The sequence below is a fragment of the Zea mays genome, chromosome 1, assembly GCF_902167145.1.
Source record: "Zea mays cultivar B73 chromosome 1, Zm-B73-REFERENCE-NAM-5.0, whole genome shotgun sequence".
Classification (NCBI taxonomy): domain Eukaryota; kingdom Viridiplantae; phylum Streptophyta; class Magnoliopsida; order Poales; family Poaceae; genus Zea; species Zea mays.
This window is the reverse complement of record NC_050096.1, coordinates 63,015,941-63,076,888: the sequence shown is the minus strand read 5'-3', so window position 1 is coordinate 63,076,888 and position 60,948 is coordinate 63,015,941. Positions and strand designations below refer to the sequence as shown.

The 60,948-nt window shown below is 48.8% G+C and overlaps 2 protein-coding genes across 3 annotated transcripts; both read right to left on the bottom strand.

Moving 5' to 3' along the window:
• Nucleotides 1–12,063: 12,063 nt before the first annotated feature.
• LOC100278751 (uncharacterized) lies at nucleotides 12,064–19,742 on the bottom strand. 2 transcript variants are annotated; one of them, NM_001151928.2, is made up of 5 exons: nucleotides 19,192–19,724; nucleotides 18,957–19,035; nucleotides 18,768–18,855; nucleotides 18,497–18,678; nucleotides 12,064–12,393 (listed from the first exon to the last, which is right to left on the bottom strand). In NM_001151928.2, exons 1-4 carry the CDS (start codon nucleotides 19,681–19,683, stop codon nucleotides 18,549–18,551), a joined length of 789 nt encoding a protein of 262 aa, NP_001145400.1. In that variant the 5' UTR covers nucleotides 19,684–19,724; the 3' UTR covers nucleotides 12,064–12,393; nucleotides 18,497–18,548. The 2 variants fall into 2 exon arrangements, with proteins under 2 accessions (NP_001145400.1, XP_020405326.1); XM_020549737.3 differs by lacking the exon at nucleotides 12,064–12,393 and adding an exon at nucleotides 18,000–18,237 and having other exon boundaries at nucleotides 19,192–19,742.
• Nucleotides 19,743–53,229: 33,487 nt separating this feature from the next.
• LOC100216588 (uncharacterized) lies at nucleotides 53,230–56,038 on the bottom strand. The gene is given in 2 exon segments (NM_001143003.1): nucleotides 53,230–53,986; nucleotides 55,430–56,038. Coding segments are annotated over 2 exon segments (1,185 nt in total). The 5' UTR covers nucleotides 56,009–56,038; the 3' UTR covers nucleotides 53,230–53,380.
• Nucleotides 56,039–60,948: the final 4,910 nt, after the last annotated feature.

The window sequence follows — 60,948 nt, the reverse complement described above, 5'->3', positions numbered from 1 at the left end:
TCGATGCCTCCCTCTGATGGGATTCCGTTACAAGGTCGCTCCCGCTGGTCTCGGAAATGTCCTAGGGTACCTCGGGAGCGCAGCCCGAGCCTTGGTTATGTATCGAACGTACCCATGGTCATCCCTCGCTCGGTGTCTGAGGTGGCTGTGAACCCTTCGGGGGCCAGCCTTTGAACCCCTGATCAGTAATGGGCGCGGAGCCCGAGTAGCCTGAGGCGGCCGTGGAACCCTTCCGAGGGGCCGACCTTCGAACCTCTGACCAGTAGTGGGTGTAGGGCCCACGCGATCTGAGGCGGCTGTCGAACCCTTCCGGGGGGCCAGCCTTCGAACCTCTGATCAGTAGGGTGGCTCGGAGCCTGGTTCCTTCACAGGGAAGGATCCTTTTCGGGGTATCCCCCTTTCCCGGTCCCTGTTGCAAGAGAGAGAAAGAGGAAAAAAAGGAAAAGGATACGAAATCGAACGACGCGGCGTACCTTTTTTGGCGCGGTTATTACGGCGAAGGCAAAGCGTCGCCTGCTTCTCCTGCCAGAGGCGCCACCTGTCCCGCCGCGGAGTTAATGCGACGGGGCGTGCGGTTGGCGGGGCGGCCGTTGCGCGTGCGCGAGCCGTTCGAGGAACGGCTGTTTCGCCTTGCGTTTTCGAATCCCGCGTCCGGTCCGGGCGGAACGTTTGAACCGGCCTCGCCATGGTCTTTATATACCCGGGAGAGGGTCTGGTGATGGTTCTTTGCTCCGCCTCCTGCCTCCCTCTTAGGTTTTCGCAACCCGAGAGACTTAGCCAGAGAAGAGGAAACCGCCCTTCCTGCCCCTTGCGCCGCCACCTCTTCCGCTCGGTGATGGCTGACCGGGTGACCATCATCTCGCCGCGCGACCCATGGCCTTTTTCCACGGTGACGGCGAGTGATCTAGAGGATCTTGTTGGTGAGGGTTTACTTCGCCCTCTCACCGATGAGCAGCGACCGGAATGGATCCCTCCTGTGGGCGGAGTCGCTTCATCCCCACCGCCGGGGTACGTCGTGAGCTTCGTCTCCTTCCACGAGCGGGGATTTGGTGTGCCGGCGAGCCGCTTCATGCGGGCGATCCTATACCACTACGGGGTGGAGTTGCACAACCTCAGCCCCAACTCCATCTCGCAGGCCGCCATCTTCGTAGCGGTGTGCGAGGGGTACTTGGGGATCGCCCCCCATTGGGATTTGTGGACCCATCTCTTTTTCGCGGAGCTTTTTGCCTCGCCGACGGGGGAGAGGAAGGTCCGCGCAGCGGTGCGGGCCGGCGGCTGCACCCTCCTGCTGAGGCAGTCGCGGGCGTCGTAGTATATTCCCGCCATCCTTGCGTCCTCGAACAAGGGGTGGCAGCGCCGGTGGTTCTACCTCCGGAATGACGGCGAGTTGCTCCCGCCGTTCTCCCAGTGAGTAGTCACCACCGCCACCGATGCTTGGCGCCACGGGACCCCGCACGAAAGACAAAAGAACCTCGAACCCCTTCTCCAGGCCTTGGAGGCGTTGCGGAAGGGGGGACTCACCGGTGCGGGAGTGATTGCCGCCATCCACCGTCGGAGGGTGCTTCCCTTGGCGGAGCGACGGCTGTCGCTTTGGGAGATGACACCGGAGGCTGACTTGGAGGGCTCGCGGATGTCCTCTGATCCTCTTCCCTTCGACGCCCTCCACGGGCGGGTGTCCGTCGCGTTGGGGAAGCCGGACCCCCATGCCTTCTCCCAGCTTTTGATGCGCCCCGATCAAGGGTGCGTGACTCTGGTGAGTGTCCGCTCCTTCCTTCTTCTTACATCGGGTTGCTCCTGGTTCTTACGATTGGGGTTTTCCCCCTTCTTCAGGAGGTGAGGTGGCACAAGCCTTCCCTACCACGGGTCCCGCAGGATGCGATGGACCGAGCAGCGCGGCGGGTCGCCGCGGAGGAGAAGAAGAAGAAGAAGGACGCGGAGAAGGCTCGGGCCCGCGAGCGGAGGCGGGCTCGAGACGCCTTGGAAAAGCTCCGTCGCCGGCAGGAGAGGGAGGGGCTCCCGAGGGAGCCGTCGCCGGAAACGCCCAACGGCGACGACGATGATGAAGATGATGACGAGGAGGACGACATGGCCGCCCGCCTTGGCCTCAGCCCCGACTTGGGGTTTGGCCAGGAGCCGTCAAGCCAGCCCCCGAGCGGGCTGATGCCGTCAGTCCCCGGAGTCGGGACGTCGGGGTCCCGGCCCGAGGGGCGGGGGCAACCCGAGAGGGTACCTGACCCCTCGGCTGGAGGAGCTGAGGCGACCTCGGGGGGCCAGGCTAGGGCGTCTGCTCCCCGAGAGCCGCCGCTCGCGTCGGCAGCGCAGGGGGGCGACCCTCAGGTCGCCGAGACAGTGCCTGGGCAATCCGCCCCCCGGGCGTCCAGGGCTTTCAAAGCAAGGGTGGTGCCGAAGTTGCCGGCGAAGCGGACCTCGGCGGCGGTTCCGGGGGTCGAGATCCAAGAGACTTCCCCCCAGGCACGGTTGATCATGGCCCGGAGCGGGTAAGTATCTCGGAATGTCTTCGTCCTAGCTTTTCATTCATATGTCCCGGCCGTGATTTTTCTTTTTCCCTCAGCAAGCGAAGCCATGGCCTGACCGACCTGGCGCCCCGGAAGGCCCTTAAGACGACGCCGGCCTGTGCGGCCAGCGCCGCTCCGAGCCTTGCCGTTCAGCCGACCTTTTCGCAAGGTGCTCCACAGCAGGGGGCCCAGGCGGCACCAGTCACCGTGGAGCGGGTTCCCGAGGCTGGCTCTTCTGCTGAGGCGGCCATTGTGATTGGGGAGGCGGCTGACGCGGACGTGGCCCCGTGCCCAGCAGACGTGCCGGCCATGCCGGCGCCTGCCGCTACTGAAGTCGCCGCCGTCCCAGTTGGGGGGCGACCGGACGCCGCCGACGTTGAGACGGCTGAGGCGTCGGCGCTCGGTGCCTCGGAAAAGGGGGGCGTGGGGACGCGATCCGTCCCGCCGGGCGGCAGCCTCGTCGCTGTGCGGCGGAGCTCCGAGGGCCGGCGCCAGCTGCTCCGGTTCCGGACCCGTGAGGCTTCGAATCCCGTCTTCGTTCTCGACGATGAACGGGAGGACCAGTCCTGGGATGAGCTCCGCGAGTGTGCCGAAGCAACGGTGGGGTCGCTCCGGTCGTCGCTGGAGGTTTTTTGCAGGGACGTCCCCAAAATCCTCCAGGTAACGGTTTCAAGCATACCTTTTTTTCTTTTGTGACCAAGGCGTCTTTCGTGACGCCCCGCCTCCTTCCCTCAGGATCTGACGGATCGGAGCGCCACCAAGTCATCGTTCATCCACCGCGAGGTCGACGTCTGGGGCTCGCTGCGATCCCTGAGGACCTCGCTCGTCGGGGCTACTGCGCGCCTCTCTCAGCAGGGTGCCGAGGTAGCGGACCTTCAGTTGCTCTGCACCGATCTGAGAGCCGAGGCGGCAGCGGCGCGCGCGGAGGCGGCCACGGCGCGCGCTGAAGCGCAACGACAGCAGTCGGAGTTCGACCAGGTCGTCCAGGAGCGGGACCAATCTCGGGGTCGGGCTGCCGAGGCCGAAGGCCGGGCCGAAACCCTTGCGGTCGACTTAGCCGTAGCCTAGGTTGCAGCCTCGGAGCAGCGTGCCCGAGCCGGAGGTGCGCCTTGGCCATCCTTGGTTTTCGTTCCTGCTTGTTTCCTCTGCTTGTGTTTGAGATCTTTCTTCTGGCTGTTCGCAGAGCTCGAGTCCGCCCTTGATGAGTCCGCCAAGGCGCTTGCCGAGGCGCTTGCCGGGGCGGCCGAGCAGAGGGAGGCCGACCACGCGGCCATGTCCGAGGCCGTCTCGGACGTTTACCGGGTCCTTGGCTCCGTCGACGTCCCCTCAGGAAGCTCCCCTCAAAGTCGCCTTCAAGCCTTGGGCGATCATGTGCGCGGTAGACTCCACGAGGCGCTACACCACGGCGTCAGGCGGGCCTTCGCTGTGCTCGCTTCCCACTACGTTGTGGACCTGGAGCGGGTTAGTGAGGGGTATTGCCTTCCCGACGAAGATGAAGCTGCCCTGGCAGAAGTCCAGCAGCTCGATGCGGTCGCCGCGGGTCCGAGCGCAGTGCTGGCGACCACCTTTGAGGCGGAGATCCTCCCACCTGCGCTGTCGCCGGAAGCCGAGATGGACTTTGCCGAAGGTGGGGACGGAGCTGAAGGCGCGGCTCCTTCCCAAGGCGATGCCTAACTCTGTTGGAACATTTTCTGTTGGATGCGCGTGTGTCTTTCTGAGGCCGTTGAGGCCTGAACACTTTGTTACCGTTGCATGAAGTCGTACTCCTCTTCCTTTTATTTTGCGTGTCCGGCTTTGCCTGTTAGTAACAGGGTGGCTTCCCCGAGTAGGGGTCACTTTTCGTGGCGGGTGACGAGTGAGGTGTCCCTAACCCGGAGGCATAGGAGTCCCTCGGCTCAGTCAGCCTTGCCACTTACATGCACCCACGTTCGCTCCTTGGGGCCCTACTTCTGACATAGCCGGGGGAACGCAAAAGCCTTTTTGATCGAAAATTTTGGATGCGGAGAGGTTCCCCAATCTTGACGCAGAGGGGTTCCCCCCTTTTAGCCCCCGAGGGAGGGTCGGGCTCTGCCGAGGCGAGGCTGACCCTTCCTTGACGACTAAGACTTGTGTGGGAGCGAGGTATACGAACAACTTGAAAACATCTTAAGGGTAGAAGCGACGTAGCTGTCGGATGTTCCAAGCGTTGTCGTAGACCTCGCCTTGACTGTTGGCCAGCTTGTACGTTCCGGGCTTCAGAACTTTGGCGATGACAAGCGGCCTTTCCCGGGGGTGCGTGTAGCCCCCGGGTGCCCCCAACAAGGGCTCGGGGTGCTGTGCGATGGTCGCGATCTTCTTCGGGTTGGCTTCGATGCCCCGCTTGTTGACGATGAACCCCAAGACCATGCCTCGGGGCACCCCGAAGACACACTTCTCAGGATTGAGCTTGACGCCTTTCGCCTTGAGGCATCGGAATGTCACTTCAAGGTCGGAAAGGAGGTCGGAAGCTTTCCTCGTCTTGACTACGATGTCATCGACGTAGGCCTCGATCGTGCGACCGATGTGTTCGCCGAACACATGGTTCATGCACCGCTGGTACGTCGCGCCCGCATTCCTCAAGCTGAATGGCACGGTGACATAGCAGTACATGCCGAAGGGCGTGATGAAAGAAGTCGCGAGCTGGTCGGACTCTTTCATCCTGATTTGATGATACCCTGAGTAGGCGTCGAGGAAAGACAGGGTTTCGCACCCAGCGGTGGAATCCACGATTTGATCGATGCGAGGCAGAGGGTAGGGAACCTTCGGACATGCTTTGTTGAGACATGTGTAGTCTACGCACATCCGCCATTTCCCCCCTTTCTTTCTCACAAGCACAGGGTTGGCAAGCCATTCGGGATGGAATACCTCTTTGATGAACCCTGCCGCCATTAGCTTGTGGATCTCCTCGCCTATCGCTCTGCGCTTCTCCTCGTCGAATCGGCGCAGAGGCTACTTGACGGGTCGGGCTCCGGCCCGAATATCCAGCGAGTGCTCGGCGACATCCCTTGGTATGCCGGGCATGTCCGAGGGACTCCACGCGAAGACATCGGCGTTCGCGCGGAGGAAGTCGACGAGCACTGCTTCCTATTTGGGATCGAGCCCGGAGCCGATCCGGATCTGCTTGGAGGCGTCGCCGCTGGAGTCGAGGGGGACGGCCTTAACCGTCTCCACTGGCTCGAAGTTGCCGGCATGACGTTTCACGTCTGGCACCTCCTTAGAGAGGCTTTCCAGGTCGGCGATGAGGGCCTCGGACTCGGCGAGGGCCTCGGCGTACTCCACGCACTCCACGTCGCATTCGAACGCGTGTTTGTACGTGGGGCCGACGGTGATGACCCTGTTGGGGCCCGCATCTTGAGCTTCAGGTAGGTGTAGTTGGGGACGGCCATGAACTTCGCGTAGCATGGTCTTCCCAGTACCGCATGGTAGGTTCCTCGGAACCCGACCACCTCGAACGTCAGGGTCTCCCTTCGGAAGTTGGAGGGTGTTCCGAAGCAGACGGGGAGGTCGAGTTGTCCGAGGGGCTGGACGCGCTTCCCGGGAATGATCCCATGGAAGGGCGCAGCGCCTGCTCGGACGGAGGACAGATCGACACGCAGGAGCCCGAGGGTCTCGGCGTAGATGATGTTGAGGCTGCTGCCTCCGTCCATAAGGACCTTGGTGAGCCTGACGTCGCCGATGACGGGGTCGACGACGAGCGGGTATTTCCCCGGGCTCGGCACGTGGTCGGGGTGGTCGGCTTGGTCGAAGGTGATGGGCTTGTCGGACCAGTCTAGGTAGACTGGCGCCGCCACCTTCACCGTGCAGACCTCCCGGCGCTCTTGCTTGCGGTGCCGAGCCGAGGCATTCGCCGCTTGCCCACCGTAGATCATGAAGCAGTCGCGGACCTCGGGGAACTCTCCTGCTTGGTGATCTTCCTTCTTGTCGTCGTCGCGGGCCCTGCCACCCTCCGCGGGTGGCCCGGCCCTGTGGAAGTGGCGCCGAAGCATGACGCACTCCTCAAGGGTGTGCTTGACAGGCCCCTGGTGATAGGGGCACGGCTCCTTGAGCATCTTGTCGAAGAGGTTGGCACCTCCGGGGGGTTTTCGAGGGTTCTTGTACTCGGCGGCGGCGACAAGGTCCGCGTCGGCGGCGTCGCGTTTCGCTTGCGACTTCTTCTTGCCTTTCTTCTTGGCGCCGCGCTGAGTTGACGCCTCGGGAGCATCTTCCGATGGGCGGCCCTGGGGCTACTTGTCCTTTCGGGAGATGGCCTCGACCGCCTCCTGGCCGGAGGCGAACTTGGTGGCGATGTCCATCAGCTCGCTCGCCCTGGTGGGGGTCTTGCGACCCAACTTGCTCACCAGGTCGTGGCAGGTGGTGCCGGCGAGGAACGCGCCGATGACATCCGAGTCGGTGATGTTGGGCAGCTCGATGCGCTGCTTCGAGAATCGCCGGATGTAGTCCCGGAGGGACTCTCCCGGCTGCTGCCGGCAGCTTCGGAGATCCCAGGAATTCCCGGGGCGCACGTACGTGCCCTGGAAATTGCCGGTGAAGGCTTGGACTAGGTCGTCCCAGTTGGAGATCTGCCCCGGAGGCAGGTGCTCCAACCAGGCGCGAGCGGTGTCGGAGAGGAACAGGGGGAGGTTGCGGATGATGAGGTTGTCATCGTCCGTTCCACCCAGTTGGCAGGCCAGACGGTAGTCTGTGAGCCACAGTTCCGGTCTCGTCTCCCCCGAGTACTTTGTGATAGTAGTCGGGGGTCGGAACCGGGTCGGGAACGGTGCCCGTCGGATGGCCCGGCTGAAGGCCTGCGGACCGGGCGGTTCGGGCGAGGGACTCCGATCCTCCCCGCTGTCGTAGCGTCCCCCACGCCTGGGGTGGTAGCCTCGGCGCACCCTCTCGTCGAGGTGGGCCCGACAGTCGCGGTGATGGTGCTCGTTGCCGAGGCGGCCCGGGGCCGCAGGCGCGGTGTTGCGCGTGCGCCCGGTGTAGACCGAGGCTTCCCGCATGAATCGGGAAGTCGCGGCATGAGGTTCCGAGGGGTATCCCTGCCTTCAGAAGGCAGAGCTCTCGGCCCGTCGAACCGCGGCACCTTCCAGGAGATTCTTGAGTTCCCCCTGGATTCGCCGTCCCTCGGTGGTCGATGGCTCCGGCATCGCGCGGAGAAGCATCGCTGCTGCAGCCAGGTTCTGGCCGACCCCACTAGATGCGGGTGGCGGCCTGTCCCTGACGTCGTTGGCGACGCGGTGCTGGAAGCCCTGGGGCAGATGACGTATTTCTCCGGCCGAGGGTTGGCCCGCCCATGCCTGCCCGACGTCCCGGCGGATCGGCTCAAGCGCTCCTTCTCCCTCGTCGAGCCTGGCCTGCACCCCGCGGATTTGCTCGAGCTGTGGGTCATGGCCCCCCGCTTGAACGGGGACCACAGCTAGCTCCCGTGGGATGTCAACGCGGGGCGCCAGCCTAGGGAGGTCATCGTCCTCTGGCATGCCGAGATGATTGCCTTCAGAGGGACCCCCTAGATCGACGTGGAAACATTCGCGGCTTGGGCCGCAGTCCTCGTCGCCGAGGCTGTGGCTACCGTCGAAACAGTCGGAGAGGCAGTAGTCACATGCGGTCATGAAGTCCCGCATGGCACTGGGGTTGCCAAGTCCAGAGAAATCCCAACAGATGCTGGGGTCGTCATCTTCCTCGGACCCAGAGGGCCCGTAGGTCGAGACGCCCGTCAGCCGGTCCCAAGGCGACCGCATGCGAAACCCCAGAGGGTTTGGACTCGCCTCTACGAGAGCGCCCGCCAAAGCGAGGTCGCTAGGCGGGTTGAGGCTGAATCCAAATGACGTGGGATGGGAGTCGGTCGGTACCTCTTGGTCGACGAGCGGCGATAAAGTCATGTCGGGGACTGACTGCACCGTCGCCTCGGGTACGAGGGTGACGTCCAGCAAGCTTTTCGCGAGCGCGCTGGCGTCGTCCGCTTGCTCGGGATTGGCGTGTCACGGGGGGACGGCGCTCGTCTTCGTCTTAAGCGCGAAGTCGATACTCGGTGCGCCCCTTGTTGGGGTGCCGGCACTGTCGACTCGCTCGACAGCCGACGAGGCGCTGCCTCCTGCTTGGCCTTGGTCGCCCTGCCTTCCCCTCCGTCGGCGGGGGAAAGGGCAGGATGAGCTCGAAGGCTGTTCTTCCACCACGCGGGGAAGACGTCGTCGATTCCGCCGCCGGCGGGCGGGCTGTCGGCCGCCATTGTCGTTGTCGCGCGACGGTGGAAGGAGTATCATGTCGTAGCTGCCGTCGAGGGACATGAACTCAAGACTCCCGAAACGGAGCACCGTCCCGGGTTGGAGAGGTTGCTGGAGACTGCCCATCTGGAGCTTGACGGGAAGCTGTTTGTCAACACGCAGCAGGCCCCTACCTGGCGCGCCAACTGTCGGCGTTTCGAGACCGGGGGGGTCCCTGGGCCGACGAGTGAATGTCGCCGCGTGCCCCAGCCCAGATGGGTCGAGCGCGAGGGCGAGCGCGAAGGGGGGAGAGCGAGGCGGCCGGAGACCGGCGTGAGAGAGGTGGGAATCCCGCGGCCTTCGTGTTCGTCCCGCGCCCAGGTCGAGTGCGCTTGCAGTAGGGGGTTACAAGTGTCCACGCGACAGAGGGAGCGAGCGGCCCCAAGCGAGCGCCTGTCTCGTCCTCGTCCCCGCGCGGCCAACCCTCTCTAAGAGGGCCCTGGTCCTTCCTTTTATAGGCGTAAGGAGAGGATCCAGGTGTACAATGGGGGGTGTAGCAGAGTGCTACGTGTCTAGCGGATGAGAGCTAGCGCCCTAAGTACATGGCGTTGTGGCAGTCGGAGAGATTTTGGCACCCAGCTGGTGTGATGTCGTGGCCGTTGGAGGAGCGATGGAGCCTGGCGGAGGGACAGCTGTCGGAGCGGTTGAGTCCTTGCTGACATCCTCTTGCTTCCGTAAGGGGGCTGAGAGCCGCCGTCGTCACTGAATACGCGGGGCGCCATCATTGCCTATCTGGCGGAGCGAGCCAGATGGGACACCGGTCTTGTTTCCTGCGGCCCGAGTCAGCTCGGGGTAGGGCGATGATGGCGCCTCTTGTTGACGTGGCTGGTCTGCGTCCTAGGTTGGGCGATGTGGAAGCTCCTCCGAAGCCGAGGTCGAGTCTGTCTTCCGTGGCCGAGGTCGAGTCTGAGCCCCTGGGTCGGGCGAGGCGGAGGTCGTAGGCTGAGGCCAGGGCGGAGTCCGAGCCCTGGGGTCGGGCGAAGCGGAGTTCGTCGTCTTCTGGGGCTGAGCCCGAGGCCGAGCCCTGGGTCGGGCGGAGCGGAGTTCGTCGTCTTCTGGGGCTGAGCCCGAGTCCGAGCCCTGGGTCGGGTGGAGCGGAGTTCGTCGTCTTCCGGGACTGAGCCCAAGTCCGAGCCCTGGGTCGGGCGGAGCGGAGTTCGTCGTCTTCTGGGGCTGAGCCCGAGTCCGAGCCCTGGGTCGGGCGAAGCGGAGCTTCCTATGGTGCCTTCGGCCGGGCCTGACTGCCTGTCAGTCTCACTCTGTCAAGTGGCACCGCAGTCGGAGTGGCGCAGGCGGCGCTGTCCTTCTGTCAGGCCGGTCAGTGGAGCGGCGAAGTGACGGCGGTCACTTCGGCTCTGCCGGCTGGGAGCGCGCGTCAGGATAAAGGTGTCAGGCCACCTTTGCATTAAATGATCCTGCGATTTGGTCGGTTGGTGCGGCGATTTGGTCAGGGTTGCTTCTTAGCGAAGGCAGGGCCTCGGGCGAGCCGGAAATGTGTTCGCCGTTGGAGGGGGGCCTCGGGCGAGACGGAAATCCTCCGGGGTCGGCTGCCCTTGTCCGAGGCTAGGCTCGGGCGAGGCGTGATCGAGTCGCTCGAATGGACTGATCCCTGACTTAGTCGCACCCATCAGGCCTTTGCAGCTTTATGCTGATGGGGGTTACCAGCTGAGAATTAGGAGCCTTGAGGGTACCCCTAATTATGGTCCCCGACACGTACTGTAAGCCTACACCTTCCACTGCCCCATAATAGCTGACATAGTACCTTCCGGACTAGGCGCCTAGAAGTCTGAACCTCGTACAGATTCAAGGGTCGGTCTCGAAACTAGGTTCAATAAGACCCAATTACATGATTCGGGGGATTGGATGTAGCAGGACAGGGGGGCCTAGGGTGCACTACAAAGCATCTACATATGGGTACGCCCCTCAAAAGGCTAGTGCACCATGGTGCTGGCAAAGGAAAGTCAAACTTTTAGGCCAGACGTTACTTTCTTAAAACCTCACATGCAACCCGATTTCTGTTATATTCATGAGCTCTGAATTATGCAACCAACATGTCGCTTAGTTTCAAATACTCTTTTATGATGGGTGAAATTCGAACCATAAGGGGCTAAGCCCACGGAAAGGACCACGTTCTCAAGGGTGGTACGGTGCCAGAGTAGCTGCTTAGCCTGGTTCTGTATCGTAAGCCTGCACCCTCCGCCACCCCAAAACAGTTGTCCAAGTACCAACAGTGGCGGAGCGTACAAAGAAATCAAGGTATGGCCATGGTTCCGTTCAGTGGCACTGTAGCTGGTAGTCGCGGCGCGAGCACAAACTTGTGCCTGGTGGCCGTATGGACGTGAGTTCGAGGATGCCTGTTGATCGCGACACTGCACACATTACACAGGAGCTGGAAAAAGTAGAGCGTCGGAGAGAACAAGCCATGAGCGGAGAATGTATTACGAACGGCCAAGCCAAGGTATGGCGCGCGCCATATCGCGCCATACCGGGCGCTCCGCCCCTGAGTACCAAGGACTCAGCCCCTAGAGGTTCGAATCTCGCCCTCACAAAAGGGCTGGTTTCCGAAAGTATGCTCGGCAGGATCTGGTTGCATACTTTGGAACTCATGAATGCAACGGGATGGAGTTTCCGTGGGTGTATTACTAAACACCAATCCTAAGTTACGTGCAGGGACATCCTTGGTTTGGATCGGTAGGCATGGGGGCGCAGGCTCGATGCCTCTGAGCGCCGTTGATGATCAACAAGTTCAAAGCAAAGCGCAGTTATGGCCCCACCTGCGGGTTCGTGAGCCTCTCCGGAGCTGGGGGGGTGTAGGGTCTCTCAGGCAACAAAAATCATGTGAATAATACCGCGCGACATTTACATTGAATCATCGGGTCAAATATCCACGGCGAACGTTGAAATGGGATGAGAAACGACCTAGGTGGGCACTGGCGTAAGGCCGGTTTCATGGTCTGAACCTAGGTAGCGGCCTGCACCCGTGAACAGAGGCTGAGCCGGAGTCTTGGAATGGAAAGGGTATTAGTTGTAACACATGATTCAGGTGTACCCACGAGTCGGGATTGAAGGATTGAGCCTCTTTGTTAGGGAGCAAACATGAACGTAGACAGAGTTACTCTAATGCTTAGGGTCCAGACCCTTCCAAGCCATGGAGGATCCAGAATCCATGCAAATGTTGAGGCACCACACCAGAATAACAAGCTTGTATGGCGTGGAGAAAGATTAATAAATATGTAGTATTAAAAGAACTTCCATTAAAACTCTAGCCTCCCCCAATTTACTTGAGACAAAAAAAACTGTTGTTGATTAAAAGAACTAGCATTTCTCTGATAGTACAGATGAAATAGGCATACGACTTTAGGCACGCAGCAAAAATTCAAGTACTAGGACCGCAATCAAATGATAAGTCTGGGACCAACAAAATCAACTGAAATGCTCTTGCCTGCTAACAATTTTCTATATATACAAAAAAAACACCACAGACTTCTGAACACACCAAGCTTGACTAAAAGAATCAAGGACGTGTTCAGAACTGAAGCTTGCACTGAGTATTTCCCTCAAGATGTTCCATTTTCCACCTTAACCTAAGAGCATTGTTCACTTCTCAATTTTACCTGAAACAAAAAATTATACATCATTGTGTCATGAAAAGGCTTGTTTAATTTAACAAATAAAATCATTGAAATCAAGACACAGAAGAGCTGAAAATGAAATCATCTGTCTGGGAAATTAAATAATCTGTTAGGGTGCAAAGTTAAGAAATGAAAAGCAACTGATTCCTTGTCATGTACGGCCACACATACGCCAGGCGTAGGAGAGCCCGCGATGTGCGCCGAGCTTAGCAGGCAGCAAAGGCACATGCGCAGCAGGTGAGTGGCTAGGATGGAAAGTAGCCATCTGATTGATTGCGCATGCAGCAAACATAGAAGGCGACCGCCTGATTGATTGTGCATGCAGCAAACATAGAAGGAGATTGGCTAGGAGAGAAAGTAGCTAGCTCATTAGTATCCTTCCTATTTTGATTAGATCTTCAATCAAGGAGAACCTTCTCCATTTGTGTAAACCGCCGGCTATATATAGCCATGTATGGTGGCACTTGGGAATCAATCAAGAATTACCTATCAAGTCTCTTCCTCTCTTCTCTAAACCGGCGACCAGGAGAACTTCTCCTGTCAACGGGTAGCTCGGCGTGGGGGCATAACCCTGCCGGCAACCACGGGTCAAGGCTACGATCTACGTAGCGAGGTCCTCCTACCTTGGGCAATACCGCCCTTGACAACCTGGTATCACGAAGCCGACGATCCTCGTCTTCTTCACAACCATCAACTTCCACCACCGCAGCCACTAAACAGCCCTCAACCCCACCCTCGCCCTTAGCCTCCACCACTTCCACCGGTCACTCCAACACCATGTCGGAGCCCTCCATGGCCGACCTCATGGAGATGATGAAATCCTGGCATTCGGAGCTCAAGCTGGAGATCAAGGAGATGAAGATCGAGATGGCTTCCTTGAAGGACAAGGCATCCTCGTCATCTGGCGTTGGTGGCGGCAATCGCATGGAGCCTCCTCGTGAACCGGATCGGCCCCCTAGGTTCCAGAAGTGGGATTTTCCCCGTTTTGACGGGAAGTCTGACCCGCGCCTCTTCCTCAACAAATGTGAGTCATATTTTCGTCAGCAGCGTACCATGGCCGAGGAGCGCGTCGGGATGGCGTCATACAACCTCGAAGACGTCGCCCAGGAATGGTTCATGCAACTTCAGGAGGACGAAGGCACGTCGTCGTGGGGACGTTTCAAAGATCTCATTGATCTACGATTCGGACCAGCGTTGCGCTCGGCGCCCCTCTTCGAGCTGACGGAGTGCCGACGCACCGGGACGGTGGAGGAATACTCCAACCGCTTCCAGAGCCTCCTCTTCCACGCTGGGCGGCTCGACGAAGCCCAGCGAGTCCAGCTCTTCACAGGAGGTCTGCTTCCACCCCTCAGCCACGCCGTCCGGCTTCACAACCCGGAGACGCTGGCCGCGGCCATGAGCCTCGCCCGACAAGTGGAGCTGATGGAGCTCGACAAGATGGCGGCAGCCCCGGCCAAGCCGGCGCATCGCGCTCTACCGGCCGCCATTAAACCTCAACAGGCGCCCCCACTCCTTGCGCTACCGGCACCACCAGCGGGTGCTGCGCCAGCCGCACGCGAGCGGCAACCGGGCCGTCGTCTCTCCGTGGAAGAACAGCAGGAACGCCGTCGGCTCGGGTTGTGCTTCAACTGCGATGAGCAGTACTCCCGCGGCCACAACCGCACCTGTCGCCGTCTCTTCTACGTTGAAGGCATTGAACTGGAGATGGCAGTCGACGCCGCGGGCGATGCTGTCCCAGCGGAGGAGGGCCCCATCTACTCCCTACATGTCGTGGCCGGAGTGCCAACCTTCGACACGCTACAGGTCCGAGCGTTCCTCGGGACCGCAGTGCTGGTCGCCCTCCTCGACACGGGATCCACGCACAACATCATCGGCGAGCGTGCAGCGTACCGCTCCGGGATGCACATCCAACCGCGCCCAAGGCTCACCGCCACCGTGGCTAACGGCGAGCGCGTCACTTGCCCGGGGGTCATCCGCGACGCGCCGATCAGGGTGCAAGGCGACACGTTCCACGTCGACCTCTTCGTCATGCCCTTGGCAGGTTTCGACCTCGTCCTCGGCACGCAGTGGTTGGGAACCCTCGGGCCCATCGTCTGGGACGTCGCCGCGCGGACTATGCAGTTCCAGCGCGAGGGACGCGCTGTCTGCTGGACCGGCCTCGCATCCTCAGACAAGTCGGCCGTCCGCGCAGTCACGGCGCCACCGACGGCGACACTACAGCTCCAGCCAGCCCAGGAGCCCCTCCTCGACGCCCTCCTTCACTCCCTCAGCCACGTCTTCACCGAGCCACGCGGTCTTCCACCCAAGTGCTCCCGTGACCACCGCATCATCCTCAAACCGGGAGCGTTGCCTGTGGCGGTCCGCCCGTACCGATACCCGGCGACACACAAAGACGAGCTCGAGCGGCAGTGCGCCGCCATGATCGAGCAAGGCATTGTCCGACGTAGCGACTCGGCGTTCTCCTCACCAGTACTTCTCGTCAAGAAGCCGGACGGCTCCTGGCGGTTCTGCGTCGACTACAGGGCGCTGAACGCGCTCACCGTCAAGGATGCGTTTCCGATTCCGGTGGTGGACGAGTTGCTGGACGAACTCCACGGCGCGAAGTTCTTCACCAAGCTCGACCTACGCTCGGGCTACCACCAGGTTCGGATGCGCCCGGGGGACGTCCACATGACGGCCTTCCGCACCCACGACGGCCTCTACGAGTTCCTGGTGATGCCGTTCGGGCTGTGCAACGCCCCAGCGACGTTCCAGGCTTTTGATGAATGACGTGCTGCGACCGTTTCTTCGTCGGTTTGTTCTTGTGTTCTTTGACGACATTTTGATCTACAGTAAGAGCTGGGGAGAACACCTTCGACACCTCCGCGTCGTCCTCGAGGAGCTCCAACGCCACCAGCTGTTCCTAAAACGCACCAAGTGTGCGTTCGGCGCGACGAAGGTCGGCTACCTTGGCCACGTCATCTCCGAGGCGGGCGTCGCCATGGATCCGGCCAAAGTCCAGGCCATCCGGGACTGGCCCACGCCGCGATCCACACAGGCAGTACGGGGTTTCCTCGGACTGACGGGCTATTACCGGAAGTTCATTCACCACTACGGTACCGTGGCAGCGCCATTGACGGCCTTGTTGAAGGAGGATGGATTCTCTTGGAGCGCAGGAGCCGCGGAGGCATTTGTCGCCCTCAAGGACGCGGTCACCTCGGCCCCCGTCCTCACCATGCCGGACTTCTCCAAGCCATTCATCGTTGAGTGTGACGCATCGTCCCACGGTTTCGGCGCGGTTATGGTCCAGGGGGGCCACCCCATCGCGTTCTTCAGCCGGGCTGTCGCACCCCGGCATCAAGCGCTGGCGGCTTACGAACGGGAGCTCATCGGCCTCGTCCTGGCGGTCCGACACTGGAGGTCGTACCTTTGGGGACGCTGGTTCATCATCAAAACCGACCACTACAGCCTCAAGTACCTGCTGGACCAGCGGCTCGCGCCGCTTCCGCAGCATCATTGGGTCGGCAAGCTCCTGGGCTTCGATTTCTCCGTCGAATATAAGCCGGGGTCAACCAATGTGGTGGCGGATGCCCTCTCCCACCGCGACACGCCGGACGATGGGGCGCTGCTGGCCCTCTCGGCACCGTGTTTCGACGTCCTGGACCGTCTTCGTCAGGCACAGCTCACCGATCCAGCCCTCACTGCCATTCGTGACGAGGTGCAGGCCGGCACCAAGCGCGCGCCGTGGGAGGTGGTTGACGGGATGGTCCAGTACGCGGGCCGGCTCTACCTACCCCCTTCTTCACCGCTGCTCCGTGAACTTCTCGCAGCTGTGCATGCCGAGGGCCACGAAGGGGTCCAGCGCACGCTACACCGCCTTCGACGTGACTTCCATTTCCCTAACATGCAGCAGGTGGTCCAAGATTATGTCCGGGAGTGCCCTACCTGCCAGCGCCACAAGTCAGAGCACCTACACCCGGCCGGACTCCTCCTTCCCCTACCAATTCCGCAGGGAGTCTGGACGGATGTGGCGCTGGACTTCGTCGAAGCCCTGCCCCGAGTGCGCGGCAAGTCCGTCATCTTGACGGTGGTGGACAGATTCAGCAAGTACTGCCACTTTATTCCACTGGCACACCCCTACTCAGCAGAGTCCGTGGCTCAGGCATTCTTCGCAGAGATTGTACGCCTTCATGGGGTGCCGCAGTCCTTGGTGTCGGACCGCGATGTCGTGTTCACCTCCAAGTTCTGGAAGGAGATCATGCGGTTGATGGGGACCAGTCTCCACATGACGTCGGCTTTCCACCCTCAGTCTGACGGCCAGTTCGAGTCGGCGAACAGGGTAATCATCATGTACCTGCGGTGCCTAACGAGCGATCAGCCTCGCCAGTGGCTCCAATGGCTCCCATGGGCGGAGTACGTCTTCAACACCGCCTACCAGAGCTCTCTCCGCGACACGCCTTTCAAGATCGTCTACGGGCGTGAGCCTCCGTCCATCCGGTCCTATGAACCGGGGGACACACGTGTGGCGGCAGTGGCTAGAACCATGGAGGAGCGCGAAGAGTTCCTCGCTGATGTCCGCCATCGGCTGGAACAGGCACAGGCTGTCCAGAAGAAGTATTATGACCAGGGACACCGCGCCGTCACGTATCAGGTGGGCGAATGGGTGCTGCTCCGTCTCCGACACCGCTCCCCTGCCTCCTTCGCCACTGACTCCACCGGCAAGCTGAAGCCCCGGTTCTATGGGCCCTACCATGTGCTGGAACTCATCAACGAGGTCGCTGTCCGCCTCGAGCTTCCAGCCCGCGCTCGCATCCACGACGTGTTTCATGCGGGCTTCCTCAAAAAGTATCACGGCACACCACCGCAGGTTACACCGCCACTACCCCCACTTCACCATGGGGCAGTCACCTTGGAGCCAGCTAGGGCCATCCGAACCCGGCTCAACTGCGGTGTACGCCAGGTGCTGGTGCAGTGGAAAGATCAGTCGCCTGCATCTGCGACTTGGGAGGACATGGACACTTTCACCGACAAATTCCCAACCTTTCAGCTCGAGGACGAGCTGCTTCTCGAGGAGCGGAGAGATGTCATGTACGGCCACGCCAGGCGTAGGAGAGCCCGCGATGTGCGCCGAGCTGAGCAGGCAGCAAAGGCACATGCGCAGCAGGTGAGTGGCTAGGATGGAAAGTAGCCATCTGATTGATTGCGCATGCAGCAAACATAGAAGGCGACCGCCTGGTTGAATGTGCATGCAGCAAACATAGAAGGAGATTGGCTAGGAGAGAAAGTAGCTAGCTGATTAGTATCCTTCCTATTTTGATTAGATCTTCAATCAAGGAGAACCTTCTCCATTTGTGTAAGCCGCCGGCTATATATAGCCATGTATGGTGGCACTTGGGAATCAATCAAGAATTACCTATCAAGTCTCTTCCTCTCTTCTCTAAACTGGCGACCAGGAGAACTTCTCCTATCGACGGGTAGCTCGGCGTGGGGGCATAACCCTGCCGGCAACCACGGGTCAAGGCTACGATCTACGTAGTCGAGGTCCTCCTACCTTGGGCAATACCGCCCTTGACATTCCTAATATAATAGGATAACTTATACTTCTTTTCAGTATGCAATATAATTGAAATTGTGAAAATCTAGTGTCAAAGTAAACTCGTTGGGAATAGGCTTTTCCATTTGTACACCGTCAGTCTTTGTTAAAAAATCATGCAGTTACCCTCTTGGAAGTACTCATAACATCAGACATCGATAAGAATATGTATTCATATCTTTCTTACCATTGGGTCATATTGTCCCATATTTGGTACCCATAATGGTATCCAACCAGTGTTATACTTCAGTTACCTACAATCCAAATTAGATGTCCCTAAAGATTGGATTTACCAAGATCACATTCCAGTATGCCAATATATAAGCCTAGTTCTGCATCATTATTTCAGCAAATCACCAAGAAGTCAACAACACTGTTTAATACAGAAATCAAGACAAATTCTCCACTATGACCATGTCTACAGTGCGAGTTGGTGAAGTTGGCAAACCATAGGGAATTAGGGACTCCAGAAAATATTGAAACCAACAAATCTGAGACCATAAAGAATCTGACCTTCGCATATAATGTGGTGTGCTGTAGATTCTATTGCAGATCCATGCAGGATCTATGCATCCAACAATGTATCTTGGTTCTTGCTTTCCAGCTTGTTACTTTCCTCCCTTATCACACGCTTGAAATTACTGAGTTCAGCAGAGTCATCACCATACACCATCTTGATGGTATCCACACAAGCACTGAAGACAACACTCTCAGATAAACCGAATCACCATTTTGAACATGAAGGAAGAGATGCATATACGTAATCCAGGACAGAATAGCAGACCTGCAAGCTTCCCGGTCAAATCTGCTGCGTGGCACGCCAAATAATTCATCAAAAATCTTTGGTTCCACCCTGCAGAAGGAAGGTCGGTCTACCATCGCAATACATTGGTCAGAATGGCACTGACTGAAATTTGCATCACACAAAGTTTATGGTACAAGCAGCATTATCGAGCCGTTAACAAGTAGCTACCTTGGTAGATGTTGCAGGTGCGGGTGGCCTTGTCGTAGTTAATGCACCATCCATCAGAGCCGATCATACTCCTGTACAGCTGCACGTATGATCAACATATTAGCATCTGTTGGTTGGTTAAGGCACAATAACAAATTCTACACTCCAGTCAACCGAAATATCGCATTTTTTATCAAGAAACGTTCCCTTTTGTTCCCTGATTCTCCAAAACGCTGCAGGTTTTGAACGGTGCTACCTGGAGGTCATCGGGATGGTCGGCGAAGATCTCGTCGGGAATAGGGAAGTCGGGCCCCTTGTCTAGCTTGCAACACGCACCGCACCCGCTCGCGCACTTCCACTTCACCAGCCTTTTCGCCTTCGCCTTCTCCTCCTGCTGCTGCTGCTGCTGCGTATTCCCCTTCCTCGCCTCGCCGCCCTCCGGCCTCCGCGGGCCGCGCGCTTCTTCCAGCTCCACCAAGCGGCTCTTCTTTCCCTCGCCCGACGGCCTCGCGCCGGACTTCTTCTTGCTGCTCGGGGTCTCGCCCTGCCGAGGCAGGGGCGGCGGCGGCGGCGGGCTCGGGGGCTTGGCCTCGCCCCGCCGCTGGCCCTTCCTCTTCCTTCCGCCCGAGGACAATGCGGCGACGGGGGCCAGCCGAATGGATATGGACCTGCTGCTGCTGGCGCCTGCGGACACCGCGGTGGATGCCGCCCACGCCGACGCCGCCCTGGCGCCGCGCAGCAGGAGCATCTTCGGTTTCCCCCTCCTCCCTCGCTTATCCCCGCTCCCTCTGTTTCCGCCCAAGGGCAAGCCCGATGACGCCTCTAACAGGGCTCGCAGTCCGGAAAAGATATCCGAATTCAGCCCAAGACAAGCATTGCAGGCCCAAATATCAGGAGGCTATCAGAGGCCCGTGATAGAATGGCCAGCAACTGAATTTTTTGTATACCGGATTATTACTTCATTTTAACCTAAGAACCTAAGAGAAATGCTTCACGACTTACCCATACGACAAAAAAAGATAAACGTTAATCTACGATTGTAATTGTCTCTTGTTCTCAACAAATGAATCATAAGTCATTAGATAACTCTAGTCGTACTTGAATCTACCACTGGAGTCGTACTTATAGCAACACTCGTAACCCAAGTTAAACATTTTTATAACTACACATAATTCATGGTGTATTTTAATGACACTAGTTTGGTATTATGAATAGTTAGATGAGTTGTTTCATAGTCGTAGTTCCTTGAGATTAAGTTACAATCCCCACTCAACAAGCGACATATTAAAAATCACGAAAATATGAAGTTCAACGATATCAACCTCCAAAACATGATCTAAATAATATTGGTTTTGTTGGATGTGCTATCATCAGTCTCCTCCAAAAAAAACTTCCAAAAAGATGACTCACGATGTGTCAAGCAAAAAAGGACAATTTTCAGGGATGGTACTATTTGGTAAAATGATCATATCATCTTTTAGAGAGTTTTAGTAATTGTTTAGGTAGTGTTGTCAAGATTTTGTATTAGAAATGTGGTATTTCTATTGAAAGTCGCCTAGAGGGGGGTGAAAAGGCAAAATCTGAAAATTATAAACTTTGAACACAAACTTCACTCGAGGTTAGCATTAGAACGAGTATGAACGAAATCGGAGTGTGGAAGAGTAGTTCTTGCCACGAGTTACTCAATTAATGCGGATAACTCTCGGAGCCAACTCAAAACGATCTCAAGCAAGAGAACTAATGAGAGGGGAGAGAAGAAGCAAATCGAAAAGAGTAATCAACGCAAGCACACGGTGATTTGTTTCCCGAGGTTCCACTTCGAAGAGTGTACATCCCCGTTGAGGAGCCCACTAAGGACGGGTCTGTTTCAACCATTTCCCTCTCTCAAACGGTCACAATGACCGATTGAGCTTTCTTCTCAATCATGGGGACACAAAGTCCCGCAAGGACCTCCAAACAAAGAAGTGGAGTCTCTTGCTTCTCGGTTACAACGAAGAGAATGGGGGAGAGAGTGAGAAACAATCAAAGCTCAAATGATCACAACACCTTGTAACTCTCAAATGTGTTAGCCTCTATGTCTCTCAAAACATAAATCAATCAATTGGGGCGCGGGAGTGGCTTTGAATGCTTGGAGATGTTGCACTTAATGTGTGGTATGTTGGGAAGGGCCTTTTATCTTCAATGTGATGGTTGGAGGGGTATTTATAGCCTCCAACCACCCAAATAGTCGTTGGAGAAAAGTGACTGAAAACAATCTGTGTAGTGGTGCACCGGACCATGAATAGTGTTAGTCCGGTGCGCCACCAGACCATGAAAACTGTTTGCGAAGTGGTGCACCGGACCGTGAATAGTGTTGGTACGGTGCACCACCATACCGTGAACAATGCTCTAACAGGTTATCGTTCTGACCGTGTAGTCAACCGTTGAGTTCTTGTTAGATGGTCTAGTGTGCCACCGAACGGCCCGGTGCGCCTGCTCCAATTTCTGCAAAACTGGCTTGTTCACTATAATTCACACCAGACCGGGTCCATGCACACCAGATGGTCTAGTGCGCCACCTAGTGCATTGCCTTCTTTTGCTTAGTTTTTGTCCTCTGGGCAACCGGTCCGGTGAGCCCTGGTGTGCCAACCATCAGCCCTATTTTTCTATCTTTCGTCCATTTATTCTCCAAATCATTTTTTACTACCTTTGAGGATATACTTATGACTTAGACAAACATTTGAGGTGATAATCCAACTAGTCTAAGTCATAGTTCCTAGACCTTTTGCTCTCTCTAACTCTGAAATTTGTTTTTTTGCTCAAACTAGCTTCAAAAGAGTGACTTTGTAAACCTGAGCTTTCCAATCTTCTTAGATGTGTCAAATAAGTTCCTAGGTGAAAGGGAATTAGGCTTACACCTATTTCCTAAATGATTTTGGTGGTTGATTTGCCCAACACAAATAATTGGACTAACTAGTTTGCTCTAGTGTACAAGTTATACAGGTGCCAAAGGTTCACACTTAGCCAATGAAAAGACCAAGTATGGGGTTCAACAAAGAGAGAAAGGGATAGCCGAAGGCACCTCTGGTCTGGCGCACCGGACTGTCCGGTGTGCCACCGGACAGTGTCCGGTGCACCAGAGGACTCCAAGCCAAACTCTTCACCTTCGGGAAACCAGAGGCGCTCCGCTATAATTCACCGGACTGTCCGGTGTACACCGGACAGTGTCCGGTGCCCCCAAGGAAGAGCGGCTCTGGAACTCGCCAGCCTCAGGAATTTGCTCCGCTATAATTCACCGGACTATACGGTGTACACCGGACTGTCCGGTGAACCAGCAGAGCAATGGCTACTTCGCGCCAACGGTCACCTGCAGGCGCATTTAATGCGCGCCAGAAGCGCGCAGAAGTCAGGCACGCGCGAGACGGTGCACCGGACAATCTACAGTACTTGTCCGGTGTACACCGGACAGCCAGGCGGGCCCAGAAGTCAGAAGCTCCAACGGTCGAATCCCAACGGCCTGGTGACGTGGCTGGCGCACCGAACCTGTCCGGTGTGCACCGGACTATCCGGTGCACCATACGACAGTCAGTCACCACCAAACGGCTAGTTTGGTGGTTGGGGCTATAAATACCCCCAACCACCCCACATTCAAATCATCCAAGTTTTCCTACTTCAACTACTTACAAGAGCTCTAGCATTCAATTCTAGACACACCCAAGTGATCAAATCCTCTCCAAATTCCACACAACGCCTTAGTGATTAGTGAGAGAGATTTGCTTGTGTTCTTTCGAACTCTTGCGCTTGGATTGCTTTCTTCTTTATTTTGATTATTTATTGCGATCAAACTCACTTGTAATTGAGGCAAGAGACACCAATTTTGTGGTGGTCCTTGTGGGAACTTTGTGTTCCAAGTGATTGAGAAGAAAAGCTCACTCGGTCTGAGGGACCGTTTGAGAGAGGGAAAGGGTTGAAAGAGACCCGGTCTTTGTGACCACCTCAACGGGGAGTAGGTTTGCGAGAACCAAACCTCGGTAAAACAAATTCACGTGTCACACTCCTTATTCGCTTGCAATTTGTTTTGCACCCTCTCTCGCGGGCTCAATTATATTTCTAACGCTAACCCGGCTTGTAGTTGTGATTATTTTTGAGAATTTCAGTTTCGCCCTATTCACCCCCCTCTAGGCGACTTTCAATTGGTATCAGAGCCCGGTGCTTCATTAGAGCCTAACCGCTCGAAGTGATGTCGGGAGAACTCGCCAAGAAGGAGATGGAGACCGGCGACAAGCCCGCTACAAGCCACGGGAAGGCTTCATCGGGAGAGTCCCACAACAAGGAGAAGAAGAAGGAGAAGAAGAAGGAGAAGAAGACTTCTTCTCACAAATCGCATCGGAGTGGCGACAAAATAAAGAAGATGAGGAAGGTGGTCTACTACAAGACCGACACTTCATCACCTTCTACCTCCGGCTCCGACGCGCCCTCCATAACTTCTAAGCGCCATGAGTGCAAGAAGTTTAGTAAGATCCCTTTACATTATCCTCGTACTTCTAGACATACTCCATTACTTTCCGTTCCATTAGGCAAACCGCCAACCTTGACGGTGAAGATTATGCTAGGTGGAGTGATTTAATGAAATTTCATCTAACCTCACTCCACAAAAGTATATGGAATGTTGTTGAGTTTGGAGCACAGGTACCATCCGTAGGGGATGAGGATTATGATGAGGACGAGGTGGCCCAAATCGAGCACTTCAACTCCCAAGCCACAACCATACTGAAAGCATCTAGGCCCCTGGTTGGTTTTAGTGATTAATGACAACGTAATATTATATGTGACTAGCGTGTGTTTTGCAGAGACAAATGGTAAGTTAGGTCGCATGACAGGTAGAAGTACTACAACGGTGAAAACAATCCCGGAAATAAGAACTCGAAGCGACGGCTAAAACGACGGAACAAAAGGTGAAGGTCTACGGAGTCCGAGTGTCAAGGAGATGTGGACACTCGCGATTTAGTTAGGTCTTTTATTCTCTTTTAGCCGTACTATTAAGAGGGGTTGTTGATGAGTAGTTTGACCAAGAGAGTTCTAGTGAAGTGTTGGTGCACAATCACACTCATATACAGTGCTAGGTGTCACTCTAGAACTCACACACAAGTTAGAACGAAAACCGATTTGAAAATCAGCTGAAAAACAAACCTTAGTGTTTCTGGCTTAGGGGCACCGGACTGTCTAGTGTGCACCGGACTGTCCGGTGCACCCTCTGCCAGGTGGGCCAGGCTGGTCCACGGCAGGGACTCTCCCCTTCGCAGAAACCCGAGAGCGCAGTGTTCTGAGTTGAATTTTAGTGGCACACCGGACACCGCACCGGACTGTCCGGTGTGCACCGGACAGTGGACTGTTCACTGTCCGGTGCGCCATGAGTCCAACGGCTCTTTGTCAGATCTAGCCGTTGGAAGTGACCGTTGGCGCACCGTTGGCGCACCGTTGGCGCACCGGTGGCGCACCGGACTGTCCGGTGCGCCATCGCGCAGTAAATGCCTGTAACGGCTAGTTGGTGGGTGAGGGCTATTTATACCCCCTCCACCCACCATATTCAATGTCTTGCACTCCACATTTATTCCAACACATTGGTAGAGCATTGCAAGCACCAAAAGCCTAGTGAGGAGATTAGAGAATCATAATCCGCGCTTGTTCCTCATTAGCGCTAGTGAGAGCCACCTAGAGCACACACCACTTGCATTAGGCTTCTCTTGGTCAAGCGAAAGTCTACGGCTTGTTACTCTTGGTGATCGGCATCACCTAGACGGCTTGGTGGCGTTGGGAGCTCGGTGATCACCGTGAAGATCTTGTTGGTGACCCGACTCAAGTTTGTAAGCGGTCTCGAGGGATCCACCGCGCCGGAGTGGCAAAGGATCATCTCGTAGTGAGCACTTGGTTCTTGCGAGGACCAAGGGGGAGCGATACCCTTGCGCGGGTGCTCCAACGAGGACTAGTGGAGAGTGCCGACTCTTCGATACCTCGGGAAAAATTGGAGGAGTCTTCTAAACTTTGCTTTACATTCCGCACTTAATTCAAGCACTTTACATTGTGTATTTGTTTAGCAAGTATTTGAAGTATTATCTTAGCTTTGTTACATTTCTAGTATTATATTCTTAGTGCTAGTTGTTGGGGTGAAGTTGGGCTCTTGTTTAGCTCTTGCTTAGGTTTTAATTAGTGTTGATTTTTAGAAAAGCCCAATTCACCCCCCCTCTTGGGCATCGTGATCCTTTCAATTGGTATCAGAGCCTTGTTGCTCATAGATTAGCTTAACCGCTAGAGTTACGATGTCCGGTGGGGATGGACCTCCTCCCGTTTTTGATGGTGACGATTTTCCTTATTGGAAAATTCGTATGGAAGCATACTTAGAGGCTATAGACATCGGTGTCTATAAAGCCGCCACTCAAGGGTTCCCCGAACCTAGAGATGCCACAAATCTTGTAGGTGATGAGTTCAATTATGAGAAATGGAATGCTAAGGCCAAAAACACCCTTTTTAGAGGCCTTTGCAAAGATGTGTTCAATAGAGTAAGGAATCATAAAAATGCTCATGATTTGTGGATGGACATTTGTGCTCTACACGAAGGAACTAGAAGTGAACGTGAGGAAAGATATCACATAGCCATGCGAAAGTTAAATTCTTTTGAAATGCTTACTAATGAAAATGCAAATGCTATGTACTCACGACTTAATATTCTTGTAGAGGAAGTCAATGGATTGGGGCTTACTCAAATCTCACAACCGGATGTTGTGAGGAAGATTCTCAGTGTCCTCCCAATAGACAAATATGGACACATTGTCACTGTGCTACATCAAATGGATCTTTCGGTTACCACACCTATACAAATTTTGGGAAAGATCAATGCCCATGAAATGTACATGCACATCAACGACAAAGAAGAATCATCTTCCAAAAGAAAGGATTTGGCTCTCAAAGCAAATCATGAAAGAAAAGGAAAAGCCAAAATACAAGTTGAGGAAGAATCCTCAAGTGATGATGACCTTGATGCAAACACTGCCTTGATGGTAAGGAAGACCACCAAGATGTTGAAGAAGCTAAATAGAGAAGGCATCAAATTTGATTCAAGGAAGAAGAAGTTCTTTTCCAACAAAAGAAAGCCCATTTCTGAGATGGACTGCTACAACTGTGGTGAGCTTGGTCATCTTGCTCATCAATGCAACAAGCCCAAGAAGAACAAGTTCAAGGGCAAGAAAGAAGATGACAGCGATGATGAAAAGAAGGAAAAGAAATTCTTCAAGAAAAAGGATGGGAAGCAAAAGAGGTTCCACAAGAAGAAGAATGGAAAGACATATATTGTTGGCGACTGGCTAACCGACATCGAATCATCAAGTGGGTCTTCTTCAAGTGAAGAAGAGAATGATGAAAAAGTTGCTGCCATCGCCGGGGACTTCTCTTCACCACCACCATCGCCATCATCCACTTCTCACCTATGCCTCATGGCTAGGGGTGAACGGAAGGTACAAAATGATATTAATATTGATGATGATAGTGATAGTGATAGTGATGAAGAATTTGCTTCACCTTCATATGATGAGTTAGCTGACTTACTTAAAGAATATACTCAAATCATTAGAAAGTCAAAAGCTAAATGTGATAGGTTGAAAAATGAAAATGAATCTTTAAACGCCAAGTATGACATAGTTATAAAGGCTAGTGATGAAATAAAAGAAGAAAATAAAACTATGTCATCAACTGTAAATGAGCTCACAAACTCCCTAAAAGATGCTAAGGAAAAATATGACAAATTAAATGAAGCTAATAGGGAGTTGCAAAATAGACTAGTTAAGATCAAGGAAGACTATACTCAAATTAAATTTGATCATGACAATCTTCTTGTTGAAAATGAACTTTTATCTTGCAAAACACATGAGGCTATTAACCCTGTTGTTAAGCTTGATGTAGCAACCTCATGTGATGATTTGATTCAAGAAGAGCAAACTAGTCTACATGCTGAATTGACTGAAAAAGTTGAAGTCCTGACCTTAGACAACCAAAAATTGAAGAATTACTTGACTGATGCAACTACTAGAGGAAAAGTTGCTATTGAGAACAATGATTTCAACAATGAGTTGGCAGTGGATAATCAAAGGCTTAAGAATGAGGTCAAGAAACTAAAAAGTGAAAATGAACATCTTGCAACAAGTGTGCAAAAGTTCAACAAGGGTCACTACCTCCAAAATGAGCTGCTTATGAACACTGTTATGAAAAATAACAAGAGTGGTATTGGATACAATGCTTTTGTGCAAAAGAAAGCTATCACTCAATACAAGCCAAAGCAGACTCACAAGCCTATCAAATGCTTTGAGTGTGGAAATGAAGGTCATTTTGCCCACAACTGCAAAGCTAAACCACCAACTCCCTTGCCTAAGCACTCAAGACCATTTGCTTTCAATGCTCACTATGTTCTAAGAAAGGTTGCAAATGGAAAGATTAAGGTTACATTCCTAGGTCCACCAAATAAGAGTAGACCTAGACAAATCTGGGTGGCAAAGTCCTTAATTGAGAGAGTCACTGGTCCTATGCAATATAGGGCCCTCAAAACTCAAGCTTGAATTGTCTGTGAATGTAGGTGAACTACAAGACCGGTGGGAGCCATTGGGTTATTGACAGTGGATGCACACAACATATGACAGGCAACCCACGGATGTTCACCTCACTAGATGAGAATGTTGATGGTCAAGATAAAATCACATTTGGAGACAACTCAAAAGGAAAAGTGCAAGGACTTGGCAAGGTGGCAATCTCAAATGATTTATCAATATCAAATGTTCTCTTAGTTGCACCTTTGAGCTTCAATTTATTATCAGTGGGTCAACTCTGTGATCTTGGACTTCAATGCTTATTCACTCCATCAGAGGTTATTGTAACAAAAATGGATGATGAATCAATGGTATTCAAGGGATTTAGATACAACAACCTCTACTTAGTGGATTTCACTTCAGAAGATGCAGACTTAAGAACTTGCCTCTTCACCAAAGCTTCTCTTGGATGGCTTTGGCATAGGAGGCTTGCACATGTTGGAATGAGCACTCTCAAGAAGGTATTAAAGAAAGATATGGTTAGAGGTTTAAAGGATGTGGTGTTTGAAAAAGACAAGCCATGCAGTGCATGTCAAGCTGGAAAGCAAGTTGCTAATACACATCCTACTAAAGCTTTCATGTCAACATCAAGGCCACTGGAACTACTTCACATGGATTTATTTGGACCTACAAATTATGTCAGTGCCGGTGGCAACCTCTACTGTCTAGTGATTGTTGATGACTTCTCAAGATACACTTGGGTGTTCTTTCTCCATGACAAATCTGAAGTTGCATCTATATTCAAGAAGTTTGCCAAGAAAGCACAAAATGAATTTGATTGCAAGATTAAGAAGATTAGAAGTGACAATGGCAAAGAATTTGACAACACCAACATTCATGAGTACTGTGATGAAATTGGGATCAAGCATGAAGTATCTGCCACATATACACCTCAACAAAATGGAGTTGTTGAAAGGAAAAACAGGACCTTGATCACCCTTGCAAGAACCATGATTGATGAGTATAACACACCGGAGAGGTTTTGGGCCGAAGCTGTCAACACTGCTTGTTATGCATCAAACAGGCTATTTCCTCACCGGCTACTTGCAAAGACTCCTTATGAACTGCTAAATGGGAAAAAGCCAGACGTCTCATTCTTCCGGGTATTTGGGTGCAAATGCTACATCTACAAGAAACGCCATCACCTAGGGAAGTTTCAAAGACGTTGTGATATTGGTTTTCTTTTGGGTTATTCATTAAAGTCCAAAGCATATCGAGTATTCAACCATGCCACTGGCGTGGTAGAAGAAACATATGATGTGGAATTTGATGAGACTAATGGCTCCCAAGGAGCACTTGAAAATCTTGATGATGTAGGTGATGAGCCACTTAGGGAAGCAATGAAGAACATGCCTATTGGAGCTATCAAACCAAAAGAAGATGAAGAAGAGGTGCAAATCATTGACAAGCCTTCTTCATCAAATGTACCACAAGATGATGAAAAAGATGAGAGGCATGCAAATGAAGATACATTTGTCTCTCATGAACAAGCAAGGGTACAAGCCGAAGATGTTGATGCTCCAGGATCTTCTTCCCAAGTGGTTGACAGGAGAAATTCATCACTTCTTCAAGCACATCCTCAAAACCAAATCATCGGGAGTCCTTCACAAGGGGTTATTACTCGATCACATAGACATGCTAATTTTATTGAACATCACTCTTTTGTTTCTTGTGTTGAGCCTACTTGTATAGATGAGGCGCTACAGGATCCGGACTGGGTGAATGCCATGCATGAAGAACTTAACAACTTCACCCGTAACGAAGTTTGGACCCTGGAGAAGCCCCCACAAGATGCAAGAATCATTGGAACAAAGTGGGTGTTCAGAAACAAACAAGATGATCAAGGTGTGATTGTAAGAAACAAGGCAAGACTTGTCGCAAAGGGATTCTCTCAAGTTGAAGGCTTAGATTTTGGAGAGACCTTTGCACCGGTTGCTCGACTGGAAGCCATCCGTATCCTACTTGCATATGCATCATGCTATGATATAAAACTTTATCAAATGGATGTAAAAAGTGCATTTTTAAATGGCTTCATAAATGAACTTGTATATGTTGAGCAACCGCCTGGATTTGAAGACCCTAGATATCCTAACCATGCTTACAGGTTGTCCAAGGCGCTATATGGGCTAAAGCAAGCTCCAAGGGCTTGGTATGAGCGTCTTCGCGACTTCCTCATCGAAAAGGGCTTCAAAATCGGGACCGTCGACACAACTCTCTTCACAAAGAAACATAACGGTGATATTTTCATTTGTCAAGTATATGTTGATGATATAATCTTTGGCTCGACAAATGACTATCATTGCAAGGAATTTGGTGAGTTGATGTCGAAGGAGTTCGAGATGTCAATGATTGGTGAGCTAACATACTTCCTCGGCTTTCAAGTCAAGCAAATGAAAGATGGTAACTTTCTCTCACAAGAGAAGTATACCAAAGACTTGTTGAAAAGATTCAACATGGAGAAGTGCAAACCAATCAAGACCCCCATGCCTACAAATGGACATCTCGACTTAGATGAGGGAGGTAACCCGGTTAATCAAACTCTCTACCGTTCTATGATTGGTAGTTTATTATACCTTACCGCATCTAGGCCCGATATTATGTTTAGTGTCTGCATGTGTGCTAGATTTCAATCTAATCCTAAGAAAGCTCACCTTCGCGCTGTTAAGAGAATTCTTAGGTATCTCAGGCACACCACAAGCGTTGGTCTGTGGTATCCCAAAGGAGCTACTTTTGATTTAATTGGCTATTCCGATTCGGATTATGCCGGTTGCAAAATTGATAGGAAAAGTACTTCTGGGGGATGCCATCTGCTTGGTAGATCACTAGTTTCATGGACTTCCAAAAAGCAAAATAGTGTTGCCTTGTCAACTGCCGAAGCGGAATACATTGCCGCAGGTGCTTGTTGCACACAGATTTTATATATGAAACAAACTCTTCTAGACTATGGCGTAGTTCTAGAAAAAGTACCTTTGTTGTGTGATAATGAGAGTGCTGTTAAAATTGCTAATAATCCTGTACAACACTCTCGCACCAAGCACATTGATATCCGTCATCACTTCCTTAGAGATCATGTTGCTAAAGGAGATATCATTTTAGAAGGAGTGAGGTCGGAAGATCAATTAGCGGATATTTTCACTAAGCCACTAGATAAGACCCGCTTTTGCATGTTGAGGAATAAACTAAATATTCTTGATCTCAGAAATTTTATGTGAAATGTCAAATGGTGTTGTCAAGCTTGCATTGCATATTTAAATTCCTTGTATTGCATCTAGGACTTGTCTAACCTAGTTGAGATAACCGCCAACAAAGCGAGTGAAAAAGCTTAACTCGGGTCAAACCTGACAAGTCTTAGTTTTTAAGCTTTTAGCACTTAAATTCTTACTTTTCATGCAATTATTGGTTCTTGAAATATGCATGAGGTACTGCACTTAGGGGGAGTATTCAAAACTCAAATCATTCTTGAAAACCCCTAGTGCAAGCCAAAATGCAAATTTCACCATTTGCCTATTTTCTCTAAAAATTATCTAGTCTATGGCAAAATATTTTGAAAAGTATATGAGGGTGCCAATACCTGTCCCAACAAGTGTTATTTTGTGTGATTATAAGTTGGGATTTGGTTTGGTTAGGAGTTAGATAGAAAAATTCAAAATTTTCCAAACTCCCCTCTGTCTGGGCTCACCGGACAGTCCGGTGTGCACCGGACACTGCACTGTGCAATGTCCGGTGCACCGGCAGCAGCGCGCAAAAATCCTTTTTCCTGTGAGCTGTCCGGTGGTTCACCGGACAGCTACTGTGCGCTGTCCGGTGTGCACCGGACAGGCACTGTAGACTGTCCGGTGCGCCCATCTCGCGTTTTAAAAAACGGCCTCCAGCCCGACCGAGCCAGAGACCTCCTTTCTTTCCCAGCAAGCCGCCTGCTCCTCTCTGTCTCTGGCGTTTCTTCCCCAGCGCCGGCGATCTTCCCCCACCGGCGTCTCTCCGGCGACCTGGTGCACTCCGGCGACCCTTCCCTCTCCGGTGAGCAGTCACCCCCCTCTCTCCTTCCCTCTATCTCCCTCCTCTCAGTTTGAATGGCTCTGTGGCATCCAAAGCACCACCCCTTGTACCAATTTCAAATTTCTGTGAAATCCCATGCATCCAGTTGGTGGATTGTGTTCCCTTGTCCCTATTTCATATCCATGCAGGTCCTTGGCTCCTTCGGGAGGGTATTCCTACCTCAAATGGCCATATTCCTAAAACCCTAGCTCCCCGCACGCCACATGCTCGGTGAAATGCCCAAACCAGCCAAAAATGCTCCAATTGAACCCAAATTTTTCAGGCATCTTCACAACACTTCCAGCAACCTACTTGCCAAATTTCACGCCAATCCGAGATCCCAGGCTTAAATTTTACCAAATTTCTCGTTTTGAGCGATCGTTTTCGAGCCGAGTGCCCTAATTCCTTCTTCTTCGCCTAAATTCAAACCAAGCACACACTTCACTCATATTGACCTATATAAACCTATTCGTGAAGTATCAGCTCAATTCTGTATCATTTCGTGCCTCAATTCGAATTCCAATCATCCTATGTCACTATTTGTCTGTCAAACGCCGTTTTCACGTCGTTTGACTTCTTGATCGTCCCGTCTCGTGCCATATCTCTCTGTGTATGTATTTATTCACATTTCATATGCTTATGACTATGTGACTAATACGTGCTCACCTCTTCTGTCATTTCAGTGACCTTGTGTGACCGTGTGCCGTCTCCCGTCCTGCCTGGATCGTCACCTCTCGTGTGAGCTTTCCAGGTAGTCATCTCACTATTTGCTAAATCTCTCGGTCACTTTTGCTCTGTGCTTAGTCTCTCTATCTCATTTGCAGACTTTAGTTCAGGATGCCGCGCACGAAGAATGCGTCGGCGTCAGGGGGTGGCGATGACGAGGACCCTCGTCGCCCCTTCAGGCAGGTGAAGGGCAAGACTGTGTATTTGGAGCAGCAAGAAGGCCGCAAGAAGCGGCGTACGGACAGAGAGGCCCGTGCAGCGGCAGCGGCTGCAGCAGCCGCTGCGCAGGCAGCACTTGGAGATCAGCCGCACGTTCCATCCGATCAGATTGCTTTCCATGCTCGTCGTCTCGCCTCCCGGTCTCGCTCCTCCTCTCACACCTCCGCTTCCACTCCGCCACCCACCCTGCCTGCTCCCGTCGCTCCCATTGCTCCATCCACCTCCACAGCCATACCCACTACCAGCACTACGCCAGCTTCCACTGCTACCCCTGCTCCTGCTCCCGCTTCAGCTCCTCCTGTTCCTCCACCTCGCTTCCGGGAGCGTGATGAGACTGAGGTCCGTCCACTGGTTTCGGATCCTCGTCTGTTTGATCTTCAGCGTGCTACTGCAGCCCGGGTACGTCGGTTCAGGTACGTACCCGTGGAGTCTTAGCTGCCAGCTCAGAGAGACCCAACAGCAGGTGTTCTTTTCAGCACACGGATTCAGGAGTCATTCTTCAGGGCTCAGATGTCAGCTCAGATAGCGCTGCGAGTGCACCGCCTATTGGATCTTCCAGCTTTTTTGCTAGCAGCCGGTGCTGAGTCTGAGGCGCATCTCACCTATCTGCCTGGCCTCCTGACCCTTCTGACTATCAGCGGCAGATATGTTGAGGAGTGGGTCCGCGTCTTCTACGCCTCCGTTTGGATTGACCCAGATCATCATTGGATGAGGTTCCGCTTTGAGCGCGAGGATGTCACGATCACTGCCAGTCAGATCCGACAGCTATTTGGATTCCCTGAGTCGACGACTCGCCTTCACAGCCTCTGCTACGGTACTTCTGATCCTCCTCGTCGCCCTCACGGCGGTGTGGCTCCAGGGACAGCTCACGTCGCGGCTCTGTTCCGCCCGCCTTTCACAGATGGGTCGCGACGTTCTCCAGCAGACTTTACTACAACAGCGAAGTACTTATATGAGCTCATCAGACGGACTCTCCTGCCTAGGATGGGATACAGGGAGGCTACCACTCATATTCAGCTTTGGCTCCTTGGTGCCCTGGTATCCCACTCTGAGTTTGATATTGTGGACTTTCTGATCTGTGAGATCGAGGACACCATTCTGGATGGGATTCGTGCTCATCGGCAGCTACCTTATGCTCACTACTTGTGCCACATCTTTGCGCAGCTGATCCAGCCACCTCGTTTTCAGAGCACCCTTGAGGCCTCACGCCTTGTATTTGGATCTTACCGTCCTGCTCCTGAGATTCCAGTGCCAGCTTCTGCTTCTGTGTTTGACTCTCAGGCCGAGGATGCAGCTCTTCGTCAGTATGACACTCAGGGTACAGCAGCTGATGATGATGATGATGATGATGATTTTGGGGTTCCTCCTCCGCCTCCGCCTCCTATGCCTCCACGCTCACATGATCATGAGGCTGGGAGTTCTAGTGCTGCCCCTGCTACTCCTCAGGCTATGGACCCTGCTCTTGCTTCGATTCTCCAGACTCTCTCTCAGCAGCAGGCTCACCTGGCAGCCGAGCAGGCCCGTATATCCGAGAGGATGCTCTCAATGTTTCAGAACATGCAGGACAGGCAGGATGCACTTCAGCAGCAGCTTATTCAGGATAGGGCAGAGAATAGGGCATTCATGGCCCTCATGCTTCAGCATTCTGGTATCTCAGCACCTCCGGTTCAGTCTGCTCCGCCTCCTCCGCTTCACGCTCCAGTTGTGCCTTCGATCTTGTCTGGACCCCCTGCTGGTACCTCTCCGCTCCGGCCGGTCACTTTGGCGTTCACCTCTCCGGCTCTCAGCTATATCTGTCCGCAGCCGCCAGTGCCACCAGCATCTGCTGTTACCACTACCGCTGTGGCAGTATCTGTGACCGCTTCTGCTCCGGTAGCTCCTGCTGCGCGGCCGCAGTCCGAGTCAGTACCAGCTCCAGCTTCTACCGCAGATCCTGGATCCGAGACTGACTCTGACCCTCCGTCGGCGTTCGCTCTGCTACCTCGACCTCGACCGGATGCGCCCCCGCCGCCTCCTCCTGCTTCAGGCGTTTAGATTCAGGTCCCTTTTGGTGTTTGACGCCAAAGGGGGAGAGATATGAGTTGTGAGAGCTAGGGGGAGTTAGAGAGTTAGTAGAGAGTCAGAGTCATTTTGATGTAATATATGTGCCTGCTACTCTCTGTACTAGCTTGATGTTTTTGGCTCACAAACTCGTCATATACTCTCGTTGCGTATGATTGACTGTGTGTATTATGTTTTCACCTTATATGTTATCACCAGTCTTCTAGCTCTTGTTTCATTAATTTACTCTCTCTTTTATATGAACAAGAATCTTATGATGTGTATGCGCTCACTCTTATTATTATGGTACACATTCCTTCTGTCAAAGATTACTGAGTATAACTAACCATTCTTTCTATTGACAGAATCTTCAAAACAAACTACTCTCACAAAACTTGTAGGGTTGTCATCAATCACCAAAAAGGGGGAGATTGAAAGCATCTAGGCCCCTGGTTGGTTTTAGTGATTAATGACAACGTAATATTATATGTGACTAACGTGTGTTTTGCAGAGACAAATGGTAAGTTAGGTCGCATGACAGGTAGAAGTACTACAACGGTGAAAACAATCCCGGAAATAAGAACTCGAAGCGACGGCTAAAACGACGGAACAAAAGGTGAAGGTCTACGGAGTCCGAGTGTCAAGGAGATGTGGACACTCGCGATTTAGTTAGGTCTTTTATTCTCTTTTAGCCGTACTATTAAGAGGGGTTGTTGATGAGTAGTTTGACCAAGAGAGTTCTAGTGAAGTGTTGGTGCACAATCACACTCATATACAGTGCTAGGTGTCACTCTAGAACTCACACACAAGTTAGAACGAAAACCGATTTGAAAATCAGCTGAAAAACAAACCTTAGTGTTTCTGGCTTAGGGGCACCGGACTGTCTGGTGTGCACCGGACTGTCCGGTGCACCCTCTGCCAGGTGGGCCAGGCTGGTCCACGGCAGGGACTCTCCCCTTCGCAGAAACCCGAGAGCGCAGTGTTCTGAGTTGAATTTTAGTGGCACACCGGACACCGCACCGGACTGTCCGGTGTGCACCTGACAGTGGACTGTTCACTGTCCGGTGCGCCATGAGTCCAACGGCTCTCTGTCAGATCTAGCCGTTGGAAGTGACCGTTGGCGCACCGGTGGCGCACCGTTGGCGCACCGGTGGCGCACCGGACTGTCCGATGCGCCATCGCGCAGTAAATGCCTGTAACGGCTAGTTGGTGGGTGAGGGCTATTTATACCCCCTCCACCCACCATATTCAATGTCTTGCACTCCACATTTATTCCAGCACATTGGTAGAGCATTGCAAGCACCAAAAGCCTAGTGAGGAGATTAGAGAATCATAATCCGCGCTTGTTCCTCATTAGCGCTAGTGAGAGCCACCTAGAGCACACACCACTTGCATTAGGCTTCTCTTGGTCAAGCGAAAGTCTACGGCTTGTTACTCTTGGTGATCGGCATCACCTAGACGGCTTGGTGGCGTTGGGAGCTCGGTGATCACCGTGAAGATCTTGTTGGTGACCCGACTCAAGTTTGTAAGCGGTCTCGAGGGATCCACCGCGCCGGAGTGGCAAAGGATCATCTCGTAGTGAGCACTTGGTTCTTGCGAGGACCAAGGGGGAGCGATACCCTTGCGCGGGTGCTCCAACGAGGACTAGTGGAGAGTGCCGACTCTTCGATACCTCGGGAAAAATTGGAGGAGTCTTCTAAACTTTGCTTTACATTCCGCACTTAATTCAAGCACTTTACATTGTGTATTTGTTTAGCAAGTATTTGAAGTATTATCTTAGCTTTGTTACATTTCTAGTATTATATTCTTAGTGCTAGTTGTTGGGGTGAAGTTGGGCTCTTGTTTAGCTCTTGCTTAGGTTTTAATTAGTGTTGATTTTTAGAAAAGCCCAATTCACCCCCCTCTTGGGCATCGTGATCCTTTCACATACTCCTCGCCTCTCTAAGTAGGGAGGAGTACAACAAGGTGCAAGGACTAAAAAGCGCCAAGGAAGTTTGGGACGTGCTCAAGACGGCACACGAGGGTGATGAACTCACCAAAATCACCAAGCGGGAAACGATCGAGGGGGAGCTCGATCGCTTCCGTCTTCGCCAAGGGGAGGAGCCACAAGATATGTACAACCGGCTCAAGGCCTTGGTGAATCAAGTGCGCAACCTCGGGAGCAAAAAGTGGGATGGCCACGAGGTGGTTAAGGTTATTCTAAGATCTCTTATTTTCCTTAACCCCACTCAAGTACAATTAATTCGTGGCAATCCAAGATATACACTAATGACTCCCGAGGAAGTAATCGAGAATTTTGTGAGCTTTGAATTTATGATCAAGGGCTCACGAAAGATCAACGAGCTTGACGGCCCCTCCACGTCCGAGGCACAACCAGTCGCATTTAAGGCGACGGAGGAGAAGAAGGAGGAGTCTACACCAAGTAGACAACCAATCGACGCCTCCAAGCTCGACAATGAGGAAATGGCGCTCGTCATCAAGAGCTTCCGCCATATCCTCAAACAAAGGAGGGGGAAGGACTACAAACCCCGCTCCAAGAAAGTGTGTTAAAAATGTGGTAAGCCCGGTCATTTTATTGCAAAATGTCCTATATCTAGTGACAGTGACAGGGGCTACGACAAGAAGGGAAGAAGAAAGGAGAAGAAGAAATACTACAAGAAGAAGGGCGGCGATGCCCATGTTTGTCGTGAGTGGGACTCCGACGAAAGCTCTAGTGACTCCTCCGACGACGAGGACGTCGCCAACATCGCCGTCACCAAGGGCCTTCTCTTCCCCAACGTCGGCCACAAGTGCCTCATGGCAAAGGACGGCAAAAAGAAGAAGGTTAAATCCAAATCCTCCACTAGATATGAGTCTTCTAGTGATGAAAATGCTAGCGATGAGGAAGATAACTTACGCACTCTTTTTGCCAACCTCAACATGCAACAAAAAGAGAAACTTAATGAATTGATTAGTGCCATTCATGAAAAGGATGATCTCTTGGATACCCAAGAGGACTTCCTTATTAAAGAAAATAAAAAGCATGTTAAGATAAAAATGCTTACGCTCTAGAAGTAGAAAAATGTGAAAAACTTTCTAGTGAGCTAAGCTCTTGCCATGAAACTATTGACAACCTTAGAAATGAAAATGCTAATTTGTTAGCTAAGGTTGATTCAAATGTTTGTAATGTTTCAATTCCAAATGATAATGTTGAGTTGCTTGCTAAAATAGAAGAATTGAACATATCTCTTGTTAGCCTTAGAATTGAGAATGAAAAATTGCTTGCTAAGGCTAAAGATTTTGATGTTTGCAATGCTACTATTTCCGACCTTAGAACTAAGAATGATATATTGCATGCTAAGGTTGTAGAATTAAAATCTTGCAAACCCTCTACATCTACCATTGAGCACACTTCTATTTGTACTAGATGTAAAGATATTGATGTTAATGCTATACATAATCACATGGCTTTAATTAAACAACAAAATGATCATATAGCAAAACTAGATGCTAAAATTGCCGAGCATGACTTAGAAAATGAAAAATTTAAATTTGCTAGAAGCATGCTCTATAGAGGGAGACGCCCTGGCATTAAGGATGGCATTGGCTTCCAACAGGGAGGCAATGTCAAAATTAATGCCCCTCCTAAGAAATTGTCCAACTTTGTTAAGGGCAAGGCTCCCATGCCTCAGGATAATGAGGGTTACATTTTGTACCCTGCCGGTTATCCAGAGGACAAAATTAAGAGAATTCATTCTAGGAAGTCTCACTCTGGCCCTAACCATGCTTTTATGTATAAGGGTGAGACATCTAGTTCTAGGCAACCAACCCGTGCTAAGTTGCCTAAGAAGAAAACTCCTAGTGCATCAAATGACCATGACATCTCATTTAAAACTTTTGATGCATCTTATGTTTTGACTAACAAATCCGACAAAGTAGTTGCCAAATATGTTGGGGGCAAGCACAAGGGGTCAAAGACTTGTGTTTGGGTACCCAAAGTTCTTGTATCTAATGCCAAAGGACCCAAAACCATTTGGGTACCTAAAGTCAAGAACTAAACATGTTTTGTAGGTTTATGCATCCGGGGGCTCAAGTTGGATCATCGACAGCGGGTGCACAAACCACATGACAGGGGAGAAGAAAATGTTCTTCTCCTATGAGAAAAACCAAGATCCCCAACGAGCTATCACATTCGGGGATGGAAATCAAGGTTTGGTCAAAGGATTGGGTAAAATTGCTATATCTCCTGACCATTCTATTTCCAATGTTTTTCTTGTAGATTCTTTAGATTACAATTTGCTTTCTGTTTCTCAATTATGTCAAATGGGCTACAACTGTTTATTCACTAATGTAGGTGTCACTGTCTTTAGAAGAAGTGATGATTCAATAGCATTTAAGGGAGTGTTAGAGGGTCAGCTATACTTAGTAAATTTTGATAAAGTTGAACTCGACACTTGCTTAATTGCTAAGACTAACATGGGCTGGCTCTGGCATCGCCGACTAGCACATGTTGGGATGAAGAATCTTCATAAGCTTCTAAAGGGAGAGCACATTTTAGGATTAACCAATGTTCATTTTGAGAAAGACAGGGTTTGTAGCGCATGCCAAGCAGGAAAGCAAGTTGGTGTCCATCATCCACACAAGAACATCATGACGACTGACAGGCCACTGGAGCTCCTACACATGGACCTATTCGGCTTGATTGCTTACATAAGCATCGGCGGGAGTAAGTACTGTCTAGTAATTGTGGATGATTATTCTCGCTTCACTTGGGTGTTCTTTTTGCGGGAAAAATCTCATACCCAAGAGACCTTAAAGGGATTCTTGAGGCGGGCTCAAAATGAGTTCGGCTTGAGAATCAAGAAAATTAGAAGCGACAACGGGACGAAGTTCAAGAACTCTCAAATTGAAGGCTTCCTTGAGGAGGAGGGCATCAAGCATGAGTTCTCTTCTCCCTACACCCCACAACAAAATGGTGTAGTGGAGAGGAAGAATCGAACTCTATTGGACATGGCAAGAACCATGCTTGATAAGTATAAGACTTCGGATCGGTTTTGGGCCGAGGCGGTCAACACCGCCTGCTACGCCATCAACCGGTTATATCTACACCGAATCCTCAAGAAGACATCTTATGAACTCCTAACCGGTAAAAAGCCCAATATTTCATATTTTAGAGTCTTTGTTAGCAAATGCTTTATTCTTGTTAAAAGAGGTAGAAAATCTAAATTTGCTCCTAAGACAGTAGAAGGCTTTTTACTAGGATATGATTCAAACACAAGGGCATATAGAGTCTTTAACAAGTCCTCTGGACAAGTTGAAGTTTCTTGTGACGTTGTGTTTGATGAGACTAACGGCTCTCAAGTAGAGCAAGTTGATCTTGATGAGATAAATATTGAAGAGGCTCCGTGCATCGCGCTAAGGAACATGTCCATTGGGGATGTGTGTCCTAAGGAATCTGAAGAGCCTCCAAATGCACAAGATCAACCATCCTCCTCCACGCAAGCATCTCCACCAACTCAAAATAAGGATGAGGCTCAAGTTGATGAAGAAGAAGATCAATCAAATGAGCCACCTCAAGATGACGGCAATGATCAAGGGGGAGATGCAAATGATCAAGACAAGGAGGATGAAGAACAAAGGCCGCCACACCCAAGAGTCCACCAAGCAATCCAACGAGATCACCCCGTCGACACCATCCTCGGCGACATTCATAAGGGGGTAACCACTAGATCTCGTGTTGCACATTTTTGTGAGCATTATTCTTTTGTTTCCTCTATTGAGCCACACAGAATAGAGGAAGCACTACAAGATTCGGATTGGGTGGTGGCGATGCAAGAGGAGCTCAACAACTTCACTAGGAATGAGGTATGGCATTTAGTTCCACGTCCTAACCAAAATGTTGTAGGAACCAAGTGGGTTTTTTGCAACAAGCAAGATGAGCATGGTGTGGTGACAAGGAACAAAGCTCGACTTGTGGCCAAGGGATATTCCCAAGTCGAAGGTTTGGATTTCGGTGAAACCTATGCACCCGTAGCTAGGCTTGAGTCAATTCGAATATTATTAGCCTATGCTACTTACCATGGCTTCAAGGTTTACCAAATGGACGTGAAGAGTGTCTTCCTCAATGGACCAATCAAGGAAGAGGTCTATGTTGAGCAACCTCCCGACTTTGAAGATAGTGAGTACCCTAACCATGTGTATAAACTCTCTAAGGCGCTTTATGGGCTCAAGCAAGCCCCAAGAGCATGGTATGAATGCCTTAGGGATTTCCTTATCACTAATGGATTCAAAGTCGGAAAGGTCGATCCTACTTTATTCACTAAAACTCTTGAAAATGACTTGTTCATATGCCAAATTTATGTTGATGATATTATATTTGGGTCTACTAACGAGTCTACATGTGAAGAATTTAGTAGGATCATGACACAGAAATTCGAGATGTCTATGATGGGGGAGTTGAAGTATTTCTTAGGATTTCAAGTGAATCAACTCCAAGAGGGCACCTTCTTAAGCCAAACGAAGTATACTCAAGGTATTCTAAACAAGTTTGGGATGAAGGATGCCAAACCCATCAAGACACCCATGGGAACCAATGGGCATCTCGACCTCGACACGGAAGGTAAGTCCGTGGATCAAAAGGTATACCGGTCGATGATAGGTTCTTTGCTATATTTATGTGCATCTCGACCGGATATTATGCTTTCCGTATGCATGTGTGCAAGATTCCAAGCCGACCCTAAGGAAGCTCACCTTACGACCGTAAAACGAATCTTGAGATATTTAGTTTATACTCCTAAGTTTGGGCTTTGGTATCCTAGGGGATCCACTTTTGATTTGATTGGTTACTCGGATGCCGATTGGGCGGGGTGTAAAATCAATAGAAAGAGCACATCAGGGACTTGCCAGTTCTTGGGAAGATCCTTGGTGTCTTGGGCTTCAAAGAAGCAAAATTCCGTCGCTCTTTCTACCGTCGAAGCCGAGTATATTGCCGCAGGCCATTGTTGCGCGCAACTACTTTGGATGAGGCAAACCCTTAGGGACTATGGTTACAAACTAAACAAAGTCCCTCTTCTATGTGATAATGAGAGTGCAATCCGCATGGCGGATAATCCCGTTGAGCATAGCCGGGCTCTAATGACTCCGTTTTTGGCGATTCATGACAAAGGGGGAGAAAGTATTAGCCCAAAGCAAGAGGACCGCACCACCACCTAATTTTTAAGAGTTTTTCAATTGGTATGATTCTCAATTGATAAATTTAAAACTGGCATCTTATTGTGTTCAAAAGGGGGAGAAAGTAGCTTTTCAAAATTGATATATCAAAACCCTCTTGAACACTAAGAGGAGAATCTTATTTAGGGGGAGTTTTGTTTAGTCAAAGGAAAAGCATTTGAAACAGGGGGAGAAAATTTCAAATCTTGAAAATGCTTCGCAAAATCTTATTCATTTACCTTTGACTATTTGCAAAAGAACTTTGAAAAGGATTTACAAAAGAATTTGCAAAAACAAAACAAGTGGTGCAAGCATGGTCCAAAATGTCAAAAATTGAAGAAACAATCCATGCATAACTTATAAGTATTTATATTGGCTCAATTCCAAGCAACCTTTGCACTTACATTATGCAAACTAGTTCAATTATGTACTTCTATATTTGCTTTGGTTTGTGTTGGCATCAATCACCAAAAAGGGGGAGATTGAAAGGGAATTAGGCTTACACCTATTTCCTAAATGATTTTGGTGGTTGAATTGCCCAACACAAATAATTTGACTAACTAGTTTGCTCTAGTGTACAAGTTATACAGGTGCCAAAGGTTCACACTTAGCCAATGAAAAGACCAAGTATGGGGTTCAACAAAGAGAGCAAGGGATAACCGAAGGCACTTCTGGTCTGGCGCACCGGACTGTCCGGTGTGCCACCGGACAGTGTCCGGTGCACCAGAGGACTCCAAGCCAAACTCTTCACCTTCGGGAAACCAGAGGCGCTCCGCTATAATTCACCGGACTGTCCGGTGTGCACCAGACAGTGTCCGGTGCCCCAAGAAAGAGCGGCTCTGGAACTCGCCAGCCTCGGGAATTTGCTCCGCTATAATTCACCGGACTGTCCGGTGTACACCGGACTGTCCGGTGAACCAGTAGAGCAACGGCTACTTCGCGCCAACGGTCACCTGCAGGCGCATTTAATGCGCGCCAGAAGCGCGCAGAAGTCAGGCACGCGCGAGACGGTGCACCGGACAATCTACAGTACTTGTCCGGTGTACACCGGACAGCCAGGCGGGCCCAGAAGTCAGGAGCTCCAACGGTCGAATCCCAACGGCCTGGTGACGTGGCTAGCGCACCGGACCTGTCCGGTGCACCATACGACAGTCAGCCACCACCAAACGGCTAGTTTGGTGGTTGGGGCTATAAATACCCCCAACCACCCCACATTCAAATCATCCAAGTTTTCCTACTTCAACTACTTACAAGAGCTCTAGCATTCAATTCTAGACACACCCAAGTGATCAAATCCTCTCCAAATTCCACACAACGCCTTAGTGATTAGTGAGAGAGATTTGCTTGTGTTCTTTCGAGCTCTTGCGCTTGGATTGCTTTCTTCTTTCTTTTGATTCTTTATTGCGATCAAACTCACTTGTAATTGAGGCAAGAGACACCAATTTTGTGGTGGTCCTTGTGGGAACTTTGTGTTCCAAGTGATTGAGAAGAAAAGCTCACTCGGTCCGAGGGACCGTTTGAGAGAGGGAAAGGGTTGAAAGAGACCCGGTCTTTGTGACCACCTCAACGGGGAGTAGGTTTGCGAGAACCGAACCTCGGTAAAACAAATTCACGTGTCACACTCCTTATTCGCTTGCGATTTGTTTTGCACCCTCTCTCGCGGACTCAATTATATTTCTAACGCTAACCCGGCTTGTAGTTGTGATTATTTTTGAGAATTTCAGTTTCGCCCTATTCACCCCCCTCTAGGCGACTTTCACTAGGGTTGTATGTAACTTATCCAAAGTGTGAAATTAGGTATTTTCTATATTTCTAAGTTTTACCCCTTTGAGGATGGTTTTGAGTTGTTTCTGACTTAGAACTGAGTTGAGTGAACTTATGCTCCTGTGAATCAAAGACTAGGCAAACTAGTTAGTCCAAAAGATTGTGATGGTAATCAAGCACCAAAATCAATTAGAAAAAATGGTTAAGGTCATTTCCCTTTCACCTATAATAGTTAATACTCCTTGGTTTTATTTAGGATGAAAAGACACGATCACACTATGAAGGATGGTTGTACTTATTTTCTGTAAATTATCAAATGGTTACTATTTTAGCATTAATAAATATAGAATATGAAAATATTGTGTTGGTGTGTTAGTTTATTTTGTATACTTTTTACAAGAAGTTTTAGACTTTAAATGCATTTTGTCTACTTCTTAAGCTACTACTTATCCTTGTCTCCTCTGATGGTCTACAACAGTTTTGGAGTATCGATACAATAAATAACACCTAGTTAGAGCCATTAAGTGCTTTTGTTGATTTAGTGATAGAATGATTATGTGGACTAATGTTGTGCATGGGTATACAAGGTTTTTGTCTTTTGGATATGAGGATATGCTTAGGTTAGGCCACGATGATAATCATGTGATCAAAACCCTAGGGACCAAGGAGTTGCTTTGATACCCTAGACGACAAGCAAGAAGTTTAAGACATCAAAGTGAAAGAAGCTTAAAATATGCAAAGAAACATGGTTTAGAATGCACCGGAGTACGCCACCAGAAGATGGCTAGAGGAGGGTGAATAGCTTATAAACTTATTCTACATAAATCATAGTTATAACTAGAGTCAAGGTTTGAATATATGAAAACATCTTAGTTGCTCCAATGCTAATTTACTTTAAACTATCTTCTGATGAAACTAGTAGCTATAAAATGGTATTGTATAGAACTAGCCAAGCTACTCACTCAACAAGAGATGAAACTTCATTATAAAGAATACGAGACTAGATAGACTAATATAATACAAATAGTAAAAGTAATTTCAAAAATAGTATGAAGTGCAAACCACATGAGGCAAGAGATGAGAGAATATTAATCCTCAAGTTTCGGTTGCTTACCGTGTATCCTTGTTATGGAAAGTCTAAGCTAGATGATTTGTGTGCTAATTGGCATCACACAACATGCTTGTAATAAGGACACCTTAAGAATCACTCTACGGAGGCACTCTAACATGTCATGATTCCACTATAGTTGCTCTTCGCGAATGTCACATGGAGAATGAGCACAAGAGCCCCTCACAACAATGATGGAGACAACAACAATCTTCAATATCCACTCAATGATTATATAAACTCTAGTCTCTATGCATCTAGGTGGCAATATTCACCAAGAGTAATGGGAGTATAACTAGTCCAAGACACTCATCTAGTGTCAAAAGATGCAAGAACTCTATGAAATATACTAGGAGTGCTCCAATTTTACCTAAATGATGAACTAGAAGTTTCATGTGAGTGGATGAAATGTTTATGTATGGTTTTGGTAATTGTGACAACTAGTGGACTAACCTTTACTCTAAGTGTTGTGAATGAGATAAGGTCAAGTCCATATTTTAAAGGTTAATAAAGGTGGCAACCATGAGAAGGATGGTGATGATCACAAATGATGAATAAGTGCTCAAAATGGAAGCAGAAAAGCAAAATGCAAGGGCTCAAGGCATAGGTATATGCTAAGGCATTCTGTTTTATCAATCAAAACATAATAGAGTGCATGATAGGATTTAGAATAAGTGGCCATACCATAGATAAGGTAACCCAATGTTTAAGAAGATTATGCCACTAGGTGGGATGAACTCATGCATATACATGAGATTTAGTGAAGTTGTGAATTTCCACCTTAAACACCATTGACAAAGGCTAGCACATAGACTCTAGAGTTTGGAACATGATAGAGTTAGCATACATGGAAAGGTTGGAACAAACGAGACTAGGGGATGCCTAGGATATGCATTAGACTCTAATAGGTCAAGGCATCAGACTAGAACAGTACTGGTCCAATGGCTAACCATAGCTACACGATTAGAGTGATCGCCAAACCTTACACAATGGTTCAATGGGGGTCATCGGACTAGTACAATGCTCTTAGGTGCTTTTTAGGCTGATTTTAGGATAGCGTCAGAGCCTAGTTCTATGGTCTGACAGCTAAGGGAACATGCACATCAGACCGAACAATCAGTCATCAATAATATCTAGCAATAGGGTCATCAGACCGTGTGGGTTGGTTTGATAAAGGGCATGGACCAATATGATGCCATCGACTGCTCTCTAGTCAGTTATTATGGAGGGTGTCGAATTCGCTATTATATGGTCTGACAGTTATTGAATTGAGGGTGTCAGACTATACACTAAAATAGTCGTTGGGGGACAATGATAACTCTCAAATGACTAGCACATGTGGCACGAATGAGGTCGTCGGTAGGGGTGGTAATGGATCACAATCCAAATGTTTCTTCATAATTTGTTTGAGCCTTTAATTAGTTTTAATTAAAATGACTAGAAATAGAGATTGGTCCTAATATGGCCCAATCCTTCAATCTTATAGTGTAAAATTTAGAGCCTATTACCACCCGTAGTCGTTGGACCCTGAGTTTTGGTCCATCGGTGGGATGTCGAATGGTCTGATGACCTTGTAGAATGCATAACAATGATTCCAATGGCTATTTACTTGTTGTGACCTTATAAGTAGAGCTTGTGTGGGTTTAGGTGATGACTCTAGCTTCCCAACTTGATATACGCCCTAGTAAGTCTAAGAAAGCATCCCTCACTCACATCTAGTGATAGTGATTCATCTAAAGTGAGATTGAGAGTGATCTCTAGCAACTTGCATTGAGTTGTTTCATCTAGTGCCACTAGTGATCATATTGAGCTATATGATTCTTGTTACTCTTAGTGGTTGTCGCCACCTAGATGGCTTAGAGGCAACAAAGAATAATTGAGCGAATTTTGGTGATTGTTGTTGGCTCCGATCATCATCTATAAGGGACACTTATGGGCATCCTTGTGGGAGATTCACAAATACTAACTCTAGTGATGTTGTGACTTGTTTGAGTGCCTCAGTAGAGTGATCTTATGATGCCCTTTTATGGGCTTAGCTTGTTACACTAATTAAGTGAGTGAATCACCTAGTTTGACTAACCAATACAAGTATGTAGGTTGCTAGCAAGCAATCGAACCTCAGGTATAAATATCGTGTCATCTCTTTCCCTATGTGGTTTGCACTCCAAACTATCCTTGCTATTACACATACTCGTTGCTAGTTCTTTGTTTATTTCTTGTCTAGCACATAGCTTGTCATATTCATACAAATTCTTTATAGACAATCAGTTTGTCTAGGGAAATAGTTTTGAGTAAAACTAGATTGAGTAATCGCTTCCACATAACTTTTATATTGTCCCTAGTGTAACTTGAGTTGTGTAGAAAATTTTGATAGGCTATTCACCTCCCCACTCTAGCTATCTATGTCCTTTCAAGTGGTATCAGAACTAGGACAACATTATTTTTATGCTTAATATTCTATGGTAAAAAGATGGCTATCAATCATGTATGCAAACCTCCATATTTTGGTGGTACTAATTATGATTATTAGGGAAAAACATTCTTATATTTAACAGATATGAGTACAAATATATGTGGTGCTGCAAATAACACTTTTTTAGTGCTCCACAAGAAAGATCTAACACCCAAGAAGAAGAAAATTTACAACTCAACAATCAAGCCATCAATATCATATATAAAGCACTTGATCCAAAGTCTTTAAATCAATCAAAGATTTAGAGTTTACTCATGAGATGTGGAAGTGACTTGAAGATTCATATGAAGGCATATTAGCCATGAAACTATGAAATAAGCCAACATATATACTCTCTCTGTTCATTTTATTTCTCGTCTGTTAGCACAAAGTTGAACTACGTGGTGACAAATAAATAAAAATGAAGGTAGTATATTCAAAGATAAAATGCAAATTCAAGATGTAAGAATATGAGAGTGTTCCTGAGATGTTTCATACTCCATCTAGATCCAAATTGTAAGTCATTTAGGACAACGCCACAGTCTCCAAAATATAGATTTTACCAATGTTTTTGTTAAAATACAAATGGTTTCTTAAAACATTTATACTTTTATGGAAGTACTTTTTAAGCCAAATTGGTGCATATGACTATTAGGTTTCAAAACAAAATAACAAAATGGTTATTTATAGTCAAAAGTTTACAAGTTTGACTCAAACCTTATCTAGAACGACTTATTATTCAGACCTGGAGGGAGTAGGCTCAACATCATTATTAATAAGCTAAGAAACTTGGTACATAAAGTGGATTGTGAGGATTTCTCTCATCGATTTCTAAGATGCTTAGCCTCAAGATTTGATACATTGGTCACTATCATTGTGAGAGACAGTATCAAGGGAGTGACCCCAACTAAAGTACTATGGGATATTGTTAAATAAGACACATACCATATGGAAAGAGATGTGGAATATGTTGAAGATGATGATGATAAGAGTGTGGTATTCAAAGCCACTACCTCATCCAAGGGGGGGAACAAGAAAAAAGAAGAACCAAGAGAGGAAGAACGTTCAAACTCTAATGATGAAGATGAAGAGATGTCTCTCTTTGTGTATCATTTTAGAAAGTTCACAAAGAAGATTTGACAAGAAGACATAAGAAAGAGAAATCCTTCATAAAACATAAAAGAATAAATAAGATGTTACAAGTGTGGAAGCAAAGTGCATATTATCGCCAAATGTTCCTAGAATAAAGAAAAAATCAAGAAAGACAAATATGGTAAGAAGATGAGTTTCAAGAAGAAGAGAGGGCATGCTTATTTTGTGGAATGGGATTATGATGCGTCATAAACTGCAAGTGGAGATGAATGTGATGATAAGAAGAGCATGAATATGAAAGCTTTAGCAAGCATCAACATCAACCACAAGCGCTCACTCTTCGATTCACCATCATGCTTCATAGCTAAGGGCACTAAGGTATATCTAGAATGATGAGAATCCCTCAAAAGAAGTATTTGGCAATTGAGAGGATCTCATTCATACTCACGAAGAGCTAAAAGAAGCTCATACTTATATTCTTGCTCAAAGGAAGGGGCCTATGGAAAAGATAAGCATATATATTTCATGCAACTTCATTGATGATACTATTATTGCACCTATCATTGTTACTTCCACAAAATTTTCATCACCTATGAGTAATGACACTAAAATTATCCCACTTAAAATTGAGAATGCAACACTTAAAAAGGAAGTAAATGAGATGACTCATGTCTTGGAAAATATTATGGTGGAGAGGTCGATTGCTAAAGTGCTTGGGTAGCCAACATTTTTGTCTCAACAACGAGAGATTAGGCTACGCCCCCAAGAATGGCAAGACAACCTTTGTCACTCATAGGACTAGTTTTGTGAAGGGAAATGGATGTTTTTGCTCAACATGTAAGTAACTAGTACATCTAGAGCAACAATGTAAAAACAAGAACAAAACTACATCATAAAAAAATTTGGCTCTTGTTATTTACTCACTAGCGCTAATGAAATACAAATTTATTGGTTCACCAATAGTTAGCTCAAAGAATAAGGTAATTTGGGTTCCAAAGAGTATTGTGACTAAGGGGGTGTTTGGTTTCTAGGGACTAATTTTTAGTCCCTCCATTTTATTCCACTTTAATCCCTAAATTGACAAATACGAAAACTAAAACTCTATTTTTGTTTTCGTATTTAGCAAGTCAGCGACTAAAATAGAATAAAATGGAGGGACTAAAAATTAGTCCCTAGAAACCAAACACCCCTAACATTGGAGGACCCAAAAGATGGGTACCTAAAAGGGAATAATTATTCTTGTAGGTAAATTATAAAGCTAGATGAAGGCATTGGGTTCTTGACACTGAATGCACTCAACACATGACCAAAGATCATAAAATGTCCAATTCAATTAATTCAAGTGGCAAAGATGAGATCAAAATTATAACTTTTGGTGATAATGGCAAGGGTAAGAGCAAGAGACTTGGCAAAATTAATATAGAGCATCTTCAATGTATTGTTGGTTGAGTACCTAAACTTTGACTTACTCTTAATGGCTCAATTAAGTGATTTAGGCTTCAAATATGTTTTCAAATTCGATGATGTGGAAATAGTAAGTGTGAATGGATTAAATCTCATATTCAAAGGACTTTGATATGAGAATTTATATCTTGTAGATTTTGATATGAGAAGCACAACTATCAACATGCTTATTCTCCAAACTAAGTTTGGGTTAGTTATGGCATAGAAAATTGACACATGTTAGAATGAAGCGATTGAATAGACTGATCAACATGATCTAGTCAAATGATTAAAGGATGCTAAATTTGAGAAAGATTATGTCTCTATTGTCAAGCCAGGAAAATAGTTGGAAATACCCATCCAAACAAGAGTGTGATGAGTATCAATAGACCATTAGAAATATTGCATACGGATCTATTTGGTCCTACTACTTATACAAGTATTAGTAAAAAATATGGGTTCGTCGTTGTGGATGATTTCTCAAGATATACATGGGTATTCTACCTTAATGACAACAAAAAAGTCTTCAACATATTTAAGTTATTCATCAAGAGATGTGAAAATGAGTTTAAATTGAAGGTTAAGAAAGTAAAAGGTGAGTTTAGAAACTCAAAAATGGATGCACTTTATGATGACATGGAAATTAAGCATGAGCTTTTGGTTAAGTACACTCCTCAATCAAATGAACTTGTCGAAAGAAAGAACATGGCACTTATTGATATGACAAGATCCATGCCTAGCGAATATAATGTGAGTGGTGCATTTTGGGCTTTGATGATTGTTGTCAGCTTGGAGTAACGAACTTACATTACTCACATTATACTCACTAAGTATGGATCTTTACATATAAATAAGTGCTCTATACTTTGTTTTGATAAGTCCATTAGGTTGAGCCTTTAACTTGCAAGGGGAAGCAGAGAGCAAGGGAAGAGAGTGGAGGAAGAACCAGAACACATTTGGCAGGGAGCGACGACGAGGGTCAGTTTGGCGAAGGGGCTTCTAGAGTATAATAGCCTGCTGTCATTCTAAGAATCATCGTCTTAGGGGTCAATGGTGGTGGTAGATTGTGTTAGAGTGGACTTATTAATCGGTTCAACCCAATCCAGTTATACACTTCAACACTCTCACTCACGTGCAGTCAGAGAGAAAGAGACCTCTAGCATACCATGTTAGAGTGGACACACTACTGGTTCAACCCAAAAGATTATGTTGTTAGAACTAAAGAGAATGTTAGGACTTAAGAGGAAGTAGGTGTTGAACACCAAAAGTGGCGGCCTGGACCGTCCGCGCCCCTGCGATCAGATTGACTCGGACGATTATCCTTATCTCATGTGTGGTTATCCATCTAATCATGTGGGATTTATTGGCTATCGCCTAGAAATAAGTCCAGACCTTCCCCCTATACATATGAATGGGTATGGCCAATTGAGAACCCCCAAACACATTCCAATCGAACATATCTACTTTATTGATGTAACATAGTTTAAGTTGTAACTTTCCGCATATCCACCTCCACCGCTATTCGATTCTACGTCATCTAGATCTATCCTAGGGTGGCCTACCGACCCCAAGACGACCCAAGGATCTTACCTCTCTTGAGTAGGGATGGCAACGGATAAACTATCCGCGGATAGTGTCTCTGGACATCCATATCCGCAACTCATATTCGATATCCGAACCCGTACCCATTACCCGCTACGAATAAAAACAGTATCCACATCCGTTACCCGCGGGTAACGGATATCCGCGGATATATTCGTTTGCCCACTACACATACAACATATTTAAATCCAGCAAATTTAAATATGATAACTTATTTGTCCAGCAAATTTGAATATGATAAGCCTACAAGAATCTACAAAGAAACTGGACCTGCTGGGCGAGCTGGCGATGTCCTGTGCAGTGCTCGACGTGGTCGCGTGGAGAAGAACGATCCCCCTGCGTAGTGCTCGGCGTGGAGAGTAAGGAAGGTCGCGGTCGCGAGTGGCTGGCAGAGAATAGAGCTGCACGAGGACGGTCGGTCTCCGGTGGCATGTGCGAACAGTGAAGCCGGCAGTGGCGCGTGGATCTGAGCTACAACGGGAGTGGGGACCGACCGTCCGCAGTCCGCATACGTTAGGTCGCTGGCATGCACGAGGAGTGGGGACCGTCAAGCGCCGGACCGTGGTCGTGGTGGTCGCCTGGCCGGGTGGCGGCTGACCGTCGAGGCCTCGAGGAGGGTGGGGGTGGGGACTGGGGTTGTGGGCTTGTGGCTAGACCTAGACGGGTTGCTGCCTTGCCTTGCTAGATTGGGGATTTGGGGAGGCTAGACGGTCAGGAGATGGGCGGGCCACAACAGGACTTGGGCTGGCTGTGGTCCGTGAAGTGGTTCCAAACTCTAGTGACCCCACATGTCTAGTTACTTTAACGGATATTCGGGTATTCGGGTATGGATACTGATTTTTCGTACCCGTTTTAAAAATATCCACGAATATCAAATGCTATCCGTATCTGTATCCACGGGTACAGGCTCGTACCCAAAACCATGCCCAAACGGGTTTTTTATCCGCGGGCACGCGGATAAATCACATCCATTGCCATCCCTACTCTTGAGGGGCAAGTTCTACTTCGTCTACTTTACTCAATATCTCTTACTCAACTTGATCTCTTAATTCCTAGACGACTCTACGTCGTCTGGTGATACCCCGGGTGACCTACTGACCTAGAGCACCATAAGGTCTCTCCCCTAGGGGCGAGATCTAGGTCCTATGAGGAGAGGATGACCCTACGCCATCGTAGACCGTCCAACAGAGTGTGGTCCGTCTGGACAGCGCGCAGAGAAGACCTGCTCCTGCAGCAGGGTCGCGGATCGTCCAGCCCAAAGACACGGACAGTCCGCACCGTCACATCGAGCACCGCCAGGCGACCTAACAACCCGGCGCGGACCGCTGCGTCATCCACCTCGAAGAGCCGAACCCAAGGTATTGATTATCACGAGAAGACCCTAGGGTTCGTTGATGTTTGGTCCCAAATAGGTGGTAGCCATCATAAAAGTGGTGTCCCACCTTCAGGATAATCATCTTAGGTACATCAAGTAACCATCCCCTTGTTTCTAGGTTTTTCTTTCAAGACCCCATCTGAGATAATGTTATTTGTCTTACATCTTATTTACTATCTCGATCTCCAAGATCTCGACCCTCCGTAGGCGAAACCTAGGGATCATCCCCAAGGTCTCAAACTCCGTACAAGAGCGACCCAGGGATCATTAGAGTTTGGTCTAAAAAGACATCAACAGTAGTCAATCTATTTTTACACTTCAATAGATAGGATTATATATACGATGGCATATTGTCATTGCCGCATTTGGCACACGGGCAGTATTCGGATTATACAAGATCAAAGTTAAGCAGCACGCGTGCAGACAACCAAACTAATTAACAAACCCAGACTTCAGGCAAATGGCCCTGCACAACCAGATTTTGGATGGGCCTAGGCCTGGGTGAACCAATTTGAGTTTTGTAATTGTAAATCCAGCCTCAATTGGCATCGTATTTGGTGGTCTCAGGCTCCACCTTCACACTCCAAGCCCACGTCAAGCTGAACAAAGGCTTTCACACAGATAGGTTCATGCGTCTCCATGGCAAGCAAACAAACATGATTAGAAAAAAGGCTCAGCGCCGCACCATCTGCTAAACAAATAATGGTACTGGAACGCTAGTCGCAGCAAATTTTCAAATATGCCTTCTAGCCTGCTACATAGCACAGACACTACAACAACAGTGCAAATTCATCACTCAATTGTCTCCCCCTCTATGCATGCCTCCTTCACTGCCAGGGGTTCATACCAGGCAGGCTCAAAGCCGGCAGCTTTCCTCGCCTCCGTGTTGAAGGGCGGCTTCAGGGGTCCCCGAAAATACTCTCTTACCACCCTGTGGAAAGTCCTAATGACCAACTCTTCGTATTTCTCAATACTGTCATCAAGTTTGCACTTTGCTAATCCGTCCTCGACGTGTTCGGTCACCTTAGATCGACCATTAGCATCCTGTGCAATCCTGGATGGCAGTTCATCTTCCACCTGCTGGACCATCTTGTCGTCACCCCTGACGTCTTTCGCCAGTTTGGGTGTAGGTTCACCTTCAGCCTCCCTAGCTGTCTTACCATCAGCAGTGCCATCCCCCGGCAGCCCAGAGGAACGGGGTTCCAGTCCAGGAACTGAACATGAGGTTGGGTGATTACCGTGGGACCTAAGGCACAGGTATCTGAACCATCTAACACCAGCTGAGCAATGTGTCACCTCTTCAGGATAAATAATATCTTCTAGTAGTCTTGCTGTTTGCTCATCCCCACCTGCTCGGAATCTTGATATGGTTGTTGGAAGGACATCTAATCCCCTAGCCTGAATTCCAAATGAACATTTATTAGTTGTTTATTTGTCTGAAAATTGCCCATCAAAAAATAGTTGGCATTCTCACTTTTCGAGGAGTCAGCCATTTTTAACTTCGACCAAATATATACAAAAAATAGTTATATTTATATTACATAATTAGTATCATTAGATAGATCTTTGAATCTATTTTTATAATAAACTTATTTGAAGATACAAATGTTGCTCATATATCCTACAAATCTAGTCAAACTTGAGAAACTTTGACCACCACAAATACCATAGGGATAACTATTTTGGAATGGAGGGAGTACGTGTGGTTAAAAAGATTCATCATCTCATGGGCACTGCAGCTAAATGATATCCTTCATGTAACCCAGATAACTGCAGCATTACAAATCTGCAGACCACTTAATCGATCACAGTGAGCCTCACGCATCATCTGATGAGCAATATGAGCTTAAAAAACATTTCTAAGTGCAGGAAAAACAGTTAAAGATCTGGAAAGATGTAGTTGTAAGTTTAGAGAAGAAACTGCATTAAAGGATTACTTATTCCCCTGAAGGACATCTGTTTTCATATCATGCCCTATGTCCAATCACCATAGCAATTATCAAATTGCATCCTCTTGCGTAATTAATTGTCTGACAATACAAATAAACTTGTGTTTATGCTATTAAAACCTCATCATTAAATCTCACGAGTTCCATAGCTCTGTGGCCAGCAGCCACCCCAAACCTTTGATCTTGAAACTTTTTATACAATGCTGAGTTGATGGCCAATCATTAAGAGATCCGATGGACTGTGGCAGGGGTAGCTCATTCTCTTGCATCAAAACCATGGCAGCAAGCAATGGCTCTTGCTACTTTAGGAAACGTTTGAATGGACATAAAAATGTGGTAGTCCAGTAAGTTTTCCTGCCTGTTCTTCAACCTTCGAATATCACTTTTTTATCAGTTTACTTATAAAGTCACGGTGGCCAGTTTTTAAGGAGATCTTCATGGTGGAAACATGGACAATCTGGACACAGCGAAATAGTGTCAGTTTTGACAGCGAACAGGTGGAATAAATCTTTCAACGACGAATTGGAGTTGATTGTTCTTATGGTAAAGACTTCTAAGAATACCTTTCTCTTCGAAGTTGATTGTCTGACAGTACATTCTTAGAAGTTGGCTACATTACTCTTCTTACTTTTCTTCTTTGTGTTTTTCCTTTCTCTTTTGTATGTCTTTTCTTTTCCTTTTTAGGATTTTCTTATATATAATGAAATCGTCAGCAGAGGATTCTCCTCATGTTTCATCAAAAACAAAATTGGAAAAGACACTTATACTGAACATCGACCTCACTCTTCTTATCAGGACTAATATGATTTGGCAAAGCAATGCAGATTAATGTGTTGGAACCAATAGTTCCCGAATTAAATAAACATAATATTGCAAAGGCATTGATCCTCACCTCGTGGACACAGTGCTCGACGGCGAGGCGCGCGAGAAGGCTATGCGAGGTGCGCATCGCCGAGTCCCATAGCCCGTCGTGCGCCGGGAGGGCGCCGTAATGCGACCCGAGCTCCCTCAGCCGCGCTGAGAGCACCGTGTAGTGCCTCCCCTCGTCTTGCGCGACGCGCGCGAAGTCGTCGAAGAAGTCGCGGGGCATCCGCATGGCCGCGCCGAACCGGGCGACGATGTCCCAGGAAAGGTCGACAGCCCAGCTCTCGGTGTGCGCCAGCGAGTGGAGCATGGCCAAACGGCTCTGCGCGCTGCCGCCCTTGCCCAGCTTCGGCATCCGCGACGGCGGGAGCAGCCGCACCTCGGCGCTCCGGGCGGGGCGGTCGGGCGGCGGGCGCGCGGGGCGGGACGGGTCGTAGGGAAGCGGGATGTCGCCGCGCAGCCACCGCGACGCGGCGAGGTCCCCGAGGCGGGCCTTCTCGTCCGGATCGGCTGTGGAGAGGATCTCCAGCGCCCAGTCCACCAGCGTATTCGGAGGTTCCTGGCACCCCGTGTCGGCGCTGGCGACGGTGAAATCCATAGCCTCCATCAGCAGTAGACGCGCGGCACCGAATGAGTCCCGGTCCCGGAGTTCTAGCCGCCGGCGTCGCAGCTTGTCGCCTTGTCTAGCAGTACTAGATGGGCCGTCTTTCCCTTTCTGGCCTTCTGGGCCGTCTGGTACGGTACAGACCGGATTTTCTTCTCTTTTACTCGCTGGACCGGAGTATATATCTTCCATCGAGTTCTATCAAGATATAATTTGTACTAATCAAGATATAATTTGTACTAATGATCTTTATCCAAACAAGCTAGAGATTGACATATTCAATTACGTGGTGATCACTCTTCTTCCTAAAGTCAAATATGCTAACAAGATCCACTAATATAGACCAAATTATTTATTGAATGTAGTGTTAAAAATCTTTACTAAAGTTCGCATGCTAAGACTAGAAAAGTTTATGGGCAAGATAATTAGCGAGTGTCAATCTGATTTTATTAAAAAAACATAACTACCATGGACGGGGTCATGGCCCTCATGAGATCATGCATGATAGAGAGTAGAAGATAAATACAGTATGGTCTAGTGTTGATTGGACTTTGAAAAGACATGTGATAAAATTAATTGACACTTTCTTTTCATTTGTATTGAGCAGAGAGGTGTTGATCCTCAATGTGAAGGTGGATTAAAAAATTGTCAGCTTTAGGACTCTAAGTGTCAAAATCAACAATACTCGGAGTCCTTATTTTCTACTATAAAAGGTGTTAGACAAGGGGATTCTTTGCTTGGGGTGGCAAGCTTACAATGCGCTGATGATATAATTTTGTTTATCTAAGGCAACAACGAGCAAGCTACCAAACTGAAATTCTTGTTATATCTTTATGAATCCATATCTAGGCTCAAAATCATGAGTGAGGTGATTATTGCTAATCATGGTATGATCAAAGCAATTGATTATGGTGATGATTTTAATTGTGACATTGGCAAATGGCCTATAAAATTCTCAAGAGACTTGATGGGTGTTAAGGTAATTCTCTAGGGGGATTATCTTGGTAAACTCTCATATTAGTAGTATACCCACTTATGCTATATCTATCTACCTGCTCCCCATATCTCTTATTGAGAAAATAGACAAGGTCAGAAAAGATTCTTACGGTCGGGGTGAGATAAAGAAAATATCTTTAGTAAAGAGGAAAATTATTGCTAAATCCAAAGAAAAAGGAGGTTTCTGAGCTAAACCTTTAAATAAAATCAATATAAGTTTTCTTTTATAAATGATGGTGGAAGTTGGAGAATGGTGAAAAAACTGTTTTGGACTTTCCATGGCTAATTTTGGACTTGGGCTATATGTACTACCCCTAACTAACCATTTTAGGTGTGTCGGACTGAGAAAAAGTGGAGACTATTCCTATAGCTCTAAACACCCAAATGCTCAAAGATCACTTGATGATTAACATAAGTGTTGTACGAAGTGTTTAGATTAGTTAGACTGCTATCATTATTACTTGCTCCAGGTTCTACCTAGTGATCAAAAGTGAGGTTAGACACCCTAAAAACCTTGGTCTTGCTTACACCATTGTAATTGTACTTATTGGGCCATGTAAGTCCTACAAGATTATACCAACTGCGTTTTTTATGTGACCACCATCATATACTGGAAGGAACGAGACCCATAGTGTTTCAGCCAAAAACTCAACAGTGGGAGCATCTAGGAGAGGCCAAAAATAGAGTGCCACTTGTGCATGGAGAAGGCTTGGGCTATCCATATACTTAACTAGGAGCTTGGACCTTCCATGGGCATTCTCTTGTGTGGGGCTCTAATAAGGATTATGGAGAAGCTTACGTGCTTTTTGATGCCTCGATAAAAAACACTAGCACGCTAATGGGAGTTTGTATCTCTATCGTATTTAAACTTCCGCATTTATATTATGCTACCTTGGTTATGTGCTTTATCTTCCTAGCTCATTTATAGGCTAGTGTATATAGGTTTGGAAGCTAATTTGTATAATTATTTATGGTAGATATAGCAACACTTAGTCAAAATTGTAGTTGCATATAAGATAGCTTGGTTCTTGCATAGGTTTCCACTAGGAGAAAATATAGGTCATATATTAGAAAAAAATATTATCTAATTCATACTCTCTTAGGCTTCATCATTCCATACAAGACCATATGATCAGATGCTCTGTCTGACACTCCTGTTGTGTTGCCAGCTAGGGTTAGTTTGGTCGTATGGTCCGATACTCCATAGAAAGGTATGATGCTCTGTCCGACATTTCTCTTTTTTTACTTTGTGGTCTTCTTGTTTGAATGGGTTCTATCTTGTGTCTTTAACTTTTGCTTGTCTTAGTAGGTCTTCAATACGTCTTCTAATGTCTTACTTTGAGGTGTTGACCATATTGTAGGATTTAGGACACCGGCTAGAGGGAGGGGGGTGAATAGACGGTTTTGACTAAAATCGAAAACACTAGGGAAATTTAATCAATATAACAAAAGGTATAAATTCTCTAGTGATAACAAGTAAACAATCTATGAGAATCAACTAAGGTGATTGAATACTTTAAGAACAATATGCAAAACACTAATCACTTGCACGACAATAAGTAATGCAAGAAAGTAAGGACACCGAATTTTATCTCGTGGTATCGGTGATTTGTCGATCACCCCTAACCCATGTTGAGGTGGACTTCAAGCTCTCACTTGCTCCTCTATCAAGACACGGCTTGGTCTTTGAGCCAAGTGGACAAGAAATCACTCAATATCTCGATTCCACTAATGTCACCTTTGCCGCTCCGGCGAGGTAGGCGCGAACCCCTCATAATCAACACTACGGCTTCTCCACAATCTTCTTGGAGAGCTCGACAGAGACAATCACCCGAGCCGTCTAGGAGGCGGCAACCTCCAAGAGTAATAAGCCAATGACGCTTGCTCGGTGTACCACCTAGTGCCTCAAGAATCACCAATGGATGCAAATGCACTAGGAACACTCAATCTCTCACTAGAATGCAATCTCAAGCAAAGAGTGTGAGAGAGTGAGTTAGAGGATCACAATTGAGCACAATGTATGCAAGGAATGGCCAAGAGAGGTCTCACACACGAGCTACCCTTCTATTTATAGTCCCCCACTAAATTCCAACCGTTATGAGCAAAAAGCACATGTTCTGCGCACACGCGGACGGTCCGCCGTACACATAACGACTATATTCCCCGTTTGAAATCTGTCAGAGCTGTCAGAAAAGTTAGGTCCGGACAATCCGCCCACCATGGCCGGACCGTCCGCGACCTGGCAACTTGAAGCACCCGGACCTCTGACCAAGAGCAGTTAACACAGGCGGACCGTCCGCCTACAAGGCCGGACGGTCCGAGACCTGGAGACAGTACTGTCCAGACTTATTGAGAGCACCTAGAGGGGGGGGGGGGTGAATAGGTGATCCTGTAAAACTTCAAAACTTAAGCCACAAAAACTTGTTAAGTGTTAGCACAATTATGGCCAAGTGGCTAGAGATGAGTCAAAACACAATAACCACAAGAAATCAATCACAGAGATGACACAGTGGTTATCCCGTGGTTCGGCCAAGTACAAAACTTGCCTACTCCACGTTGTGGCGTCCCAACGGACGAGAGTTGCACTCAACTCCTCTCAAGTGATCCAATGATCAACTTGAATACCACGGTGTTCTTGCTTTTCTTTTCTCAATCCCGTTTGCGAGGAATCTCCACAACTTGGAGCCTCTCGCCCTTACAAAAGATGTTCACAGAGAATCACGGAGCAAGGGAGGGAATGAGCAACGCACACAAGACTTCAAAAGATCAGAGCAACACGCACACAAGCAGCAATAAGAGCTCGCAACACAACTCAAAGAGTACACAACTCCACAAGAGCTCTATATGCTATCACAATGAATCGAATGCGCTAGATCAATGTCTTGGTGCTTAGAAAGGTTGTAGGAATGCTTGGTATACTCCTCCATGCGCCTAGGGGTCCCTTTTATAGCCCCAAGGCAGCTAGGAGCCGTTGAGAACAAATCTGGAAGGCCATCTTTGCCTTCTGTCGTCGGGCGCACCGGACAGTCCGGTGCACACCGGACAGTGTCCGGTGCCCGATTCCTTTCCTTAACAGGCGCAGCCGACCGTTGCCGACCGTTGCAGATCTGGCGCACCGGACAGTCCGGTGCACACCGGACAGTCCGGTGCTTCCTTCCGACCGTTGGCTCGGCCACGTGTCGCGCGCCGATCGCGCGGCCGACCGTTGGCCCGGCCGACCGTTGGCTCACCGGACAGTCCGGTGCACACCGGACAGTCCGGTGAATTTTAGCCGAAGTCGCCGGAGAAAAACCCGAGAGCGGCCTCTTCGGCCGAGGCAGCCTGGCGCACCGGACACTGTCCGGTGCACCACCGGACAGTCTGGTGCCCCAGACCGAAACAGCCCCTTGGCTGTACACAGCCAAGTCTTCTCTTCTCTTCTTCTTTCTGTTTCTAACACTTAGACAAGATATTAGTACACAAAACCAATGTACTAAGGCTTAGAAACATACCTTTACTTGTGATTTGCACTTTGTTCAACCATGGACACATCTTCACATTTAAGCACTTGTGTTTGCACTCAATCACCAAAATACTTAGAAATGGCCCAAGGGCACATTTCCCTTTCAATCTCCCCCTTTTTGGTGATTTATGCCAACACAACATAAAGCAACTAGAACAAGTGCAAAATCACTTCAAATAAAAACTCAAATTGGTTTTGATTCAATTTTGGCATATATGGATCATCCTTTGCCACCACTTGGTTTGTTTTTGCAAATCAAACTCAAATCTCTATCTCTAAGTCAAACACACATGTTGAAGCACAAAGAGAGTCATTCCAAACGGGATTTGAGAAAAGATTTTAAAAACTCCCCCTATTTCCCATAATCAACACTTCTCCCCACAAGAAGCCAACTTTTGGCAATAGAGACCATAAGAGACAAAAGCTTTTGACAAAACAAAAACTC

What these genes read in the sequence shown, in the direction of transcription:
- LOC100278751 (XM_020549737.3), bottom strand. Translation starts at nt 19,683, where the DNA reads ATGCTCCTGCTGCGCGGCGCCAGGGCGGCGTCGGCGTGGGCGGCATCC. An exon ending in ACCATCCCGATGACCTCCAG is followed by an intron (nt 19,036 to 19,191) that starts GTAGCACCGTTC and finishes TCATACGTGCAG; the next exon opens with CTGTACAGGAGTATGATCGG. An exon ending in CACCTGCAACATCTACCAAG is followed by an intron (nt 18,856 to 18,956) that starts GTAGCTACTTGT and finishes TTGCGATGGTAG; the next exon opens with ACCGACCTTCCTTCTGCAGG.